Genomic DNA, 72,089 nt, shown 5'->3' on the forward strand with positions numbered 1-72,089 from the left:
CACTTTTCACATTGTCCCGTGCAACTCGGCTGCTAGTCCTCCTTTCATGCAGAATCTTAAGGTCCTAGCTCATGTCCAAGGCAACAAAGCCAGCTAAATAGTCAATAACCGATACCTAAAACTTGAATTGTACTTCTTCTTACTGGCTATTACATCATCTTAGAAGCTTCATCTGTGTTCTACTATGGTGCTTTTAGTGTCTCAGCATACCGCAGCACGCGACATAGCTTTGCAGACGATAAGTACAACCGTTTCAGAGAGAAGAGCGGCCAATGTGACGATCTGGCTTTAAGTCGATTCGATAACAAATGACGAAAACTGACGGATTTCTCAGGTTTTTACTACATATGAACACTTTTCACATTCTCCCGTGCAACTCGGCTGCTAGTCCTCCTTTCATGCAGAATCTTAAGGTCCTAGCTCATGTCCAAGGCACCAAAGCCAGCTAAAAAGTCAATAACCGATACCTAAAACTTGAATTGTACTACTTCTTATTGGGTATTACATCAACTTAGAAGCATCATCTGTGTTCTACTATGGTGCTTTTAGTGTCTCCGCATACCGCAGCACGCGACATAGCTTTGCAGACGATAAGTACAACCGTTTCAGAGAGAAGAGCGGAAAATGTGACGATCTGGCTTTAAGTCAATTCGATAACAAATGACGAAAACGGACGGATGTCTCAGGTTTTTACTACATATGAACACTTTTCACATTCTCCCGTGCAACTGGGCTGCTAGTCCTCCTTTTATGCAGAATCTTAATGTCCTAGCTCATGTCCTAGGCACCTAAGCCAGCTAAAAAGTCAATAATCGATACCTAAAACTTGAATTGGACTACTTCTTACTGGGTATTACATCAACTTAGAAGCTTCATCTGTGTTCTATTATGGTGCTTTTTCTGTTTCCGCCTACGGCAACACGCGACATAGCTTTGCAGACGATAAGTACCACCGTTTCAGAGAGAAGAGCGGCCAATGTGACGATCTGGATTTAAGTCGATTCGATAACAAATGACGAAAACGGACGGATTTCTCAGGTTTGTACTACATATGAACACTTTTCACATTCTCCCGTGCAACTCGGCTGCTAGTCCTCCTTTCATGCAGAATCTTAAGGTCCTAGCTCATGTCCAAGGCACCAAAGCCAGCTAAAAAGTCAATAACCGATACCTAAAACTTGAATTGTACTTCTTCTTACTGGCTATTACATCATCTTAGAAGCTTCATCTGTGTTCTACTATCGTGCTTTTAGTGTCTCCGAATACCGCAGTACGCGACATGCCTTTGCAGACGATAAGTACAACCGTTTCAGAGAGAAGAGCGGCAAATGTGACGATCTGGCTTTAAGTCGATTCGATAACAAATGACGAAAACGGACGGATTTCTCAGGTTTGTACTACATATGAACACTTTTCACATTCTCCCGTGCAACTCAGCTGCTAGTCCTCCTTTCATGCAGAATCTTAAGGTCCTAGCTCATGTCCAAGGCACCAAAGCCAGCAAAAAGTTCAATATTCAATACCTAAAACTTGAATTGTACTACTTCTTACTGGCTATTACATCAACTTAGAAGCTTCATCTGTGATCTACTGTGGTGATTTTAGTGTCTCCGCATACCGCAGCACGTGACATAGCTTTGCAGACGACAAGTACAACCGTTTCAGAGAGAAGAGCGACCAATGTGACGATCTGGCTTTAAGTCGATTCGATAACAAATGACGAAAACGGACCGATTTCTCAGGTTTTTACTACATATGAACACTTTTCACATTCTCCCGTGCAACTCGGCTTCTAGTCCTCCTTTCATGCAGAATCGTAAGGTCCTAGCTCATGTCCAAGGCACCAAAGCCAGCTAAAAAGTCAATAATCGATACCTAAAACTTGAATTGGACTACTTCTTACTGGCTATTACATCAACTTAGAAGCTTCATCTGTGTTCTATTATGGTGCTTTTCCTGTTTCCGCCTACGGCAACACGCGACATAGCTTTGCAGACGATAAGTACAACCGTTTCAGAAAGAAGAGCGGACAATGTGACGATCTGGCTTTAAGTCGATTCGCTAACAAATGACGAAAAAGGACGGATTTCTCAGGTTATTATTACATATGAACACTTTTCACATTCTCCCGTGCAACTCGGCTGCTTGTCCTCCTTTTATGCGGAATCTTAAGGTCCTAGCACATGTCCAAGGCACCAAAGCCAGCAAAAAGGTCAATATTCAATACCTAAAACTTGAATTGTACTACTTCTTACTGGATATTACATCAACTTAGAAGCTTCATCTGTGTTCTACTGTGGTGATTTTAGTGTCTCCGCATACCGCAGCACGTGACATAGCTTTGCAGACGATAAGTACAACCGTTTCAGAAAGAAGAGCGGCCAATGTGACGATCTGGCTTTAAGTCGATTCGCTAACAAATGACGAAAAAGGACGGATTTCTCAGGTTATTACTACATATGAACACTTTTCACATTCTCCCGTGCAACTCGGCTGCTAGTCCTCCTTTCATGCAGAATCTTAAGGTCCTAGCTCATGTCCAAGGCACCAAAGCCAGCTAAAAGGTCTATATTCAATACCTAAAACTTGAATTGTACTACTTCTTACTGGCTATTACATCAACTTAGAAGCTTGATCTGTGGTCTACTATGGCGCTTTTAGTGTCTCAGCATCCCGCAGCACGCGACATAGCTTTGCAGACGATAAGTACAACCGTTTCAGAGAGAAGAGCGGCCAATGTGACGATCTGGCTTTAAGTCGATTCGATAACAAATGACGAAAACGGACGGATTTCTCAGGTTTGTACTACATATGAACACTTTTCACATTCTCCCGTGCAACTCGGCTGCTAGTCCTCCTTTCATGCAGAATCTTAAGGTCCTAGCTCATGTCCAAGGCACCAAAGCGAGCTAAAAAGTCAATAACCGATACCTAAATCTTGAATTGTACTTCTTCTTACTGGTTATTACATCATCTTAGAAGCTTCATCTGTGTTCTACTATGGTGCTTTTAGTGTCTCCGAATACCGCAGTACGCGACATAGCTTTGCAGACGATAAGTACAACAGTTTCAGAGAGAAGAGCGGCCAATGTGACGATCTGGCTTTAAGTCGATTCGATAACAAATGACGAAAACGGACGGATTTCTCAGGTTTTTACTACATATGAACACTTTTCACATTCTCCCGTGCAACTCGGCTGCTAGTCCTCCTTTCATGCAGAATCTTAAGGTATTAGCACATGTCCAAGGCACCAAAGCCAGCAAAAAGGTCAATATTCAATACGTAAAACTTGAATTGTACTGCTTCTTACTGGCTATTACATCAACTTAGAAGCTTCATCTGTGTTCTACTGTGGTGATTTTAGTGTCTCCGCATACCGCAGCACGTGACATAGCTTTGCAGACGACAAGTACAACCGTTTCAGAGAGAAGAGCGGCCAATGTGACGATCCGGCTTTAAGTCGATTCGATAACAAATGACGAAAACGGACGGATTTCTCAGGTTTTTACTACATATGAACACTTTTCACATTCTCCCGTGCAACTCGGCTGCTAGTCCTCCTTTCATGCAGAATATTAAGGTCCTAGCTCATGTCCAAGGCACCAAAACCAGCTAAAAAGTCAATAATCAATACCTAAAACTTGAATTGTACTACTTCTTACTGGCTATTACATCAACTTAGAAGCTTCATCTGTGTTCTACTACGGTGCTTTTAGTTTCTCCGCGTACCGCAGCACGCGACATAGTTTTGCAGACGATAAGTACAACCGTTTCAGAGAGAAGGGCGGCCAATGTGACGATCTGGCTTTAAGTCGATTCGATAACAAATGACGAAAACGGACGGATGTCTCATTTTTTTACTACATATGAACATTTTTCACATTCTCCCGTGCAACTCGGCTGCTAGTCCTCCTTTCATGCAGAATCTTAAGGTCCTAGCTCATGTCCAAGGCACCAAAGCCAGCTAAAAGGTCAATATTCAATACCTAAAACTTGAATTGTACTACTTCTTACTGGCTATTACATCAACTTAGAAGCTTGATCTGTATTCTACTATTGTGCTTTTAGTGTCTCAGCATATCGCAGCACGCGACATAGCTTTGCAGACTATAAGTACAACCGTTTCAGAGAGAAGAGCGGCCAATGTGACGATCTGGCTTTAAGTCGATTCGATAACAAATGACGAAACCGGACGGATTTCTCAGGTTTTTACTACATATGAACACTTTTCACATTCTCCCGTGCAACTCGGCTGCTAGTCCTCCTTTCATGCAGGATCTTAAGGTAACAGCTCATGTCCAAGGCACCAAAGACAGCTAAAAAGTCAATAATCGATACCTAAAACTTGAATTGTACTACTTCTTACTGGATATTACATCAACTTAGAAGCTACATCTGTGTTCTACTGTGGTGCTTTTAGTGTCTCCGAATACCGCAGTACGCGACATAGCTTTGCAGACGATAAGTACAACCGTTTCAGAGAGAAGAGCGGCCAATGTGACGATCTGGCTTTACATCGATTCAATAACAAATGACGAAAACGGACGGATTTCTCAGGTTTTTACTACATATGAACACTTTTCACATTCTCCCGTGCAACTCGGCTGCTAGTCCTCCTTTCATGCAGAATCTTAAGGTCCTAGCTCATGTCCAAGGCACCAAAGCCTGCTAAAAGGTCAATATTCAATACTTATAACGAATTGTACTACCTCTTACTGGCTATTACATCAACTTAGAAGCTTCATCTGTGTTCTACTATGGTGCTTGTAGTGTCTCAGCATACCACAGCACGCGACAGAGCTTTGCAGACGATAAGTACAACCGTTTCAGAGAGAAGAGCGGCCAATGTGTCGATATGGCTTTAAGTCGATGCGATAACAAATGACGAAAACGGACGGATTTCTCAGGTTTTTACTACATATGAACACTTTTCACATTCTCCCGTGCAACTCGGCTGCTAGTCCTCCTTTCATGCAGAATCTTAAGGTCCTAGCTCATGTCCAAGGCACCAAAGCCAGCTAAAAAGTCAATTACCGATACATAAAACTTGAATATGACTACTTCTTACTGGCTATTACATCAACTTAGAAGCTTCATCTGTGTTCTATTATGGTGCTTTTCCTGTTTCCGCCTACGGCAGCACGCGACATAGCTTTGCAGACGATAAGTACAAGCGTTTCAGAGAGAAGATCGGCCAATGTGACGATCTGGCTTTTAACTCGATTCGATAACAAATGACGAAAACGGACGGATTTCTCAGGTTTTTACTACATATGAACACTTTTCACATTCTCCCGTGCAACTCGGCTGCTAGTCCTCCTTTCATGCAGAATCTTAAGGTCCTAGCTCATGTCCAAGGCACCAAAGCCAGCTAAAAAGTCAATATTCAATACCTAAAACTTGAATTGTACTACTTCTTACTGGCTATTACATCATTTTAGAAGCTTCATCTGTGTTCTACTATGGTGTTTTTAGTGTCTCCGAATACCGCAGTACGCGACATAGCTTTGCAGACGATAAGTACAACCGTTTCAGAGAGAAGAGCGGCCAATGTGACGATCTGGCTTTAAGTCGATCGATAACAAATGACGAAAACGGACGGATTTCTCAGGTTTTTACTACATATGAACACTTTTCACATTCTCCCGTGCAACTCGGCTGCTAGTCCTCCTTTCATGCAGAATTTTAAGGTCCTAGCTCATGTCCAAGGCACCAAAGCCAGCTAAAAAGTCAATAATCAATACCTAAAACTTGAATTGTACTGCTTCTTACTGGCTATTACATCAACTTTGAAGCTTCATCTGTGTTCTACTACGGTGCTTTTAATTTCTCCGCATACCGCAGCACGCGACATAGTTTTGCAGACGATAAGTACAACCTTTTCAGAGAGAAGAGCAGCCAATGTGACGATCTGGCTTTAAGTCGATTCGATAACAAATGACGAAAACGGACAGATTTCTCAGGTTTGTACTACATATGAACACTTTTCACATTGTCCCGTGCAACTCGGCTTCTAGTCCTCCTTTCATGCAGAATCTTAAGGTCCTAGCTCATGTCCAAGGCAACAAAGCCAGCTAAATAGTCAATAACCGATACCTAAAACTTGAATTGTACTTCTTCTTACTGGCTATTACATCATCTTAGAAGCTTCATCTGTGTTCTACTATGGTGCTTTTAGTGTCTCAGCATACCGCAGCACGCGACATAGCTTTGCAGACGATAAGTACAACCGTTTCAGAGAGAAGAGCGGCCAATGTGACGATCTGGCTTTAAGTCGATTCGATAACAAATGATGAAAACTGACGGATTTCTCAGGTTTTTACTACATATGAACACTTTTCACATTCTCCCGTGCAACTCGGCTGCTTGTCCTCCTTTTATGCAGAATCTTAAGGTCCTAGCACATGTCCAAGGCACCAAAGCCAGCAAAAAGGTCAATATTCAATACCTAAAACTTGAATTGTACTACTTCTTACTGGATATTACATCAACTTAGAAGCTTCATCTGTGTTCTACTGTGTTGATTTTAGTGTCTCCGCATACCGCAGCACGTGACATAGCTTTGCAGACGATAAGTACAACCGTTTCAGAGAGAAGAGCGGCCAATGTGACGATCTGGCTTTAAGTCGATTCGCTAACAAATGACGAAAACGGACGGATATCTCAGGTTTTTACTACATATGAACACTTTTCACATTCTCCCGTGCAACTGGGCTGCTAGTCCTCCTTTCATGCAGAATCTTAAGGTCCTAGCTCATGTCCAAGGCACCAAAGCCAGCTAAAAGGTCCATATTCAATACCTAAAACTTGAATTGTACTACTTCTTACTGGCTATTACATCAACTTAGAAGCTTGATCTGTGGTCTACTATGGCGCTTTTAGTGTCTTAGCATCCCGCAGCACGCGACATAGCTTTGCAGACGATAAGTACAACCGTTTCAGAGGGAATAGCGGCCAATGTGACGATCTGGCTTTAAGTCGATTCGATAACAAATGACGAAAACGGACGGATTTCTCAGGTTTTGCTACATATGAACACTTTTCACATTCTCCCGTGCAACTCGGCTGCTAGTCCTCCTTTCATACAGAATCTTAAGGTCCTAGCTCATGTCCAAGGCACCAAAGCCAGCTAAAAAGTCAATAATCGATACCTAAAACTTGAATTGGACTACTTCTTACTGGCTATTACATCAACTTAGAAGCTTCATCTGTGTTCTATTATGGTGCTTTTCCTGTATCCGCCTACGGCAACACGCGACATAGCTTTGCAGACGATAAGTACAACCATTTCAGAGAGAAGATCGGCCAATGTGACGATCTGGCTTTAAGTCGATTCGATAACAAATGACGAAAACGGACGGATTTCTCAGGTTTTTACTACATATGAACACTTTTCACATTCTCCCGTGCAACTCGGCTGCTAGTCCTCCTTTCATGCAGAATCTTAAGGTCCTAGCTCATGTCCAAGGCACCAAAGCCAGCTAAAAAGTCAATAACAGATACCTAAAACTTGAATTGTACTACTTCTTACTGGCTATTACATCAACTTAGAAGCTACATCTGTGTTCTACTATGGTGCTTTTAGTGTCTCCGAATACCGCAGTACGCGACATAGCTTTGCAGACGATAAGTACAACCGTTTCAGAGAGAAGAGCGGCCAATGTGACGATCTGGCTTTAAGTCGATCGATAACAAATGACGAAAACGGACGGATTTCTCAGGTTTTTACTACATATGAACACTTTTCACATTCTCCCGTGCAACTCGGCTGCTAGTCCTCCTTTCATGCAGAATCTTAAGGTCCTAGCTCATGTCCAAGGCACCAAAGCCAGCTAAAAAGTCAATAATCAATACCTAAAACTTGAATTGTACTGCTTCTTACTGGCTATTACATCAACTTAGAAGCTTCATCTGTGTTCTACTACGGTGCTTTTAGGTTCTCCGCATACCGCAGCACGCGACATAGTTTTGCAGACGATAAGTACAACCGTTTCAGAGAGAAGAGCGGCCAATGTGACGATCTGGCTTTACATCGATTCAATATCAAATGACGAAAACGGACGGATGTCTCAGGTTTTTACTACATATGAACACTTTTCACATTCTCCCGTGCAACTCGGCTGCTAGTCCTCCTTTCATGCAGAATCTTAAAGGTCCTAGCTCATGTCCAAGTCACCAAAGCCAGCTAAAAGGTCAATATTCAATACCTAAAACTTGAATTGTACTACCTCTTACTGGCTATTACATCAACTTAGAAGCTTCATCTGTGTTCTACTATGGTGCTTGTAGTGTCTCAGCATACCGCAGCACGCGACAGAGCTTTGCAGACGATAAGTACAACCGTTTCATAGAGAAGAGCGGCCAATGTGTCGATATGGCTTTAAGTCGATGCGATAACAAATGACGAAAACGGACGGATTTCTCAGGTTTTTACTGCATATGAACACTTTTCACATTCTCCCGTGCAACTCGGCTGCTAGTCCTCCTTTCATGCAGAATCTTAAGGTCCTAGCTCATGTCCAAGGCACCAAAGCCAGCTAAAAAGTCAATAATCGATACCTAAAACTTGAATTGGACTACTTCTTACTGGCTATTACATCAACTTAGAAGCTTCATCAGTGTTCTATTATGGTGCTTTTCCTGTTTCCGCCTACGGCAACACGCGACATAGCTTTGCAGACGATAAGTACAACCATTTCAGAGAGAAGATCGGCCAATGTGACGATCTGGCATTAAGTCGATTCGATAACAAATGACGAAAACGGACGGATTTCTCTGGTTTTTACTACATATGAACACTTTTCACATTCTCCCGTGCAACTCGGCTGCTATTCCTCCTTTCATGCAGAATCTTAGGGTCCTAGCTCATGTCCAAGGCACCAAAGCCAGCTAAAAAGTCAATAACCGATACATAAAACTTGAATTGGACTACTTCTTACTGGCTATTACATCAACTTAGAAGCTTCATCTGTGTTCTATTATGGTGCTTTTCCTGTTTCCGCCTACGGCAACACGCGACATAGCTTTGCAGACGATAAGTACAACCGTTTCAGAGAGGAGATCGGCCAATGTGACGATCTGGCTTTAAGTCGATTCGATAACAAATGACGAAGACTGACGGAATTCTCAGGTTTTTACTACATATGAACACTTTTCACATTCTCCCGTGCAACTCGGCTGCTAGTCCTCCTTTCATGCGGAATCCTAAGGTCCTAGCTCATGTCCAAGGCACCAAAACAAGCTAAAAAGTCAATAATCAATACCTAAAACTTGAATTGTACTGCTACTTACTGGCTATTACATCAACTTAGAAGCTTCATCTGTGTTCTACTACGGAGCTTTTAGTTTCTCCGCATGCCGCAGCACGCGACATAGTTTTGCAGACGATAAGTACAACCGTTTCAGAGAGAATAGCGGCCAATCTGACGATCTGACTTTAAGTCGATTCGATAACAAATGACGAAAACGGACGGATTTCTCAGGTTTTTACTACATATGAACACTTTTCACATTCTCCCGTGCAACTCGGCTGCTAGTCCTCCTTTCATGCAGAAACTTAAGGTCATAGCTCATGTCCAAGGCACCAAAGCCAGCTAAAAAGTCAATAATCGATTCCTAAAACTTGAATTGTACTACTTCTTACTGGATATTACATCAACTTAGAAGCTTCATCTGTGTTCTACTGTGGTGCTTTTAGTGTCTCCGAATACCGCAGTACGGGACATAGCTTTGCAGACGATAAGTACAACCGTTTCAGAGAGCAGAGCGGCCAATGTGACGATCTGGCTTTAAGTCGATTCGATAACAAATGACGAAAACGGACGGATTTCTCAGGTTTTTACTACATATGAACACTTTTCACATTCTCCCTTGCAACGCGGCTGCTAGTCCTCCTTTCATGCAGAATCTTAAGGTCCTAGCTCATGTCCAAGGCACCAAAGCCAGCTAAAAAGTCAATAATCAATACATAAAACTTGAATTGTACTACCTCCTACTGGCTATTACATCAACATAGAAGTTTCATCTGTGTTCTACTATGGTGCTTTTAGTGTCTCCGCATAACGCAGCACGCGACATAGCTTTGTAGACGATAAGTACAACCGTTTCAGAGAGAAGAGCGGCCAATGTGACGATCTGGCTTTAAGTCGATTCGATAACAAATGACGAAAACAGACGTATTTCTCAGGTTTTTACTACATTTGAACACTTTTCACATTCTCTCATGCAACTCGGCTGCTAGTCCTCCTTTCATGCAGAATATTAAGGTCCTAGCTCATGTCCAAGGCACCAAAGCCAGCTAAAAATTCAATATTCAATACCTAAAACTTGAATTGTACTACTTCTTACTGGCTATTACATCAACTTAGAAGCTTCATCTGTGTTCTACTATGGTGCTTGTAGTGTCTCAGCATACCGCAGCACGCGACATAGCTTTGCAGACGATAAGTACAACTGTTTCAGAGAGCAGAGTGGCCAATGTGACGATTCGATAACAAATGACGAAAACGGACGGATTTCTCCTTTTTTTCCTACATATGAACACTTTTCACATTCTCCCGTGCAACTCGGCTGCTAGTCCTCCTTTCATGCAGAATGTCAAGGTCTTAGCTCATGTCCAAGGCACCAAAGCCAGTTAAAAAGTCAATAATCGATACGTAAATCTTGAATTGGACTACATCTCACCGGCTATTACGTCAACTTAGAAGCTTCGTCTGTGTTCTACTATGGTGCTTTTAGTGTCTCCGCATACCGCAGCATGCGACATAGCTTTGCAGACGATGAGTGCAACCTTTTCAGAGAGAAGTGCGGCCAATGTGACGATCTGGTTTTAAGTCGATTCGATAACAAATGACGAAAACGGACGGATTTCTCAGGTTTTTACTACTTATGAACACTTTTCACATTCTCCCGTGCAACTCGGCTGCTAGTCCTCCTTTTATGCAGAATCTTAAAGCCCTAGCTCATGTCCAAGGCACGAAAGCCAGCTAAAAAGTCAATAATCGATACCTCAATCTTGAATTGGACTACTTATTACTGGGTATTACATCAACTTAGAAGCTTCATCTGTGTTCTACTATGGTGCTTTTCCTGTTTCCGCCTACGCAACACGCGACATAGCTTTGCAGACGATAAGTACAACCGTTTCAGAGAGAAGAGCGGCCAATGTGACGATCTGGCTTTAAGTCGATTCGATAACAAATGACGAAAAAGGACGGATTTCTCAGGTTATTACTACATATGAACACTTTTCACATTCTCCCGTGGAACTCGGCTGCTAGTCCTCCTTTCATGCAGAATCTTAAGGTCCTAGCTCATGTCCAAGGCACCAAAGCCAGCTAAAAGGTCAATATTCAATACCTATAACTTGAATTGTACTACCTCTTACTGGCTATTACATCCACTTAGAAGCTTCATCTGTGTTCTACTATGGTGCTTGTAGTGTCTCAGCATACCGCAGCACGCGACAGAGCTTTGCAGACGATAAGTACAACCGTTTCAGAGAGAAGAGCGGCCAATGTGTCGATATGGCTTTAAGTCGATGCGATAACAAATGACGAAAACGGACGGATTTCTCAGGTTTTTACTGCATATGAACACTTTTCACATTCTCCCGTGCAACTCGGCTGCTAGTCCTCCTTTCATGCAGAATCTTAAGGTCCTAGCTCATGTCCAAGGCACCAAAGCCAGCTAAAAAGTCAATAATCGATACCTAAAACTTGAATTGGACTACTTCTTACTGGCTATTACATCAACTTAGAAGCTTCATCAGTGTTCTATTATGGTGCTTTTCCTGTTTCCGCCTACGGCAACACGCGACATAGCTTTGCAGACGATAAGTACAACCATTTCAGAGAGAAGATCGGCCAATGTGACGATCTGGCTTTAAGTCTATTCGATAACAAATGACGAAAACGGACGGATTTCTCTGGTTTTTACTACATATGAACACTTTTCACATTCTCCCGTGCAACTCGGCATCTAGTCCTCCTTTCATGCAGAATCTTAAGGTCCTAGCTCATGTCCAAGGCACCAAAGCCAGCTAAAAAGTCAATAACCGATACATAAAACTTGAATTGGACTACTTCTTACTGGCTATTACATCAACTTAGAAGCTTCATCTGTGTTCTATTATGGTGCTTTTCCTGTTTCCGCCTACGGCAACACGCGACATAGCTTTGCAGACGATAAGTACAACCGTTTCAGAGAGGAGATCGGCCAATGTGACGATCTGGCTTTAAAGTCGATTCGATAACAAATGAGGAAAATGGACGGATTTCTCAGGTTTTTACTACATATGAACACTTTTCACATCCTCCCGTGCAACTCGGCTGCTAGTCCTCCTTTAATGCAGAATCTTAAGGTCCTAGCTCATGTCCACGACACCAAAGCCAGCTGAAAAGTCAATAATCAATACCTAAAACTTGAATTGTACTGCTTCTTACTGGCTATTACATCAACTTAGAAGCTTCATCTGTGTTCTACTACAGAGCTTTTAGTTTCTCCGCATGCCGCAGCACGCGACATAGTTTTGCAGACGATAAGTACAACCGTTTCAGAGAGAAGAGCGGCCAATGTGACGATCTGGCTTTAAGTCGATTCGATAACAAATGACGAAAACGGACGGATTTCTCAGGTTTTTGTTACATATGAACACTTTTCACATTCTCCCGTGCAACTCGGCTGCTAGTCCTCCTTTCATGCGGAATCTTAAGCTCTTAGCTAATGTCCAAGGCACCAAAGCCAGCTAAAAAGTCAATAATCGATACCCAAAACTTGAATTGGATTACTTCTTACTGGCTATTACATCAACTTAGATGCTTCATCTGTTCCTACTATGGTGATTTTAGTGTCTCCGCATACCACAGCTCGCGACATAGCTTTGCAGACGATAAGTACAACCGTTTCAGAGAGAAGAGCGGCTAATGTGACGATCTGGCTTTAAGTCGATTCGATAACAAATGAGGAAAATGGACGGATTTCTCTGGTTCTTACTACATATGAACACTTTTCACATCCTCCCGTGCAACTCGGCTGCTAGTCCTCCTTTCATGCAGAATCTTAAGGTCCTAGCTTATGTCCACGACACCAAAGCCAGCTAAAAAGTCAATAATCGATACCTAAAACTTGAATTCTACTACTTCTTACTGGCTATTACATCAACATAGAAGCTTCATCTGTGTTCTACTACGGTGCTTTTAGTTTCTCCGCATACCGCAGCACGCGACATAGTTTTGCAGACGATAAGTACAACCGTTTCAGAGAGAAGAGCGGCCAATGTGACGATGTGGCTTTAAGTCGATTCGATAATAAATGACGAAAACGGACGGATTTCTCAGGTTTTTACTACATATGAACACTTTTCACATTCTCCCTTGCAACTCCTCTGCTAGTCCTCCTTTCATGCAGAATTTTAAGGTCCTAGCTCATGTCCAAGGCACCAAAGCCAGCTAAAAAGTCAATAATCAATACATAAAATATGAATTGTACTACTTCTTACTGGCTATTACATCAACTTAGAAGCTTCATGTGTGTTCTACTACGGTGGTTTTAGTTTCTCCGCATACCGCAGCACGCGACATAGTTTTGCAGACGATAAGTACAACCGTTTCAGAGAGAAGAGCGGCCAATGTGACGATCTGGCTTTAAGTCGATTCGATAGCAAATGACGAAAACGGTTGGTGTCTCAGGTTTTTACTACATATGAACACTTTTCACATTCTCCCGTGCAACTCGGCTGCTAGTCCTCCTTTCATGCAAAATCTTAAGGTCCTAGCTCATGTCCAAGGCACCAAAGCCAGCTAAAAAGTCAATAATAGATACCTAAAACTTGAATTGTACTACCTCTTACTGGCTATTACATCAACTTAGAAGTTTCATCTGTGTTCTACTATGGTGCTTTTAGTGTCGCCGCATAACGCAGCACGCGACATAGCTTTGTAGACGATAAGTACAACCGTTTCAGAGAGATGAGCGGCCAATGTGACGATCTGGCTTTAAGTCGATTCGATAACAAATGACGAAAACAGACGTATTTCTCAGGTTTTTACTACATTTGAACACTTTTCACATTCTCTCATGCAACTCGGCTGCTAGTCCTCCTTTCATGCAGAATATTAAGGTCCTAGCTCATGTCCAAGGCACCAAAGCCAGCTAAAAATTCAATATTCAATACCTAAAACTTGAATTGTACAACTTCTTACTGGCTATTACATCAATTTAGAAGCTTCATCGGTGTTCTACTATGGTGCTTGTAGTGTCTCAGCATACCGCAGCACGCGACATAGCTTTGCAGACGATAAGTACAACCGTTTCAGAGAGCAGAGCGGCCAATGTGACGATCTGGTTTTAAGTCGATTCGGTAACAAATGACGAAAACGGACGGATTTCTCAGGTTTTTACTACATATGAACACTTTTCACATTCTCCCGTGCAACTCGGCTGCTAGTCCTCCTTTTATGCAGAATCTTAAAGCCCTAGCTCATGTCCAAGGCACGAAAGCCAGCTAAAAAGTCAATAATCGATACCTCAATCTTGAATTGGACTACTTATTACTGGGTATTACATCAACTTAGAAGCTTCATCTGTGTTCTACTATGGTGCTTTTCCTGTTTCCGCCTACGCAACACGCGACATAGCTTTGCAGACGATAAGCACAACCGTTTCAGAGAGAAGAGCGGCCATTGTGACGATCTGGCTTTAAGTCGATTCGATAACAAATGACGAAAAAGGACGGATTTCTCAGGTTATTACTACATATGAACACTTTTCACATTCTCCCGTGCAACTCGGCTGCTAGTCCTCCTTTCATGCAGAATCTTAAGGTCCTAGCTCATGTCCAAGGCACCAAAGCCAGCTAAAAGGTCAATATTCAATACCTATAACTTGAATTGTACTACCTCTTACTGGCTAGTACATCCACTTAGAAGCTTCATCTGTGCTCTACTATGGTGCTTGTAGTCTCTCAGCATACCGCAGCACGCGACAGAGCTTTGCAGACGATAAGTACAACCGTTTCAGAGAGAAGAGCGGCCAATGTATCGATATGGCTTTAAGTCGATGCGATAACAAATGACGAAAACGGACGGATTTCTCAGGTTTTTACTGCATATGAACACTTTTCACATTCTCCCGTGCAACTCGGCTGCTAGTCCTCCTTTCATGCAGAATCTTAAGGTCCTAGCTCATGTCCAAGGCACCAAAGCCAGCTAAAAAGTCAATAATCGATACCTAAAACTTGAATTGGACTACTTCTTACTGGCTATTACATCAACTTAGAAGCTTCATCAGTGTTCTATTATGGTGCTTTTCCTGTTTCCGCCTACGGCAACACGCGACATAGCTTTGCAGACGATAAGTACAACCATTTCAGAGAGAAGATCGGCCAATGTGACGATCTGGCTTTAAGTCTATTCGATAACAAATGACGAAAACGGACGGATTTCTCTGGTTTTTACTACATATGAACACTTTTCACATTCTCCCGTGCAACTCGGCATCTATTCCTCCTTTCATGCAGAATCTTAAGGTCCTAGCTCATGTCCAAGGCACCAAAGCCAGCTAAAAAGTCAATAACCGATACATAAAACTTGAATTGGACTACTTCTTACTGGGTATTACATCAACTTAGAAGCTTCATCTGTGTTCTATTATGGTGCTTTTCCTGTTTCCGCCTACGGCAACACGCGACATAGCTTTGCAGACGATAAGTACAACCGTTTCAGAGAGGAGATCGGCCAATGTGACGATGTGGCTTTAAGTCGATTCGATAACAAATGACGAAAACGGACGGATTTCTCAGGTTTTTACTACATATGAACACTTTTCACATTCTCCCTTGCAACTCGGCTGCTAGTCCTCCTTTCATGCAGAATTTTAAGGTCCTAGCTCATGTCCAAGGCACCAAAGCCTGCTAAAAAGTCAATAATCAATACATAAAACTTGAATTGTACTACTTCTTACTGGCTATTACATCAACTTAGAAGCTTCATGTGTGTTCTACTACGGTGGTTTTAGTTTCTCCGCATACCGCAGCACGCGACATAGTTTTGCAGACGATAAGTACAACCGTTTCAGAGAGAAGATCGGCCAATGTGACGATCTGGCTTTAAGTCGATTCGATAACAAATGACGAAAACGGTTGGTGTCTCAGGTTTTTACTACATATGAACACTTTTCACATTCTCCCGTGCAACTCGGCTGCTAGTCCTCCTTTCATGCAAAATCTTAAGGTCCTAGCTCATGTCCAAGGCACCAAAGCCAGCTAAAAAGTCAATAATCGATACCTAAAACTTGAATTGTACTACCTCTTACTGGCTATTACATCAACTTAGAAGTTTCATCTGTGTTCTACTATGGTGCTTTTAGTGTCTCCGCATAACGCAGCACACGACATAACTTTGTAGACGATAAGTACAACCGTTTCAGAGAGAAGAGCGGCCAATGTGACGATCTGGCTTTAAGTCGATTCGATAACAAATGACGAAAACAGACGTATTTCTCAGGTTTTTACTACATTTGAACACTTTTCACATTCTCTCATGCAACTCGGCTGCTAGTCCTCCTTTCATGCAGAATATTAAGGTCCTAGCTCATGTCCAAGGCACCAAAGCCAGCTAAAAATTCAATATTCAATACCTAAAACTTGAATTGTACTACTTCTTACTGGCTATTACATCAATTTAGAAGCTTCATCGGTGTTCTACTATGGTGCTTGTAGTGTCTCAGCATACCGCAGCACGCGACATAGCTTTGCAGACGATAAGTACAACCGTTTCAGAGAGCAGAGCGGCCAATGTGACGATCTGGCTTTAAGTCGATTCGATAACAAATGACGAAAACGGACGGATTTCTCAGGTTTTTACTACATATGAACACTTTTCACATTCTCCCGTGCAACTCGGCTGGTAGTCCTCCTTTCATGCAGAATGTCAAGGTCCTAGCTCATGTCCAAGGCACCAAAGCCAGTTAAAAAGTCAATAATCGATACGTAAATCCTGAATTGGACTACATCTCACCGGCTATTACGTCAACTTAGAAGCTTCGTCTGTGTTCTACTATGGTGCTTTTAGTGTCTCCGCATACCGCAGCATGCGACATAGCTTTGCAGACGATGAGTGCAACCTTTTCAGAGAGAAGTGCGGCCAATGTGACGATCTGGTTTTAAGTCGATTCGATAACAAATGACGAAAACGGACGGATTTCTCAGGTTTTTACTACATATGAACACTTTTCACATTCTCCCGTGCAACTCGGCTGCTAGTCCTCTTTTTATGCAGAATCTTAAAGCCCTAGCTCATGTCCAGGGCACGAAAGCCAGCTAAAAAGTCAATAATCGATACCTCAATCTTGAATTGGACTACTTATTACTGGCTATTACATCAACTTAGAAGCTTCATCTGTGTTCTACTATGGTGCTTTTCCTGTTTCCGCCTACGCAACACGCGACATAGCTTTGCAGACGATAAGCACAACCGTTTCAGAGAGAAGAGCGGCCAATGTGACGATCTGGCTTTAAGTCGATTCGATAACAAATGACGAAAAAGGACGGATTTCTCAGGTTATTACTACATATGAACACTTTTCACATTCTTCCGTGCAACTCGGCTGCTAGTCCTCCTTTCATGCAGAATCTTAAGGTCCTAGCTCATGTACAAGGCACCAAAGCCAGCTAAAAGTTCCATATTCAATACATATAACTTGAATTGTACTACTTCTTACTGGCTATTACATCAACTTAGAAGCTTGATCTGTGTTCTACTATGGTGCTTTTAGTGTCTCCTCACACCGCAGCACGCGACATAGCTTTGCAGACGATGAGTACAACCGTTTCAGAGAGAAGAGCGGCCAATGTGACGATCTGGCTTTAAGTAGATTCGATAACAAATGACGAAAACGGACGGATTTCTAATGTTTTTACTACATATGAAAACTTTTCACATTCTCCCGTGCAACTCGGCTGCTACTCCTCCTTTCATGCAGAATCTTAAGGTCCTAGCTCATGTCCAAGGCACCAAAGCCAGCTAAAAAGTCAATAATCGATACCTAAAACTTGAATGCTACTACTTCTTACTGGCTATTACAACAACTTAGAAGCTTCATCTGTGTTCTACTATGGTGCTTTTAGTGTCTCCACATACCGCAGCAAGCGACATAGCTTTGCAGACGATAAGTACAACCGTTTCAGAGGGAAGAGCGGCCAATGTGACGATCTGGCTTTAAGTCGATTCGATAACAAATGACGAAAACGGACAGATTTCTAAGGTTTTTACTACATATGAACACTTTTCACATTCTCCCGTGCAACTTGGCTGCTAGTCCTCCTTTCATGCAAAATGTTAAGGTCCTAGCTCTTGTCCAAGGCACCAAAGCCAGCTAAAAAGTCAATAATCGATACCTAAAACTTGAATTGTACTACTTCTTACTGGCTATTCCATCAACTTAGAAGCTTCATCTGTGTTCTACTGTGGTGCTTTTAGTGTCTCCGCATCCCGCAGCACGCGACATAGCTTTGCAGACGATAAGTACAACCGTTTCCGAGAGCAGAGCGGGCAATGTGACGATCTGGCTTTAAGTCGATTCGATAACAAATGACGAAAACGGACGGATTTCTCAGGTTTTTACTACATATGAACACTTTTCACATTCTCCCCTGCAACTCGGCTGCCAGTCCTCCTTTCATGCAGAATCGTAAGGTCCTAGCTTATGTCCAAGGCACCAAAGCCAGCTAAAAAGTCAATAATCGATACCTAAAACTTGAAATGGACTACTTCTTACTGGCCATTACATCAACTTAGAAGCTTCATCTGTGTTCTACTATGATACTTTTCCTGTTTCCGCCTACGGCAACACGCGACATAGCTTTGCAGACGATAAGTACAAGCGTTTCCGAGAGCAGAACGGCCAATGTGACGAACTGGCTTTAAGTCGATTCGATAACAAATGACGAAAACGGACGGATTTCTCTGGTTTTTACTACATATGAACACTTTTCACATTCTCCCCTGCAACTCGGCTGCTAGTCCTCCTTTCATGCAGAATCTTAAGGTCCTAGCTCATGTCCAAGGCACCAAAGCCAGCTAAAAAGTCAATAATCGATACCTAAAACTAGAATTGTACTACTTCTTACTGGCTATTACATCAACTTAGAAGCTTCATGTGTGTTCTACTACGGTGGTTTTAGTTTCTCCGCATACCGCAGCACGCGAGATAGTTTTGCAGACGATAAGTACAACCGTTTCAGAGAGACGAGCGGCCAATGTGACGATCTGGCTTTAAGTCGATTCGATAACAAATGACGAAAACGGACGTATGTCTCAGGTTTTTACTACATATGAACACTTTTCATATTCTCCCGTGCAATTCGGCTGCTAGTCCTCCTTTCATGCAGAATCTTAAGGTCCTAGCTCATGTCCAAGGCACCAAAGCAAGCTAAAAGTTCAATATTCAGTGCCTAAAACTTGAATTGTACTACCTCTTACTGGCTAGTACATCAACTTAGAAGCTTCATCTCTGTTCTACTATGGTGCTTGTAGTGTCTCAGCATACCGCAGCACGCGACATAGCTTTGCAGACGATAAGTACAACCGTTTCAGAGAGAAGTGCGGCCAATGTGACGATCTGGTTTTAAGTCGATTCGATAACAAATGACGAAAACGGACGGATTTCTCAGGTTTTTACTACATATGAACACTTTTCACATTCTCCCGTGCAACTCGGCTGCTAGTCCTCTTTTTATGCAGAATCTTAAAGCCCTAGCTCATGTCCAGGGCACGAAAGCCAGCTAAAAAGTCAATAATCGATACCTCAATCTTGAATTGGACTACTTATTACTGGCTATTACATCAACTTAGAAGCTTCATCTGTGTTCTACTATGGTGCTTTTCCTGTTTCCGCCTACGCAACACGCGACATAGCTTTGCAGACGATAAGCACAACCGTTTCAGAGAGAAGAGCGGCCAATGTGACGATCTGGCTTTAAGTCGATTCGATAACAAATGACGAAAAAGGACGGATTTCTCAGGTTATTACTACATATGAACACTTTTCACATTCTTCCGTGCAACTCGGCTGCTAGTCCTCCTTTCATGCAGAATCTTAAGGTCCTAGCTCATGTACAAGGCACCAAAGCCAGCTAAAAGTTCCATATTCAATACATATAACTTGAATTGTACTACTTCTTACTGGCTATTACATCAACTTAGAAGCTTGATCTGTGTTCTACTATGGTGCTTTTAGTGTCTCCTCACACCGCAGCACGCGACATAGCTTTGCAGACGATGAGTACAACCGTTTCAGAGAGAAGAGCGGCCAATGTGACGATCTGGCTTTAAGTAGATTCGATAACAAATGACGAAAACGGACGGATTTCTAATGTTTTTACTACATATGAAAACTTTTCACATTCTCCCGTGCAACTCGGCTGCTACTCCTCCTTTCATGCAGAATCTTAAGGTCCTAGCTCATGTCCAAGGCACCAAAGCCAGCTAAAAAGTCAATAATCGATACCTAAAACTTGAATGCTACTACTTCTTACTGGCTATTACAACAACTTAGAAGCTTCATCTGTGTTCTACTATGGTGCTTTTAGTGTCTCCACATACCGCAGCAAGCGACATAGCTTTGCAGACGATAAGTACAACCGTTTCAGAGGGAAGAGCGGCCAATGTGACGATCTGGCTTTAAGTCGATTCGATAACAAATGACGAAAACGGACAGATTTCTAAGGTTTTTACTACATATGAACACTTTTCACATTCTCCCGTGCAACTTGGCTGCTAGTCCTCCTTTCATGCAAAATGTTAAGGTCCTAGCTCTTGTCCAAGGCACCAAAGCCAGCTAAAAAGTCAATAATCGATACCTAAAACTTGAATTGTACTACTTCTTACTGGCTATTCCATCAACTTAGAAGCTTCATCTGTGTTCTACTGTGGTGCTTTTAGTGTCTCCGCATACCGCAGCATGCGACATAGCTTTGCAGACGATGAGTGCAACCTTTTCAGAGAGAAGTGCGGCCAATGTGACGATCTGGTTTTAAGTCGATTCGATAACAAATGACGAAAACGGACGGATTTCTCAGGTTTTTACTACATATGAACACTTTTCACATTCTCCCGTGCAACTCGGCTGCTAGTCCTCTTTTTATGCAGAATCTTAAAGCCCTAGCTCATGTCCAGGGCACGAAAGCCAGCTAAAAAGTCAATAATCGATACCTCAATCTTGAATTGGACTACTTATTACTGGCTATTACATCAACTTAGAAGCTTCATCTGTGTTCTACTATGGTGCTTTTCCTGTTTCCGCCTACGCAACACGCGACATAGCTTTGCAGACGATAAGCACAACCGTTTCAGAGAGAAGAGCGGCCAATGTGACGATCTGGCTTTAAGTCGATTCGATAACAAATGACGAAAAAGGACGGATTTCTCAGGTTATTACTACATATGAACACTTTTCACATTCTTCCGTGCAACTCGGCTGCTAGTCCTCCTTTCATGCAGAATCTTAAGGTCCTAGCTCATGTACAAGGCACCAAAGCCAGCTAAAAGTTCCATATTCAATACATATAACTTGAATTGTACTACTTCTTACTGGCTATTACATCAACTTAGAAGCTTGATCTGTGTTCTACTATGGTGCTTTTAGTGTCTCCTCACACCGCAGCACGCGACATAGCTTTGCAGACGATGAGTACAACCGTTTCAGAGAGAAGAGCGGCCAATGTGACGATCTGGCTTTAAGTAGATTCGATAACAAATGACGAAAACGGACGGATTTCTAATGTTTTTACTACATATGAAAACTTTTCACATTCTCCCGTGCAACTCGGCTGCTACTCCTCCTTTCATGCAGAATCTTAAGGTCCTAGCTCATGTCCAAGGCACCAAAGCCAGCTAAAAAGTCAATAATCGATACCTAAAACTTGAATGCTACTACTTCTTACTGGCTATTACAACAACTTAGAAGCTTCATCTGTGTTCTACTATGGTGCTTTTAGTGTCTCCACATACCGCAGCAAGCGACATAGCTTTGCAGACGATAAGTACAACCGTTTCAGAGGGAAGAGCGGCCAATGTGACGATCTGGCTTTAAGTCGATTCGATAACAAATGACGAAAACGGACAGATTTCTAAGGTTTTTACTACATATGAACACTTTTCACATTCTCCCGTGCAACTTGGCTGCTAGTCCTCCTTTCATGCAAAATGTTAAGGTCCTAGCTCTTGTCCAAGGCACCAAAGCCAGCTAAAAAGTCAATAATCGATACCTAAAACTTGAATTGTACTACTTCTTACTGGCTATTCCATCAACTTAGAAGCTTCATCTGTGTTCTACTGTGGTGCTTTTAGTGTCTCCGCATCCCGCAGCACGCGACATAGCTTTGCAGACGATAAGTACAACCGTTTCCGAGAGCAGAGCGGGCAATGTGACGATCTGGCTTTAAGTCGATTCGATAACAAATGACGAAAACGGACGGATTTCTCAGGTTTTTACTACATATGAACACTTTTCACATTCTCCCCTGCAACTCGGCTGCCAGTCCTCCTTTCATGCAGAATCGTAAGGTCCTAGCTTATGTCCAAGGCACCAAAGCCAGCTAAAAAGTCAATAATCGATACCTAAAACTTGAAATGGACTACTTCTTACTGGCCATTACATCAACTTAGAAGCTTCATCTGTGTTCTACTATGATACTTTTCCTGTTTCCGCCTACGGCAACACGCGACATAGCTTTGCAGACGATAAGTACAAGCGTTTCCGAGAGCAGAACGGCCAATGTGACGAACTGGCTTTAAGTCGATTCGATAACAAATGACGAAAACGGACGGATTTCTCTGGTTTTTACTACATATGAACACTTTTCACATTCTCCCCTGCAACTCGGCTGCTAGTCCTCCTTTCATGCAGAATCTTAAGGTCCTAGCTCATGTCCAAGGCACCAAAGCCAGCTAAAAAGTCAATAATCGATACCTAAAACTAGAATTGTACTACTTCTTACTGGCTATTACATCAACTTAGAAGCTTCATGTGTGTTCTACTACGGTGGTTTTAGTTTCTCCGCATACCGCAGCACGCGAGATAGTTTTGCAGACGATAAGTACAACCGTTTCAGAGAGACGAGCGGCCAATGTGACGATCTGGCTTTAAGTCGATTCGATAACAAATGACGAAAACGGACGTATGTCTCAGGTTTTTACTACATATGAACACTTTTCATATTCTCCCGTGCAATTCGGCTGCTAGTCCTCCTTTCATGCAGAATCTTAAGGTCCTAGCTCATGTCCAAGGCACCAAAGCAAGCTAAAAGTTCAATATTCAGTGCCTAAAACTTGAATTGTACTACCTCTTACTGGCTAGTACATCAACTTAGAAGCTTCATCTCTGTTCTACTATGGTGCTTGTAGTGTCTCAGCATACCGCAGCACGCGACATAGCTTTGCAGACGATAAGTACAACCGTTTCAGAGAGAAGAGCGGCCAATGTGTCGATCTGGCTTTAAGTCGATTCGATAACAAATGACGAAAACGGACGGATTTCTCAGGTTTTTACTACATATGAAAACTTTTCACATTCTCCCGTGCTACTCGGCTGCTAGTCCTCCTTTCATGCAGAATCTTAAGGTCCTAGCTCATGTCCAAGGCACCAAAGCCAGCTAAAAAGTCAATAATCGATACCCAAAACTTGAATTGGATTACGTCTTACTGGCTATTACATCAACTTAGATGCTTCATCTGTTTCCTACTATGGTGCTTTTAGTGTCTCCACATACCGCAGCACGCAACATAGCTTTGAAGACGATAAGTACAACCGTTTCAGAGAGAAGAGCGGCCAATGTGACGATCTGGCTTTAAGTCGATTCGATAACAAATGACGAAAACGGACAGATTTCTAAGGTTTTTACTACATATGAACACTTTTCACATTTTCCCGTGCAACTCGGCTGCTAGTCCTCCTTTCATGCAGAATGTTAAGGTCCTAGCTCATGTCCAAGGCACCAAAGCCAGCTAAAAAGTCAATAATCGATACCTAAAACTTGAATTCTACTACTTCTTCCTGGCTATTACATCAACTTAGAAGCTTCATCTGTGTTCTACTACGGTGCTTTTAGGTTCTCCGCATACCGCAGCACGCGACATGGTTTTGCAGACGATAAGAACAACCGTTTCAGAGAGAAGAGCGGCCAATCTGACGATCTGGCTTTAAGTCGATTCGATAACAAATGACGAAAACGGACGAATTTCTCAGGTTTTTACTACATATGAACACTTTTCACATTCTCCCGTGCAACTCGATTGCTAGTCCTCCTTTCATGCAGAATATTAAGGTGCTAGCTCATGTCCAAGGCACCAAAGCCAGCTAAAAAGTCAATAATCGATACCCAAAACTTGAATTGGATTACGTCTTACTGGGTATTACATCAACTTAGATGCTTCATCTGTTTCCTACTATGGTGCTTTTAGTGTCTCCACATACCGCAGCACGCAACATAGCTTTGCAGACGATAAGCACAACCGTTTCAGAGAGAAGAGCGGCCAATGTGACGATCTGGCTTTAAGTCGATTCGATAACAAATGACGAAAAAGGACGGATTTCTCAGGTTATTACTACATATGAATACTTTTCACATTCTTCCGTGCAACTCGGCTGCTACTCCTCCTTTCATGCAGAATGTTTAGGTCCTAGCTCATGTCCAAGGCACCAAAGCCAGCTAAAAAGTCAATAATCGATACCTAAAACTTGAATGCTACTACTTCTTACTGGCTATTACAACAACTTAGAAGCTTCATCTGTGTTCTACTATGGTGCTTTTAGTGTCTCCACATACCGCAGCAAGCGACATAGCTTTGCAGACGATAAGTACAACCGTTTCAGAGAGAAGAGCGGCCAATGTGACGATCTGGCTTTAAGTCGATTCGATAACAAATGACGAAAACGGACAGATTTCTAAGGTTTTTACTACATATGAACACTTTTCACATTCTCCCGTGCAACTTGGCTGCTAGTCCTCCTTTCATGCAAAATGTTAAGGTCCTAGCTCTTGTCCAAGGCACCAAAGCCAGCTAAAAAGTCAATAATCGATACCTAAAACTTGAATTGTACTACTTCTTACTGGCTATTACATCAACTTAGAAGCTTCATCTGTGTTCTACTACGGTGCTTTTAGTGTCTCCGCATACCGCAGCACGCGACATAGCTTTGCAGACGATAAGTACAACCGTTTCCGAGAGCAGAGCGGGCAATGTGACGATCTGGCTTTAAGTCGATTCGATAACAAATGACGAAAACGGACGGATTTCTCAGGTTTTTACTACATATGAACACTTTTCACATTCTCCCGTGCAACTTGGCTGCTAGTCCTCCTTTCATGCAAAATGTTAAGGTCCTAGCTCATGTCCAAGGCACCAAAGCCAGCTAAAAAGTCAATAATCGATACCTAAAACTTGAAATGGACTACTTCTTACTGGCCATAACATCAACTTAGAAGCTTCATCTGTGTTCTACTATGATGCTTTTCCTGTTTCCGCCTACGGCAACACGCGACATAGCTTTGCAGACGATAAGTACAAGCGTTTCCGAGAGCAGAACGGCCAATGTGACGAACTGGCTTTAAGTCGATTCGATAACAAATGACGAAAACGGACGGATTTCTCTGGTTTTTACTACATATGAACACTTTTCACATTCTCCCCTGCAACTCGGCTGCTAGTCCTCCTTTCATGCAGAATCTTAAGGTCCTAGCTCATGTCCAAGGCACCAAAGCCAGCTAAAAAGTCAATAATCGATACCTAAAACTAGAATTGTACTACTTCTTACTGGCTATTACATCAACTTAGAAGCTTCATGTGTGTTCTACTACGGCGGTTTTAGTTTCTCCGCATACCGCAGCACGCGAGATAGTTTTGCAGACGATAAGTACAACCGTTTCAGAGAGACGAGCGGCCAATGTGACGATCTGGCTTTAAGTCGATTCGATAACAAATGACGAAAACGGACGTATGTCTCAGGTTTTTACTACATATGAACACTTTTCATATTCTCCCGTGCAATTCGGCTGCTAGTCCTCCTTTCATGCAGAATCTTAAGGTCCTAGCTCATGTCCAAGGCACCAAAGCAAGCTAAAAGGTCAATATTCAGTACCTAAAACTTGAATTGTACTACCTCTTACTGGCTAGTACATCAACTTAGAAGCTTCATCTCTGTTCTACTATGGTGCTTGTAGTGTCTCAGCATACCGCAGCACGCGACATAGCTTTGCAGACGATAAGTACAACCGTTTCAGAGAGAAGAGCGGCCAATGTGTCGATCTGGCTTTAAGTCGATTCGATAACAAATGACGAAAACGGACGGATTTCTCAGGTTTTTACTACATATGAAAACGTTTCACATTCTCCCGTGCTACTCGGCTGCTAGTCCTCCTTTCATGCAGAATCTTAAGGTCCTAGCTCATGTCCAAGGCACCAAAGCCAGCTAAAAAGTCAATAATCGATACCCAAAACTTGAATTCTACTACTTCTTCCTGGCTATTACATCAACTTAGAAGCTTCATCTGTGTTCTACTACGGTGCTTTTAGGTTCTCCGCATACCGCAGCACGCGACATGGTTTTGCAGACGATAAGAACAACCGTTTCAGAGAGAAGAGCGGCCAATCTGACGATCTGGCTTTAAGTCGATTCGATAACAAATGACGAAAACGGACGGATTTCTCAGGTTTTTACTACATATGAACACTTTTCACATTCTCCCGTGCAACTCGTTTGCTAGTCCTCCTTTCATGCAGAATCTTAAGGTCCTTGCTCATGTCCAAGGCACCAAAGCCAGCTAAAAAGTCAATAATCGATACCTAAAACTAGAATTGTACTACTTCTTACTGGCTATTACATCAACTTAGAAGCTTCATGTGTGTTCTACTACGGTGGTTTTAGTTTCTCCGCATACCGCAGCACGCGAGATAGTTTTGCAGACGATAAGTACAACCGTTTCAGAGAGACGAGCGGCCAATGTGACGATCTGGCTTTAAGTCGATTCGATAACAAATGACGAAAACGGACGTATGTCTCAGGTTTTTACTACATATGAACACTTTTCATATTCTCCCGTGCAACTCGGCTGCTAGTCCTCCTTTCATGCAGAATCTTAAGGTCCTAGCTCATGTCCAAGGCACCAAAGCCAGCTAAAAGGTCAATATTCAGTACCTAAAACTTGAATTGTACTACCTCTTACTGGCTAGTACATCAACTTAGAAGCTTCATCTGTGTTCTACTATGGTGATTGTAGTGTCTCAGCATACCGCAGCACGCGACATAGCTTTGCAGACGATAAGTACAACCGTTTCAGAGAGCAGAGCGGCCAATGTGTCGATCTGGCTTTAAGTCGATTCGATAACAAATAACGAAAACGGACGGATTTCTCAGGTTTTTACTACATATGAAAACTTTTCACATTCTCCCGTGCTACTCGGCCGCTAGTCCTCCTTTCATGCAGAATCTTAAGGTCCTAGCTCATGTGCAAGGCACCAAAGCCAGCTAAAAAGTCAATAATCGATACCCAAAGCTTGAATTGGATTACGTCTTACTGGCTATTACATCAACTTAGATGCTTCATCTGTTTCCTACTATGGTGCCTTTAGTGTCTCCACATACCGCAGCACGCAACATAGCTTTGAAGTCGATAAGTACAACCGTTTCAGAGAGAAGAGCGGCCAATGTGACGATCTGGCTTTAAGTCGATTCGCTAACAAATGACGAAAACGGACAGATTTCTAAGGTTTTTACTACATATGAACACTTTTCACATTCTCCCGTGCAACTCGGCTGCTAGTCCTCATTTCATGCAGAATGTTAAGCTCCTAGCTCATGTCCAAGGCACCAAAGCCAGCTTAAAAGTCAATAATCGATACCTAAATCTTGAATTGGTCTACTTCTTACTGGCTATTACATCAACTTAGAAGCTTCATCTGTGTTCTACTATGGTGCTTTTCTGTTTCCGCCTACGGCAAAACGCGACATTGCTTTGCAGACGATAAGTACAACCGTTTCCGAGAGCAGAGCGGCCAATGTGACGATCTGGCTTTAAGTCGATTCGATAACAAATGACGAAAACGGACGGATTTCTCAGGTTTTTACTACATATGAAAACTTTTCACATTCTCCCGTGCTACTCGGCTGCTAGTCCTCCTTTCATGCAGAATCTTAAGGTCCTAGCTCATGTCCAAGGCACCAAAGCCAGCTAAAAAGTCAATAATCGATACCCAAAACTTGAATTGGATTACGTCTTACTGGCTATTACATCAACTTAGAAGCTTCATCTGTGTTCTACTACGGTGGTTTTAGTTTCTCCGCATACCGCAGCACGCGACATAGTTTTGCAGACGATAAGTACAACAGTTTCAGAGAGAAGAGCGGCCAATGTGACGATGTGGCTTTAAGTCGATTCGATAACAAATGACGAAAACGGACGGATGTCTCAGGTTATTACTACATATGAACACTTTTCACATTCTCCCGTGCAACTCGGCTGCTAGTCCTCCTTTCATGCAGAATCTTAAGGTCCTAGCTCATGTCCAAGGCACCAAAGCCAGCTAAAAGGTCAATATTCAATACCTAAAACTTGAATTGTACTACTTCTTACTGGCTATTACATCAACTTAGAAGCTTGATCTGTGTTCTACTATGGTGCTTTTAGTGTCTCCGCATACCGCAGCACGCGACATAGCTTTGCAGACGATAAGTACAAGCGTTTCCGAGAGCAGAACGGCCAATGTGACGATCTGGCTTTAAGTCGATTCGATAACAAATGACGAAAACGGACGGATTTCTCAGGTTTTTACTACATATGAACACTTTTCACATTCTCCCGTGCAACTCGGCTGCTAGTCCTCCTTTCATGTAGAATCTTAAGGTCCTAGCTCATGTCCAAGGCACCGAAGCCAGCTAAAAAGTCAATAATCAATACCTAAAACTTGAATTGTACTACTTCTTACTGGCTATTACATCAACTTAGAAGCTTCATGTGTGTTCTACTACGGTGGTTTTAGTTTCTCCGCATACCGCAGCACGCGACATAGTTTTGCAGACGATAAGTACAACCGTATCAGAGAGAAGAGCGGCCAATGTGACGATCTGGCTTTAAGTCGATTCGATAACAAATGACGAAAACGGATGGATGTCTCAGGTTTTTACTACATATGAACACTTTTCACATTCTCCCGTGCAACTCGGCTGCTAGTCCTCCTTTCATGCAGAATCTTAAGGTCCTAGCTCATGTCCAAAGCACCAAAGCCAGCTAAAAAGTCAATAATCGATACCTAAAACTTGAATTGTACTACTTCTTACTGGCTATTACATTAACTTAGAAGCTTCATCTGTGTTCTACTATGGTGCTTTCGTGTCTCCGCATACCGCAGCACGCGACATAGCTTTGCAGACGATAAGTACAACCATTTCAGAGAGAAGAGCGGCCAATGTGACGATCTGGTTTTAAGTCGATTCGATAACAAATGACGAAAACGGACGGATTTCTCAGGTTTTTATTACATACGAACACTTTTCACATTCTCCCGTGCAACTCGGCTGCTAGTCCTCCTTTCATGCAGAATCTTAAGCTCTTAGCTCATGTCCAAAGCACCAAAGCCAGCTAAAAAGTCAATAATCGATACCCAAAACTTGAATTGGATTACTTCTTACTGGCTATTACATCAACTTAGATACTTCATCTGTTCCTACTATGGTGATTATAGTGTCTCCGCATACCACAGCTCGCGACATAGCTTTGCAGACGATAAGTACAACCGTCTCAGAGAGAAGAGCGGCTAATGTGACGATCTGGCTTTAAGTCGATTCGATAACAAATGAGGAAAACCTACGGATTTCTCAGGTTTTTACTACATATGAACACTTTTCACATCCTCCCGTGCAACTCGGCTGCTAGTCCTCCTTTCATGCAGAATCTTAAGGTCCTAGCTCATGTCCACGGCACGAAAGCCAGCTAAAAAGTCAATAATCGATACCTAAAACTTGAATTCTACTACTTCTTACTGGCTGTTACATTAACTTAGAACCTTCATCTGTGTTCTACTACGGTGCTTTTAGTTTCTCCACATACCGCAGCACGCGACATGGTTTTGCAGACGATAAGTACAACTGTTTCAGAGAGAAGAGCGGCCAATGTGACGATCTGGCTTTAAGTCGATTCGATAACAAATGACGAAAACGGACGGATTTCTCAGGTTTTTACTACATATGAACACTTTTCACATTCTCCCGTGCAACTTGGCTGCTAGTCCTCCTTTCATGCAGAATCTTAAGGTCCTAGCTCATGTCCAAGGCACCAAAGCCAGCTAAAAAGTCAATAATCAATACCTAAAACTTGAATTGTACTACTTCTTACTGGCTAATACATCAACTTAGATGCTTCATCTGTGTTCTACTACGGTGCTTTTAGTTTCTCCGCATACCGCAGCACGCGACATAGTTTTGCAGACGATAAGTACAACCGTTTCAGAGAGAAGAGCGGCCAATGTGACGATGTGGATTTAAGTCGATTCGATAACAAATGACGAAGACGGACGGATGTCTCAGGTTTTTACTACATATGAACACTTTTCACATTCTCCCGTGCAACTCGGCTGCTAGTCCTCCTTTCATGCAGAATCTTAAGGTCCTAGCTCATGTCCAAGGCACCAAAGCCAGCTAAAAAGTCAATAATCGATTCCTAAAACTTGAATTGTACTACTTCTTACAGGATATTACATCAACTTAGAAGCTTCATCTGTGTTCTACTGTGGCGCTTTTAGTGTCTCCGAATACCGCAGTATGCGACATAGCTTTGCAGACGATAAGTACAACCGTTTCAGAGAGCAGAGCGGCCAATGTGACGAACTGGCTTTAAGTCGATTCGATAACAAATGACGAAAACGGACGGATTTCTCAGGTTTTTACTACATATGAACACTTTTCACATTCTCCCGTGCAACTCGGCTGCTAGTCCTCCTTTCATGCAGAATCTTAAGGTCCTAGCTCATGTCCAAGGCACCAAACCCAGCTAAAAAGTCAATAATCAATACCTAAAATTTGAATTGTACTACTTCTTACTGGCTATTACATCAACTTAGAAGCTTCGTGTGTGTTCTACTTCGGTTGTTTTAGTTTCTCCGCATACCGCAGCATGCGACATAGTTTTGCAGACGATAAGTACAACCGTTTCAGAGAGAAGAGCGGCCAATGTGACGATCTGGCTTTAAGTCGATTCGATAACAAATGACGAAAACGGACGGATTTCTAAGGTTTTTACTACATATGAACACTTTTCACATTCTCCCGTGCAACTCGGCTGCTACTCCTCCTTTCATGCAGAATGTTTAGATCCTAGCTCATGTCCAAGGCACCAAAGCCAGCTAAAAAGTCAATAATCGATACCTAAAACTAGAATTGTACTACTTCTTACTGGCTATTACATCAACTTAGTAGCTTCATGTGTGTTCTACTACGGTGCTTGTAGTGTCTCAGCATACCGCAGCACGCGACATAGCTTTGCAGACGATAAGTACAACCGTTTCAGAGGGAAGAGCGGCCAATGTGTCGATCTGGCTTTAAGTCGATTCGATAACAAATGACGAAAACGGACGGATTTCTCAGGTTTTTACTACATATGAAAACTTTTCACATTCTCCCGTGCAACTCGGCTGCTAGTCCTCCTTTCATGCAGAATCTTAAGGTCCTAGCTGATGTCTAAGGCACCAAAGCCAGCTAAAAAGTCAATAATCGATACCCAAAACTTGAATTGGATTACTTCTTACTGGCTATTACATCAACTTAGATGCTTCATCTGTTTCCTACTATGGTGCTTTTAGTGTCTCCACATACCGCAGCACGCAACATAGCTTTGCAGACGATAAGTACAACCGTTTCAGTGAGAAGAGCGGCCAATGTGGCGATCTGGCTTTAAGTCGATTCGATAACAAATGACGAAAACGGACGGATTTCTCAGGTTTTTACTACATATGAACACTTTTCACATTCTCCCGTGCCACTCGATTGCTAGTCCTCCTTTCATGCAGAATATTAAGGTCCTAGCTCATGTCCAAGGCACCAAAGCCAGCTAAAAAGTCAATAATCGATACCTAAAACTTGAATGCTACTACTTCTTACTGGCTATTACATCAAGTTAGAAGCTTCATCTGTGTTCTACTATGGTGCTTTTAGTGTCTTCACGTACCGCAGCACGCGACATAGCATTGCAGACGATAAGTACAACCGTTTTAGAGAGAAGAGCGGCCAATGTGTCGATCTGGCTTTAAGTCGATTCGATAACAAATGACGAAAACGGACGGATTTCTCGGGTTTTTACTACATATGAACACTTTTCACATTCTCCCATGGAATTCGGCTGCTAGTCCTCCTTTCATGAAGAATGTTAAGGTCCTAGCTCATGTCCAAGGCACCAAAGCCAGCTAAAAGGTCAATATTCAATACCTAAAACTTGATTTGTACTACTTCTTCCTGGCTATTACGTCAACTTAGAAGCTTCATCTGTGTTCTACTATGGTGCTTTTAGTGTCTCCGCATACCGCAGCACGAGACATAGCTTTGCAGACGATAAGTACAACCGTTTCAGAGAGAAGAGCGGCCAATGTGACGATGTGGCTTTAAGTCGATTCGATAACAAATGACGAAAACGAACGGATGTCTCAGGTTTTTACTACATATGAACACTTTTCACATTCTCCCGTGCAACTCGATTGCTAGTCCTCCTTTCATGCAGAATTTTAAGGTCCTAGCTCATGTTCAAGGCACCAAATCCAGCTAAAAAGTCAATAATCGATACCTAAAACTTGAATTGGACTACTTCTTACTGGCTATTACATCAACTTAGAAGCTTCATCTGTGTTCTACTATGGTGCTTTTCCTGTTTCCGCCTACGGCAACACTCGACATAGCTTTGCAGACGATAAGTACAAGAGTTTCAGAGAGAAGAGCGGCCAATGTGACGATCTGGCTTTAAGTCGATTCAATAACAAATGACGAAAACGGAAGGATTTCTAAGGTTTTTACTACATATGAACACTTTTCACATTCTCCCGTGCAACGCGGCTGCTAGTCCTCCTTTCATGCAGAATGTTAAGGTCCTAGCTCATGTCCAAGGCACCAAAGCCAGCTAAAAACTCAATAATCGATACCTAAAACTTGAATTGTACTACTTCTTACTTGCTATTACATCAACTTAGAAGCTTGATCTGTGTTCTACTATGGTGATTTTAGTGTCTCCGCATACCGCAGCACGAGACACAGCTTTGCAGACGATAAGTACAACCGTTTCAGAGAGAAGAGCGGCCAATGTGACTATCTGGCTTTAAGTCGATTCGATAACAAATGACGAAAACGGACGGATGTCTCAGGTTTTTACTGCATATGAACACTTTTCACATTCTCCCGTGAAACTCGGCTGCTAGTCCTCCTTTCATGCAGAATCTTAAGGTCCTAGCTCATGTCCAAGGCAACAAAGCCAGCTAAAAAGTCAATAATCGATAATTAAAACTTGAATTGGATTACTTCTTACTGGCTATTACATCAACTTAGATGCTTCATCTGTGTTCTACTATGGTGATTTTAGTGTCTCCGCTTACCGCAAAACGCGACATAGCATTGCAGACGATAAGTACAACCGTTTCAGAGAGAAGAGCGGCCAATGTGACGATCTGGCTTTAAGTCGATTCGATAACAAATGACGAAAATGGACGGATTTCTAAGGTTTTTACTACATATGAACACTTTTCACATTCTCCCGTGCAACGCGGCAGCTAGTCCTCCTTTCATGCAGAATGATAAGGTCCTAGCTCATGTCCAAGGCACCAAAGCCAGCTAAAAAGTCAATAATCGGTACCTAAAACTTGAATTGGACTACTTCTTACTGGCTATTACATCAACTTAGAAGCTTCATCTATGTTCTACTACGGTGCTTTTCCTTTTTCCGCCTACGGCAACACGCGACATAGCTTTGCAGACGATAAGTACAACCGTTTCCGAGAGCAGAGCGGGCAATGTGACGATCTGGCTTTAAGTCGATTCGATAACAAATGACGAAAACGGACGGATTTCTCAGGTTTTTACTACATATGAACGCTTTTCACATTCTCCCCTGCAACTCGGCTGCCAGTCCTCCTTTCATGCAGAATCGTAAGGTCCTAGCTCATGTCCAAGGCACCAAAGAAAGCTAAAAAGTCAATAATCGATACCTAAAACTTGAAAAGGACTACTTCTTACTGGCTATTACATCAACTTAGAAGCTTCATCTGTGTTCTACTATGATGCTTTTCCTGTTTCCGTCTACGGCAACACGCGACATAGCTTTGCAGTCGGTAAGTACAAGCGTTTCCGAGAGCAGAACGGCCAATGTGACGACCTGGCTTTAAGTCGATTCGATAACAAATGACGAAAACGGACGGATTTCTCTGGTTTTTACTACATATGAACATTTTTCACATTCTCCCCTGCAACTCGGCTGCTAGTCCTCCTTTCATGCAGAATCTTAAGGTCCTAGCTCATGTCCAAGGCACCAAAGACAGCTAAAAATTCAATAATCTATACCTAAAACATGAATTGTACTACTTCTTACTGGCTATTACATCAACTTAAAAGCTTCATCTGTGTTCTACTATGGTGATTTTAGTGTTTCCGCATACCGCAGCACGCGACATAGCTTTGCAGACGATAAGTACAAGAGTTTCAGAGAGAAGAGCGGCCAATGTGACGATCTGGCTTTAAGTCGATTCGATAACAAATGACGAAAACGGAAGGATTTCTAAGGTTTTTACTACATATCAACACTTTTCACATTCTCCCGTGCAACGTGGCTGCTAGTCCTCCTTTCATGCAGAAATTTAAGGTCCTAGCTCATGTCCAAGGCACCAAAGCCAGCTAAAAAGTCAATAATCGATACCTAAAACTTGAATTGTACTACTTCTTACTGGCAATTACATCAGCTTAGAAGCTTCATCTGTGTTCTACTATGGTGCTTTGAGTGTCTCCACATACCGCAGCACGCGACATAGCTTTGCAGACGATAAGTACAACCGTTTCAGAGAGAAGAACGGCCAATGTGACAATCTGGCTTTAAGTCGATTCGATAACAAATGACGAAAACGGACTGATTTCTCAGGATTTTACTACATATGAACACTTTTCACATTCTCCCGTGCACTCGGCTGCTAGTCCTCCTTTCATGCAAAATCTTAATTTCCTAGCTCGTGTCCAAGGCACCAAAGAAGGGTAAAAAGTCATTAACCGATATCTAAAACTTTAATTGTACTACTTCTTACTGGCTATTACATCAACTTAGAAGCTTCATCTGTGTTCTACTATGGTGCTTTTAGTGTCTCCGCATACCGCAGCACGCGACATAGCTTTGCAGACGATAAGTACAACCGTTTCCGAGAGCAGAGCGGCCAATGTGACGATCTGGCTTTAAGTCGATTAGATAACAAATTACGAAAACGGACGGATTTCTCAGGTTTTTACTACATATGAACACTTTTCACATTCTCCCATGCAACTCAGCTGCTAGTCCTCTTTTCATGCAGAATATTAAGGTCCTAGCTCATGTCCAAGGCACCAAAGCCAGCTAAAAATTCAATATTCAATACCTAAAACTTGAATTGTACTACTTCTTACTGGCTATTACATCAACTTAGAAGCTTGATCTGTGTTTTACTATGGTGCTAATAGTGTCTCAGCATACCGCAGCACGCGACATAGCTTTGCAAACGACAAGTACAACCGTTTCAGAGAGAAGAGCGGCCAATGTGACGATCTGGCTTTAAGTCGATTCGATAACAAATGACGAAAACGGACGGATTTCTCGGGTTTTTACTACATATGAGCACTTTTCACATTCTCCCGTGCTACTCGGCTGCTAGTCCTCCTCTCATGCAGAATCTTAAGGTCCTAGCTCATGTCCAAGGCACCAAAGCTAGCTAAAAAGTCAATAATCGATACCTAAAACTTGAATTGTACTACTTCTTACTGGCTATTACATCAACTTAGATGCTTCATCTGAGTGCTACTATGGTAATTGTAGTGTCTCCACATACCGCAGCACGCGACATAGCTTTGCAGACGATAGGTACACCCGTTTCAGAGAGAAGAGCGGCCAATGTGACGATCTGGCTTTAAGTCGATTCGATAACAAATGACGAAAACGGACGGATTTCTCAGGTTTTTACTACATATGAACACTTTTCACATTCTCCCGTGCAACTCGGCTGCTAGTCCTCCTTTCATGCAGAATCTTAAGGTCCTAGCTCATGTCCAAGGCACCAAAGCCAGCTAAATAGTGAATAATCGATACCTAAAACTTGAAATTGTACTATTTCTTACTGGCTATTACATCAACTTAGAAGGTTCATCTGTGTTCTACTATGGTGCTTTTAGTGTCTCCACATACCGCAGTACGCGACATAGCTTTGCAGAAGATAAGTACAACCGTTTCAGAGAGAAGAGCGGCCAATGTGATGATCTGGCTTTAAGTCGATTCGATAACAAATGACGAAAACGGACGGATTTCTCAGGTTTTTACTACATATGAAGACTTTTCACATTCTCCCGTGCAACTCGGCTGCTAATCCTCCTTTCATGCAGAATCGTAAGGTCCTAGCTAATGTCCAAGGCACCAAAGACAGCTAAAAAGTCAATAATCGATACCTAAAACTTGAATTGTACTACTTCTTACTGGCTATTACATTAACTTAGAAGCTTCATCTGTGTTCTACTATGGTGCTTTTAGCGTCTCCGCATACCGCAGCACGCGACATAGCTTAGTAGACGATAAGTACAACCGTTTCCGAGAGCAGAGCGGCCAATGTGACGATCTGGCTTTAAGTCGATTCGATAACAAATGACGAAAACGGACGGATTTCTCAGGTTTTTACTACATATGAACACTTTTCACATTCTCACGTGCAACTCGGCTGCTAGTCCTCCTTTCATGCAGAATCTTAAGGTCCTACCTCATGTCCAAGGCACTAAAGCCAGCTAAAAAGTCAATAATCGATATCTAAAACTTGAATTGTACTATTTCTTACTGGCTATTACATCAACTTAGAAGGTTCATCTGTGTTCTACTATGGTGCTTTTAGTGTCTCCACATACCGCAGTACGCGACATAGCTTTGCAGACGATAAGTACAACCGTTTCAGAGAGAAGAGCGGCCAATGTGATGATCTGGCTTTAAGTCGATTCGATAACAAATGACGAAAACGGACGGATTTCTCAGGTTTTTACTACATATGAAGACTTTTCACATTCTCCCGTGCAACTCGGCTGCTAGTCCTCCCTTCATGCAGAATCTTTAGGTCCTAGCTCATGTCCAAGGCACCAAAGCCAGCTAAAAAGTCAATAATCGATACCGAAAACTTGAATTGGATTACTTCTTACTGGCTATTACATCAACTTAGATGCTTCAACTGTTTCCTACTATGGTGATTTTAGTGTCTCCGCATACCGCAGCTGGCCACATAGCTTTGCAGACGATAAATACAAGCGTTTCAGAGAGAAGAGCGGCCAATGTGACGATCTGGCTTTAAGTCAATTCGATAACAAATGACGAAAACGGACGAATTTCTCAGGTTTTTACTACATATAAACACTTTTCACATTCTCCCGTGCTACTCGGCTGCTAGTCCTTTCATGCAGAATCTTAAGGTCCTAGCTCATGTCCAAGGCATCAAAGCTAGCTAAAAGTCAATAATCGATACCTAAAACTTGAATTGTACTACTTCTTACTGGCTATTACATCAACTTAGAAGCTTCATCTGTGTTCTACTATGGTGATTTTAGTGTCTCCGCATACCGCAGCACGCGACATTGCTTTGTAGACGACAAGTACAACCGTTTCAGAGAGAAGAGCGGCCAATGTGACGATCTGGCTTTAAGTCGATTCGATAACAAATGACGAAAACGGACGGATTTCTCAGGTTTTTACTACATATGAACACTTTTCACATTCTCCCGTGCAACTCGGCTGCTAGTCCTCCTTTCATGCAGAATCTTAAGGTCGTAGCTCATGTCCAAGGCACCAAAGCCAGCTAAAAAGTCAATAATCGATACCTAAAACTTGAATTGTACTACTTCTTACTGGCTATTACATCAACTTAGAAGCTTCATCTGCGTTCTACTATGGTGCTTTTAGTGTGTCCACATACCGCAGCACGCGACATAGCTTTGCAGACGATAAGTACAACCGTTTCAGAGAGAAGAGCGGCCAATGTGACGATCTGGCTTTAAGTCGATTCGATAACAAATTACGAAAACGGACGGATTTCTAAGGTTTTTACTACATATGAACACTTTTCACATTCTCCCGTGCAACTCGGCTGCTAGTAATCCTTTCATGCAGAATGTTAAGGTCCTAGCTCATGTCCAAGGCACCAAAGCCAGCTAAAAAGTCAATAATCGACACCTAAGACTTGAATTGTACTACTTCTTACTGGCTATTACATTAACTTAGAAGCTTAATCTGTGTTCTACTATGGTGCTTTTAGTGTCTTCGCATACCGCAGCACGCGACATAGCTTAGTAGACGATAAGTACAACCGTTTCCGAGAGCAGAGCGGCCAATGTGACGATCTGGCTTTAAGTCGATTCGATAACAAATGACGAAAACGGACGGATTTCTCAGGTTTTTAGTACATATGAACACTTTTCACATTCTCCCGTGCAACTCGGCAGCTAGTCCTCCTTTCATGCTGAATCTTAAGGTCCTAGCTCATGTCCAAGGCACCAAAGCCAGCTAAAAAGTCAATAATCGATACCTAAAACTTGATTTGTACTATTTCTTACTGGCTATTACATCAACATAGAAGGTTCATCTGTGTTCTACTATGGTGCTTTTAGTGTCTCCACATACCGCAGTACGCGACATAGCTTTGCAGACGATAAGTACAACCGTTTCCGAGAGCAGAGCGGCCAATGTGACGATCTGGCTTTAAGTCGATTCGATAACAAATGACGAAAACGGACGGATTTCGCAGGTTTTTATTACATATGAACACTTTTCACATTCTCCCGTGCAACTCGGCAGCTAGTCCTCCTTTCATGCAGAATCTTAAGGTCCTAGCTCATGTCCAAGGTACCAAAGCCAGCTAAAAAGTCAATAATGGATACCTATAACTTGAATTCTACTACTTCTTACTGGCTATTACATCAACTTATAAGCTTCATCTGTGTTCTACTATGGTGCTTTTAGTGTCTCCGCATACCGCAGCACGCGACATAGCTTTGCAGACGATAAGTACAACCGTTTCAGAGAGAAGAGCGGCCAATGTGACGATCTGGCTTTAAGTCGATTCGATAACAAATGACGAAAACGGACGGATTTCTCAGGTTTTTACTACATATGAACACTTTTCACATTCTCCCGTGCAACTCGGCTGCTTGTCCACCTTTCATGCAGAATCTTAAGGTGATAGCTCATGTCCAAGGCACCAAAGCCAGCTAAAAGGTAAATAATCGATACCTAAAACTTGAATTGGACTACTTCTTACTGGCTATTACATCAACTTAGAAGCTTCATCTGTGTTCTACTATGGTGCTTTTCCTGTTTCCGCCTACGGCAACACGCGACATAGCTTTGCAGACGATAAGTACAACCGTTTCCGAGAGCAGAGCGGCCAATGTGACGATCTGGCTTTAAGTCGATTCGATAACAAATGACGAAAACGGACGGATTTCTCAGGTTTTTACTACATATGTACACTTTTCACATTTTCCCCTGCAACTCGAGTGCTAGTCCTCCTTTCATGCAGAATCTTAAGGTCCTAGCTCATGTCCAAGGCACCAAAGCCAACTAAGAAATCAATAATCGATACCTAAAACTTGAATTGGACTACTTCTTACTGGCTATTACATCAACTTAGAAGCTTCATCTGTGTTCTACTATGGTGCTTTTCCTGTTTCCGCCTACGGTAACACGCGACATAGCTTTGCAGACGATAAGTACAACCGGCTCCGAGAGCAGAGCGGCCAATGTGACGATCTGGCTTTAAGTCGATTCGGTAACAAATGACGAAAACGGACGAATTTCTCAGGTTTTTACTACATATGAACACTTTTCACATTCTCCCGTGCAATTCGGCTGCTAGTCCTCCTTTCATGCTGAATCTTAAGGTCCTAGCTCATGTCCAAGGCACCAAAGCTAGCTAAAAAATCAATAAACGATACCTAAAACTTGATTTGTACTACTTCTTACTGGCTATTACATCAACTTAGAAGCTTCATCTGTGTTCTACTATGCTGCTTGTAGTGTCTCAGCATACCGCAGCATGCGACATAGCTTTGCAGACGATAAGTACAACCGTTTCAGAGAGAACAGTGACCAATGTGACGATCTGGCTTTAAGTCGATTCGATAACAAATGACGAAAACGGACGGATTTCTCAGGTATTTTTTTACATATGAACACTTCTCACATTCTCCCGTGCAACTAGGCTGCTAGTCCTCCTTACATGCAGAATCTTAAGGTCCTAGCTCATGTCGAAGGAACCAAAGCCAGCTAAAAAGTCCATAATCGATACCTAAAACTTGAATTGTACTACTTCTTACTGGCTATTACATCAACTTAGAAGCTTCATCTGTGTTCTACTATGGTGCTTTTAGTGTCTCCACATACCGCAGCACGTGACATAGCTTTGTAGACGATAAGTACAACCGTTTCAGAGAGAAGAGCGGCCAATGTGACGATCTGACTTTAAGTCGATTCGATAACAAATGACGAAAACGGACTGATTTCTCAGGTTTTTATTACATATGAACACTTTTCACATTCTCCCGTGCAACTCGGCTGCTAGTCCTCCTTTCATGCAGAATCTTAAGGTCCTAGCTCATGTCGAAGGCATCAAAGCCAGCTAAAAAGTCAATAATCGATACCTAAAACTTGAATTGTACTACTTCTTACTGGCTATTACATCAACTTAGAAGCTTCATCTCTGTTCTACTATGGTGCTTTTATTGTGTCCACATACCGCAGCACGCGACATAGCTTTGCAGACGATAAGTACAACTTTTTCAGAGAGAAGAGCGGCCAATGTGACGATCTGGCATTAAGCCGATTCGATAACAAATGACGAAAACGGACGGATTTCTCAGGTTTTTACTACATATGAACACTTTTCACATTCTCCCGTGCAACTCGGCTGCTAGTCCTCCTTTCATGTAGAATCTTAAAGTCCTAGCTCATGTCCAAGGCACCAAAGCCAGCTAAAAAGTCAATAATCGATACCTAAAACTTGAATTGTACTACTTCTTAATGGCCATTACATCAACTTAGAAGCTCCATCTGTGTTCTACTATGGTGCTTTTAGTGTCTCCGCATTCCGCAGCACGCGACATAGCTTTGCAGACGATAAGCACAACCGTTTCAGAGAGAAGAGCGGCCAATGTGACGATCTGGCTATAAGTCGATTCGATCACAAATGACGAAAACGGACGGATGTCTCAGGTTTTTAATACATATGAACACTTTTCACATTCTCCCGTGCAACTGGGCTGCTAGTCCTCCTTTTATGCAGAATCTTAAAGTCCTAGCTCATATCCAAGGCACAAAAAGCCAGCTAAAAAGTCAATAATCGATACCTAAATCTTGAATTGGTCTACTTCTTACTGGCTATTACATCAACTTAGAAGCTTCATCTGTGTTCTACTATGGTGCTTTTCTGTTTCCGCCTACGGCAAAACGCGACATTGCTTTGCAGACGATAAGTACAACCGTTTCCGAGAGCAGAGCGGCCAATGTGACGATCTGGCTTTAAGTCGATTCGATAACAAATGACGATAACGGACGGATTACTCAGGTTTTTACTTCATATGAACACTTTTTACATTCTCCCCTGCAACTCGGCTGCTAGTCCTCCTTTCATGCAGAATCTTAAGGTCCTAGCTCATGTCCAAGGCACCAAAGCCAGTTAAAAAGTCAATAATCGATACCTAAAACTTGAATTGTACTACTTCTTACTGGCTATTACATCAATCTAGAAGCTTCATCTGTGTTTTACTATGCTGCTTGTAGTGTCTCAGCATACCGCAGCATGCGACATAGCTTTGCAGACGATAAGTACAAGCGTTTCAGAGAGAAGAGCGGCCAATGTGACGATCTGGCTTTAAGTCGATTCGATAACAAATGACGAAAACGGACGAATTTCTCAGGTTTTTACTACATATGATCACTTTTCACATTCTCCCGTGCTACTCGGCTGCTAGTCCCCCTTTCATGCAGAATTTTAAGGTCCTAGCTCATGTCCAAGGCACCAAAGCTAGCTAAAGAGTCAATAATTGATACCTAAAACTTGAATTGTACTACTTCTTACTGGCTATTACATCAACTTAGAAGCTTCATCTGTGTTCTACTATGCTGCTTGTAGTGTCTCCGCATACCGCAGCATGCGACATAGCTTTGCAGACGATAAGTACAAGCGTTTCAGAGAGATGAGCGGCCAATGTGACGATCTGGCTTTAAGTCGATTCGATAACAAATGACGAAAACGGACGGATGTCTCAGTTTTTTAATACATATGAACACTTTTCACATTCTCCCGTGCAACTGGGCTGCTAGTCCTCCTTTTATGCAGAATCTTAAAGTCCTAGCTCATATGCAAGGCACCAAAGCCAGCTAAAAAGTCAAAAATCGATACCTAAAACTTGAATTGGACTACTTCTTACTCGCTATTACATCAAATTAGAAGCTTCATCTGTGTTCTACTATGGTGCTTTTCCTGTTTCCGCCTACGGCAACACGCGACATAGCTTTGCAGACGATAAGTACAACCGTTTCCGAGAGCAGAGCGGCCAATGTGACGATCTGGCTTTAAGTCGATTCGATAACAAATGACGAAAACGGACGGATTTCTCAGGTTTTTACTACATATGAACACTTTTCACATTTTCCCCTGCAACTCGGCTGCTAGTCCTCCTTTCATGCAGAATCTTAAGGTCCTAGCTCATGTCCAAGGCACAAAAGCCAGCTAAAAAGTCAATAATCGATACCTAAAACTTGAATTGTACTACTTCTTACTGGCTATTACATCAACTTAGAAGCTTGGTCTGTGTTTACTATGGTTATTTTAGTGTCTCCGCATACCGCAGCACGCGACATAGCTTTGCAGACGATAAGTACAAGCGTTTGGGAGATAAGAGCGGCCAATGTGACTATCTGGCTTTAAGTCGATTCGATAACAAATGACGAAAACGGACGGATGTCTCAGGTTTTTACTGCATATGAACACTTTTCACATTCTTCCGTGCAACTCGGCTGCTAGTCCTCCTTACATGCAGAATCTTAAGGTCCTAGCTCATGTCCAAGGCACCAAAGCCAGCTAAAAAGTCAATATTCGATACCTAAAACTTGAATTGTACTACTTCTTACTGGCTATTACATCAACTTAGAAGCTTCATCTGTGTTCTACTATTTTGCTTTTAGTGTCTCCACATACCGCAGCACGTGACATAGCTTTGTAGACGATAAGTACAACCGTCTTAGAGAGAAGAACGGCCAATGTGACGATCTGACTTAAAGTCGATTCGATAACAAATGACGAAAACGGACGGATTTCTCAGGTTTTTACTACATATGAACACTTTTCACATTCTCCCGTGCAACTCGGCTGCTAGTCCTCCTTTCATGCAGAATCTTAAGGTCCTAGCTCATGTCCAAGGCACCAAAGCCAGCTAAAAAGTCAATAATCGATACCTAAAACTTGAATTCTACTACATCTTACTGGCTATTACATCAACTTAGAAGCTTCATCTGTGTTCTACTATAGTGCTTTTAGTTTCTCCACATACTGCAGCACGCGACATAGCTTTGCAGACGATAAGTACAACCGTTTCAGAGAGAAGAGCGGCCAATGTGACGATCTGGCTTTAAGTCGATTCGATAACAAATGACGAAAACGGATGGATTTCTAAGGTTTTTACTACATATGAACACTTTTCACATTCTCCCGTGCAACTCGGCTGCTAGTCCTCCTTTCATGCAGAATCTTAAGGTACTAGCTCATGTCGAAGGCACCAAAGCCAGCTAAAAAGTCAATAATCTATACGTAAAACTTGAATTGTACTACTTCTTACTGGCTATTACATCAACTTAGAAGCTTCATCTGTGTTCTACTATGGTGCTTTTAGTGTCTCCGCATACCGCAGCACGCGACATAGCTTTGCAGACGATAAGTACAACCGTTTCAGAGAGAAGAGCGGCCAATGTGACGGTCTGGCTTTAAGTCGATTCGATAACAAATGACGAAAACGGACGGATGTCACAGGTTTTTAATACATATGAACACTTTTCACATTCTCCCGTGCAACTGGGCTGCTAGTCCTCCTTTTATGCAGAATCTTAAAGTCCTAGCTCATGTCCAAGGCACCAAAGCCAGCTAAAAAGTCAATAATCGATACCTAAATCTCTAATTGGTCTACTTCTTACTGGCTATTACATCAACTTAGAAGCTTCATCTGTGTTCTACTATGGTGCTTTTCTGTTTCCGCCTACGACAACACGCGACATGGCTTTGCAGACGATAAGTACAACCGTTTCTGAGAGCAGAGCGACCAATGTGACGATCTGGCTTTAAGTCGATTCGATAACAAATGACGAAAACGGACGGATTACTCAGGTCTTTACTTCATATGAACACTTTTTACATTCTCCCCTGCAACTCGGCTGCTAGTCCTACTTTCAATCAGAATCTTAAGGTCCTAGCTCATGTCCAAGGCACCAAAGCTAGCTAAAAAGTCAATAATCGATACCTAAAACGTGAATTGTACTACTTTTTACTGGCTATTACATCAACATAGAAGCTTCATCTGTGTTCAACTATGCTGCTTGTAGTGTCTCAGCATACCGCAGCATGCGACATAGCTTTGCAGACGATAAGTACAAGCGTTTCAGAGAGAAGAGCGGCCAATGTGACGATCTGGCTTTAAGTAAATTCGATAACAAATGACGAAAACGGACGAATTTCTCAGGTTTTTACTACATATGAACACTTTTCACATTTTCCCGTGCTACTCGGATGCTAGTCCTCCTTTCATGCAGAATCTTAAGGTGATAGCTCATGTCCAAGGCACCAAAGCTAGCATAAAAGTCAATAATCGATACCTAAAACTTGAATTGTACTACTTCTTACTGGCTATTACATCAACTTAGAAACTTCATCTGTGTTCTACTATGCTGCCTGTAGTGTCTCAGCATACCGCAGCATACGACATAGCTTTGCAGACGATAAGTACAAGCGTTTCAGAGAGAAGAGCGGCCAATGTGACGATCTGGCTTTAAGTCGATTCGATAACAAATGACGAAAACGGACGAATTTCCCAGGTTTTTTATTCATATGAACACTTTTCACATTCTCCCATGCTACTCGGCTGCTAGTCCTCCTTTCATGCAGAATCTTAAGGTCCTAGCTCATGTCCAAGGCACCAAAGCTAGCTAAAAAGTCAATAATCGATACATAAAACTTGTATTGTACTACTTCTTACTGGCTATTACAAAACTTAGAAGCTCCATCTGGGTTCTACTATGGTGATTTTAGTGTCTTCGCATACCGCAGCACGCGACATAGCTTTGTAGACGATAAGTACAACCGTTTCAGAGAAAAGAGCGGCCAATGTGACGATCTGGCTTTAAGTCGATTCGATAACAAATGACGAAAACGGACGGATTTCTCAGGTTTTTACTACATATGAACACTTTTCACATTCTCCCGTGCAACTCGGCTACTAGTCCTCCTTTCATGCAGAATCTTAAGGTCCTAGCTCATGTCCAAGGCACCAAAGCCAGCTAAAAAGTCAATAATCGATACCTAAAACTTGAATTCTACTACTTCTTACTGGCTATTACATCAACTTAGAAGCTTCATCTGTGTTCTACTATGGTGCTTTTAGTGTCTCCACATACCGCAGCACGCGACATAGCTTTGCAGACGATAAGTACAACCGTTTCAGAGAGAAGAGCGGCCAATGTGACGATCTGGCTTTAAGTCGATTCGATAACAAATGACGAAAACGGACGGATTTCTAAGGTTTTTACTACATATGAACACTTTTCACATTCTCCCGTGCAACTCGGCTGCTAGTCCTCCTTTCATGCAGAATCTTAAGGTCCTAGCTCATGTCCAAGGCACCAAAGCCAGCTAAAAAGTCAATAATCGATACCTAAAACTTGAATTGTACTACTTCTTCCTGGCTATTACATCAACTTAGAAGCTTCATCTGTGTTCTACTACGGTGCTTTTAGTTTCTCCGCATACCGCAGCACGCGACATAGTTTTACAGACGATAAGTACAACCGTTTCAGAGGGAATAGCGGCCAATGTGACGATCTGGCTTTAAGTCGATTCGATAACAAATGACGAAAACGGACGGATTTCTCAGGTTTTGCTACATATGAACACTTTTCACATTCTCCCGTGCAACTCGGCTGCTAGTCCTCCTTTCATACAGAATCTTAAGGTCCTAGCTCATGTCCAAGGCACCAAAGCCAGCTAAAAAGTCAATAATCGATACCTAAAACTTGAATTGGACTACTTCTTACTGGCTATTACATCAACTTAGAAGCTTCATCTGTGTTCTACTATGGTGCATTTATTGTGTCCGCATACCGCAGCACGCGACATAGCTTTGCAGACGATAAGTACAACTTTTTCAGAGAGAAGAGCGGCCAATGTGACGATCTTGCTTTAAGTCGATTCGATAACAAATGACGAAAACGGACGGATTTCTCAGGTTTTTACTACATATGAACACTTTTCACATTCTCCCGTGCAACTCGGCTGCTAGTCCTCCTTTCATGCAGAATCTTAAGGTCCTAGCTCATGTCCAAGGCACCAAAGCCAGCTAAAAAGTCAATAATCGATACCTAAAACTTGAATTCTACTACTTCTTACTGGCTATTACATCAACTTAGAAGCTTCATCTGTGTTCTACTATGGTGCTTTTAGTGTCTCCACATACCGCAGCACGCGACATAGCTTTGCAGACGATAAGTACAACCGTTTCAGAGAGAAGAGCGGCCAATGTGACGATCTGGCTTTAAGTCGATTCGATCACAAATGACGAAAACGGACGGATTTCTAAGGTTTTTACTACATATGAACACTTTTCACATTCTCCCGTGCAACTGGGCTGCTAGTCCTCCTTTTATGCAGAATCTTAAAGTCCTAGCTCATGTCCAAGGCACCAAAGCCAGCTAAAAAGTCAATAATCGATACCTAAATCTCTAATTGGTCTACCTCTTACTGGCTATTACATCAACTTAGAAGCTTCATCTGTGTTCTACTATGGTGCTTTTCTGTTTCCGCCTACGACAACACGCGACATGGCTTTGCAGACGATAAGTACAACCGTTTCTGAGAGCAGAGCGACCAATGTGACGATCTGGCTTTAAGTCGATTCGATAACAAATGACGAAAACGGACGGATTACTCAGGTCTTTACTTCATATGAACACTTTTTACATTCTCCCCTGCAACTCGGCTGCTAGTCCTACTTTCAATCAGAATCTTAAGGTCCTAGCTCATGTCCAAGGCACCAAAGCTAGCTAAAAAGTCAATAATCGATACCTAAAACGTGAATTGTACTACTTTTTACTGGCTATTACATCAACATAGAAGCTTCATCTGTGTTCAACTATGCTGCTTGTAGTGTCTCAGCATACCGCAGCATGCGACATAGCTTTGCAGACGATAAGTACAAGCGTTTCAGAGAGAAGAGCGGCCAATGTGACGATCTGGCTTTAAGTAAATTCGATAACAAATGACGAAAACGGACGAATTTCTCAGGTTTTTACTACATATGAACACTTTTCACATTTTCCCGTGCTACTCGGATGCTAGTCCTCCTTTCATGCAGAATCTTAAGGTGATAGCTCATGTCCAAGGCACCAAAGCTAGCATAAAAGTCAATAATCGATACCTAAAACTTGAATTGTACTACTTCTTACTGGCTATTACATCAACTTAGAAACTTCATCTGTGTTCTACTATGCTGCCTGTAGTGTCTCAGCATACCGCAGCATACGACATAGCTTTGCAGACGATAAGTACAAGCGTTTCAGAGAGAAGAGCGGCCAATGTGACGATCTGGCTTTAAGTCGATTCGATAACAAATGACGAAAACGGACGAATTTCCCAGTTTTTTTATTCATATGAACACTTTTCACATTCTCCCATGCTACTCGGCTGCTAGTCCTCCTTTCATGCAGAATCTTAAGGTCCTAGCTCATGTCCAAGGCACCAAAGCTAGCTAAAAAGTCAATAATCGATACATAAAACTTGTATTGTACTACTTCTTACTGGCTATTACAAAACTTAGAAGCTCCATCTGGGTTCTACTATGGTGATTTTAGTGTCTCCGCATACCGCAGCACGCGACATAGCTTTGTAGACGATAAGTACAACCGTTTCAGAGAAAAGAGCGGCCAATGTGACGATCTGGCTTTAAGTCGATTCGATAACAAATGACGAAAACGGACGGATTTCTCAGGTTTTTACTACATATGAACACTTTTCACATTCTCCCGTGCAACTCGGCTGCTAGTCCTCCTTTCATGCAGAATCTTAAGGTCCTAGCTCATGTCCAAGGCACCAAAGCCAGCTAAAAAGTCAATAATCGATACCTAAAACTTGAATTCTACTACTTCTTACTGGCTATTACATCAACTTAGAAGCTTCATCTGTGTTCTACTATGGTGCTTTTAGTGTCTCCACATACCGCAGCACGCGACATAGCTTTGCAGACGATAAGTACAACCGTTTCAGAGAGAAGAGCGGCCAATGTGACGATCTGGCTTGAAGTCGATTCGATAACAAATGACGAAAACGGACGGATTTCTAAGGTTTTTACTACATATGAACACTTTTCACATTCTCCCGTGCAACTCGGCTGCTAGTCCTCCTTTCATGCACAATCTTAAGGTCCTAGCTCATGTCCAGGGCACCAAAGCCAGCTAAAAAGTCAATAATCGATACCTAAAACTTGAATTGTACTACTTCTTCCTGGCTATTACATCAACTTAGAAGTTTCATCTGTGTTCTACTACGGTGCTTTTAGTTTCTCCGCATACCGCAGCACGCGACATAGTTTTACAGACGATAAGTACAACCGTTTCAGAGAAAAGAACGGCCAATGTGACGATCTGGCTTTAAGTCGATTCGATAACAAATGACGAAAACGGACGGATTTCTCAGGTTTTTACTACATATGAACACTTTTCACACTCTCCCGTGCAACTCGGCTGATAGTCCTCCTTCATGCAAAATCTTAATTTCCTAGCTCGTGTCCAAGGCACCAAAGAAGGGTAAAAGTCATTAACCGATACCTAAAACTTGAATTGTACTACTTCTTACTGGCTATTACATCAACTTAGAAGCTTCATCTGTGTTCTACTATGGTGCATTTATTGTGTCCGCATACCGCAGCACGCGACATAGCTTTGCAGACGATAAGTACAACTTTTTCAGAGAGAAGAGCGGCCAATGTGACGATATTGCTTTAAGTCGATTCGATAACAAATGACGAAAACGGACGGATTTCTCAGGTTTTTACTACATATGAACACTTTTCACATTCTCCCGTGCAACTCGGCTGCTAGTCCTCCTTTCATGCAGAATCTTAAGGTCCTAGCTCATGTCCAAGGTACCAAAGCCAGCAAAAAAGTCAATAATCGATACCAAAAACTTTAATTCTACTACTTCTTGCTGGCTATGACATCAACTTAGAAGCTTCATCTGTGTTCTACTATGGTGATTTTAGTGTCTCCGCATACCGCAGCACGCGACATAGCTTTGCAGACGATAAGTACAACCGCTTCAGAGAGAAGAGTGGCCAATGTGAAGATCTGGCTCTATGTCGATTCGATAACAAATGACGAAAACGGACGGATTTCTCAGGTTTTTACTACATATGAACACTTTTCACATTCTCCCGTGCAACTCGGCTGCTAGTCCTCCTTTCATGCAGAATCTTAAGGTCCTAGCTCATGTCCAAGGCACCAAAGCCAGCTAAAAAGTCAATAATCGATACCTAAAACATGAATTGTACTACTTGTTACTGGCTATTACATCAACTTAGAAGCTTCATCTGTGATCTCATATGGTGCTTTTAGTGTCTCCACATACCGCAGCACGTGACATAGCTTTGTAGACGATAAGTACAACCGTTTCAGAGAGAAGAGCGGCCAATGTGACGATCTGACTTTAAGTCGATTCGATAACAAATGACGAAAACGGACGGATTTCTCAGGTTTTTATTACATGTGAACACTTTTCACATTCTCCCATGCAACTCGGCTGCTAGTCCTCCTTTCATGCAGAATCTTAAGGTCCCAGCTCATGTCCAAGGCACCAAAGCCAGCTAAAAAGTCAATAATCGATACCTAAAACTTGAATTGGATTACTTCTTACTTCCTATTACATCAACTCACATGCTTCATCAGTGTTCTACTATGGTGCTTTTAGTGTCTCCACATACCGCAGCACGCGACATAGCTTTGCAGACGATAAGTACAACCGTTTCAAAGAGAAGAGCGGCCAAAGTGACGATCTGGCTTTAAGTCGATTCGATAACAAATGACGAAAACGGATGGATTTCTAAGGTTTTTACTACATATGAACACTTTTCACATTCTCCCGTGCAACTCGGCTGCTAGTCCTCCTTTCATGCAGAATCTTAAGGTACTAGCTCATGTCCAAGGCACCAAAGCCAGCTAAAAAGTCAATAATCGATACCTAAAACTAGAATTGTACTACTTGTTACTGGCTATTACATCAACTTAGAAGCTTCATCTGTGTTCTACTATGGTGCTTTTCTGTTTCCGCCTACGGCAACAAGCGACATAGCTTTGCAGACGATAAGTACAACCGTTTCGGAGAGTAGAGCGGCCAATGTGACGATCTCGCTTTAAGTCGATTCGATAACAAATTACGAAAACGGACGGATTTCTCAGGTTTTTACTACATATGAACACTTTTCACATTCTCCCGTGCAACTCGGATGCTAGTCCTCCCTCATGCAAAATCTTAAGTTCCTAGCTCGTGTCCAAGGCACCAAAGAAGGGTAAAAAGTCAATAACCGATACTTAAAACTTTAATTGTACTACTTCTTACTGGCTATTACATCAACTTAGAAGCTTCATCTGTGTTCTACTATGGTGCTTTTAGTGTCTCCGCATACCGCAGCACGCTACATAGCTTTGTAGACGATAAGTACAACCGTTTCAGAGAGAAGAGCGGCCAATGTGACGATCTGGCTTTAAGTCGATTCGATAACAAATGACGAAAACGGACGGATGTCTCAGGTTTTTAATACATATGAACACTTTTCACATTCTCCCGAGCAACTGGGCTGCTAGTCCTCCTTTTATGCAGAATCTTAATGTCCTAGCTCATGTCCAAGGCACCAAAGCCAGCTAAAAAGTTAATAATCGATACCTAAAACTTGAATGGTATTACTTCTTACTGGCTATTACAGCAACTTAGAAGTTTCATCTGTGTTCTACTATGGTGCTTTTAGTGTCTCCGCATACCGCAGCACGCGACATAGCTTTGCAGACGATAAGTACAACCGTTTCAGAGAGAAGAGCGGCCAATGTGACGATCTGGCTTTAAGTCGATTCGATAACAAATGACGAAAACGGACCGATTTCTCAGGTTTTTACTACATATGAACACTTTTCAAATTCTCCCGTGCAACTCGGCTGCTAGTCCTCCTTTCATGCAGAATCTTAAGGTACTAGCTCATGTCCAAGTCACCAAAGCCACCTAAAAAGTCAATAATCGATACCTAAAACTAGAATTGTACTACTTCTTACTGGCTATTACATCAACTTAGAAGCTTCATCTGTGTTCTACTATGGTGCTTTTCTGTTTCCGCCTACGGCAACAAGCGACATAGCTTTGCAGACGATAAGTACAACCGTTTCCGAGAGTAGAGCGGCCAATGTGACGATCTGGCTTTAAGTCGATTCGATAACAAATGACGAAAACGGACGGATTTCTCAGGTTTTTACTTCATATGAACACTTTCTACATTCTCCCCTGCAACTCGGCTGCTAGTCCACCTTTCATGCAGAATCGTAAGGTCCTAGCTCATGTCCAAGGCACCAAAGCCAGCTAAAAAGTCAATAATCGATACCTAAAACTTCAATTGGACTACTTCTTACTGGCTATTACATCAACTTAGAAGCTTCATCTGTGTTCTACTATGGTGATTTTAGTTTCTCCGCATACCGCAGGACGCGACATAGCTTTGCAGACGATAAGTACAAGCGTTTCAGAGAGAAGAGCGGCCAATGTGACGATCTGGCTTTAAGTCGATTCGATAACAAATGACGAAAACGGACGGATTTCTCAGGTTTTTACTACATATGAACACTTTTCACATTCTCCCGTGCAACTCGGCTGCTAGTCCTCCTTTCATGTAGAATCTTAAGGTCCTAGCTCATGTCCAAGGCACCAAAGCCAGCTAAAAAGTCAATAATCGATACCTAAAACTTGAATTGGATTACTTCTTACTGGCTATTACATCAACTTAGATGCTTCATCTGTGTTCTACTATGGTAATTTTAGTTTCTCCACATACCGCAGCACGCGACATAGCTTTGCAGACGATAAGTACAACCGTTTCCGAGAGCAGAGCGGCCAATGTGACGATCTGGCTTTAAGTCGATTCGATAACAAATGACGAAAACGGACGGATGTCTCAGGTTTTTAATACATATGAACACTTTTCACATTCTCCCGTGAACTGGGCTGCTAGTCCTCCTTTTATGCAGAATCTTAAAGTCCTAGCTCATGTGCAAGGCACCAAAGCCAGCTAAAAAGTCAATAATCGATACCTAAAACTTGAATGGTATTACTTCTTACTGGCTATTACAGCAACTTAGAAGTTTCATCTGTGTTCTACTATGGTGCTTTTAGAGCCTCCGCATACCGCAGCACGCGACATAGCTTTGCAGACGATAAGTACAACCGTTTCCGATAGCAGAGCGGCCAATGTGACGATCTGGCTTTAAGTCGATTCGATAACAAATGACGAAAACGGACGGATTTCTCAGGTTTTTACTTCATATGAACACTTTTTACATTCTCCCGTGCAACTCGGCTGCTAGTCCTCCTTTCATGCAGAATCTTAAGGTAGTAGCTCATGTCCAAGGCACCAAAGCCAGCTAAAAAGTCAATAATCGATACCTAAAACTTGAATTGTACTACTTCTTACTGGATATTACATCAAATTAGAAGGTTCATCTGTGTTCTACTATGGTGCTTTTAGTGACTCGGCATACCGCAGCACGCGACATAGCTTTGCAGACGATAAGTACAAGTGTTTCAGAGAGAAGAGCGGCCAATGTGACGATCTGGCTTTAAGTCGATTCGATAACAAATGACGAAAACGGACCGATTTCTCAGGTATTTACTACATATGAACACTTTTCACATTCTCCCGTGCAACTCGGCTGCTAGTCCTCCTTTCATGCAAAATCTTAAGTTCCTAGGTCGTGTCCAAGGCACCAAAGAAGGGTAAAAAGTCAATAACCGATACCTAAAACTTTAATTGTACTACTTCTTACTGGCTATTACATCAACTTAAAAGCTTCATCTGTGTTCTACTATGGTGCTTTTAGTGTTTCCGCATACCGCAGCACGCGACATAGCTTTGCAGACGATAAGTACAACCGTTTCAGAGAGAAGAGCGGCCAATGTGACGATCTGGCTTTAAGTCGATTCGATAACAAATGACGAAAACGGACGGATGTCTCAGGTTTTTAATACATATGAACACTTTTCACATTCTCCCGTGCAACTGGGCTGCTAGTCCTCCTTTTATGCAGAATCTTAAAGTCCTAGCTCATGTGCAAGGCACCAAAGCCAGCTAAAAAGTCAATAATCGATACCTAAAATTTGAATGGTATTACTTCTTACTGGCTATTACAGCAACTTAGAAGTTTCATCTGTGTTCTACTATGGTGCTTTTAGAGCCTCCGCATACCGCAGCACGCGACATAGCATTGCAGACGATAAGTACAACCGTTTCCGAGAGCAGAGCGGCCAATGTGACGATCTGGCTTTAAGTCGATTCGATAACAAATGACGAAAACGGACGGATTTCTCAGGTTTTTACTTCATATGAACACTTTTTACATTCTCCCGTGCAACTCGGCTGCTAGTCCTCCTTTCATTCAGAATCTTAAGGTCCTAGCTCATGTCCAAGGCACCAAAGCCAGCTAAAAAATCAATAATCGATACCTAAAACTTGAATTGTACTACTTCTTACTGGCTATTACATCAACTTAGAAGGTTCATCTGTGTTCTACTATGGTGCATTTAGTGTCTCCGCATACCGCAGCACGCGACATACCTTTGCAGACGATAAGTAAACCGTTTCAGAGAGAAGAGCGGCCAATGTGACGATCTGGCTTTAAGTCGATTCGATAACAAATGACGAAAACGGACGGATGTCTCAGGTTTTTAATACATATGAACACTTTTCACATTCTCCCGTGCAACTGGGCTGCTAGTCCTCCTTTTATGCAGAATCTTGAAGTCCTAGCTCATGTGCAAGGCACCAAAGCCAGCTAAAAAGTCAATATTCGATACCTAAAACTTGAATGGTATTACTTCTTACTGGCTATTACAGCAACTTAGAAGTTTCATCTGTGTTCTACTATGGTGCTTTTAGAGCCTCCGCATACCGCAGCACGCGACATAGCTTTGCAGACGATAAGTACAACTGTTTCCGAGAGCAGAGCGGCCAATGTGACGATCTGGCTTTAAGTCGATTCGATAACAAATGACGAAAACGGACGGATTTCTCAGGTTTTTACTTCATATGAACACTTTTTACATTCTCCCCTGCAACTCGGCTGCTAGTCCTCCTTTCATGCAGAATCTTAAGGTCCTAGCTCATGTCCAAGGCACCAAAGCCAGCTAAAAAGTCAATAATCGATACCTAAAACTTGAATTGTACTACATCTTACTGGCTATTACATCAACTTAGAAGCTTCATCTGTGTTCTACTATGGTGCTTTTAGTGTCTCCGCATACCGCAGCACGCGACATAGCTTTGCAGACGATAAGTACAAGTGTTTCAGAGAGAAGAGCGGCCAATGTGACGATCTGGCTTTAAGTCGATTCGATCACAAATGACGAAAACGGACGGATGTCTCAGGTTTTTAATACATATGAACACTTTTCACATTCTCCCGTGCAACTGGGCTGCTAGTCCTCCTTTCATGCATAATCTTAAGGTCCTAGCTCATGTCCGAGGCACCAAAGCCAGCTAAAAAGTCAATAATCGATACCTAAAACTTGAATTGGACTACTTCTTACTCGCTATTACATCAAATTAGAAGCTTCATCTGTGTTCTACTATGGTGCTTTTCCTGTTTCCGCCTACGGCAACACGCGACATAGCTTTGCAGACGATAAGTACAACCGTTTCCGAGAGCAGAGCGGCCAATGTGACGATCTGGCTTTAAGTCGATTCGATAACAAATGACGAAAACGGACGGATTTCTCAGGTTTTTACTACATATGAACACTTTTCACATTTTCCCCTGCAACTCGGCTGCTAGTCCTCCTTTCATGCAGAATCTTAAGGTCCTAGCTCATGTCCAAGGCACCAAAGCCAGCTAAAAAGTCAATAATCGATACCGAAAACTTGAATTGTACTACTTCTTACTGGCTATTACATCAACTTAGAAGCTTCATCTGTGATCTCATATGGTGCTTTTAGTGTCTCCACATACCGCAGCACGTGACATAGCTTTGTAGACGATAAGTACAACCGTTTCAGAGAGAAGAACGGCCAATGTGACGATCTGACTTAAAGTCGATTCGATAACAAATGACGAAAACGGACGGATTTCTCAGGTTTTTACTACATATGAACACTTTTCACATTCTCCCGTGCAACTCGGCTGCTAGTCCTCCTTTCATGCAGAATCTTAAGGTCCTAGCTCATGTCCAAGGCACCAAAGCCAGCTAAAAAGTCAATAATCGATACCTAAAACTTGAATTGTACTACATCTTAAAGGCTATTACATCAACTTAGAAGCTTCATCTGTGTTCTACTATGGTGCTTTTAGTGTCTCCGCATACCGCAGCACGCGACATAGCTTTGCAGACGATAAGTACAAATGTTTCAGAGAGAAGAGCGGCCAATGTGACGATCTGGCTTTAAGTCGATTCGATCACAAATGACGAAAACGGACGGATGTCTCAGGTTTTTAATACATATGAACACTTTTCACATTCTCCCGTGCAACTGGGCTGCTAGTCCTCCTTTCATGCATAATCTTAAGGTCCTAGCTCATGTCCAAGGCACCAAAGCCAGCTAAAAAGTCAATAATCGATACCTAAATCTCTAATTGGTCTACTTCTTACTGGCTATTACATCAACTTAGAAGCTTCATCTGTGTTCTACTATGGTGGTTTTCTGTTTTCGCCTACGGCAACAAGTGACATAGCTTTGCAGACGATAAGTACAACCGTTTCTGAGAGCAGAGCGACCAATGTGACGATCTGGCATTAAGTCGATTCGATAACAAATGTTGAAAACGGACGGATTACTCAGGTCTTTACTTCATATGAACACTTTTTACATTCTCCCCTGCAACTCGGCTGCTAGTCCTCCTTTCATGCAGAATCTTAAGGTCCTAGCTCATGTCCAAGGCACCAAAGCTAGCTAAAAAGTCAATAATCGATACCTAAAACAAGAGTTGTACTACTTTTTACTGGCTATTACATCAACATAGAAGCTTCATCTGTGTTCTACTATGCTGCTTGTAGTGTCTCAGCATACCGCAGCATGCGACATAGCTTTGCAGACGATAAGTACAAGCGTTTCAGAGAGAAGAGCGGCCAATGTGACGATCTGGATTTAAGTCGATTCGATAACAAATGACGAAAACGGACGAATTTCTCAGGTTTTTACCACATATGAACACTTTTCACATTTTCCCGTGCTACTCGGCTGCTAGTCCTCCTTTCATGCAGAATCTTAAGGTCCTAGCTCATGTCCAAGGCACCAAAGCCAGCTAAAAAGTCAATAATCGATACCTAAAACTTGAATTGGATTACTTCTTACTTCCTATTACATCAACTTAGATGCTTCATCTGTGTTCTACTATGGTGCTTTTAGTGTCTCCACATACCGCAGCACGCGACATAGCTTTGCAGACGATAAGTAGAACCGTTTCAAAGTGAAGAGCGGCCAAAGTAACGATCTGGCTTTAAGTCGATTCGATAACAAATGACGAAAACGGATGGATTTCTAAGGTTTTTACTACATATGAACACTTTTCACATTCTCCCGTGCAACTCGGCTGCTAGTCCTCCTTTCATGCAGAATCTTAAGGTACTAGCTCATGTCCAAGGCACCAAAGCCAGCTAAAAAGTCAATAATCGATACTTAAAACTAGAATTGTACTACTTGTTACTGGCTATTACATCAACTTAGAAGCTTCATCTGTGTTCTACTATGGTGCTTTTCTGTTTCCGCCTACGGCAACAAGCGACATAGCTTTGCAACGATAAGTACAACCGTTTCGGAGAGTAGAGCGGCCAATGTGACGATCTCGCTTTAAGTCGATTCGATAACAAATGACGAAAACGGACGGATTTCTCAGGTTTTTACTACATATGAACACTTTTCACATTCTCCCGTGCAACTCGGCTGCTAGTCCTCCCTCATGCAAAATCTTAAGTTCCTAGCTCGTGTCCAAGGCACCAAAGAAGGGTAAAAAGTCAATAACCGATACTTAAAACTTTAATTGTACTACTTCTTACTGGCTATTACATCAACTTAGAAGCTTCATCTGTGTTCTACTATGGTGCTTTTAGTGTCTCCGCATACTGCAGCACGCGACATAGCTTTGTAGACGATAAGTACAACCGTTTCAGAGAGAAGAGCGGCCAATGTGACGATCTGGCTTTAAGTCGATTCAAAAGCAAATGACGAAAACGGACGGATGTCTCAGGTTTTTAATACATATGAACACTTTTCACATTTTCCCGTGCTACTCGGCTGCTAGTCCTCCTTTCATGCAGAATCTTAAGGTCGTAGCTCATGTCCAAGGCACCAAAGCTAGCTTAAAAGACAATAATCGATACCTAAAACTTGTATTGTACTACTTCTTACTGGCCATTACATCAACTTAGAAGCTCCATCTGTGTTCTACTATGGTGATTTTAGTGTCTCCGCATACCGCAGCACGCGACATAGCTTTGTAAACGATAAGTACAACCGTTTCGGAGAAAAGAGCGGCCAATGTGACGAGCTGGCTTTAAGTCGATTCGATAACAAATGACGAAAACGGACGGATTTCTCAGGCTTTTACTACATATGAACACTTTTCACATTCTCCCGTGCAACTCGGCTGCTAGTCCTCCTTTCATGCAGAATCTTAAGGTCCTAGCTCATGTCCAAGGCACCAAAGCCAGCTAAAAAGTCAATAATCGATACCTAAAACTTGAATTCTACTACTTCTTACTGGCTATTACATCAACTTAGAAGCTTCATCTGCGTTCAACTATGGTGCTTTTAGTGTCTCCACATACCGCAGCACGCGAAATAGCTTTGCAGACGATAAGTACAACCGTTTCAGAGAGAAGAGCGGCCAATGTGACGATCTGGCTTTAAGTCGATTCGATAACAAATGACGAAAACGGACGGATTTCTAAGGTTTGTACTACATATGAACACTTTTCAGATTCTCCCGTGCAACTCGGCTGCTAGTCCTCCTTTCATGCAGAATCTTAAGGTCCTAGCTCATGTCCAAGGCACCAAAGCCAGCTAAAAAGTCAATAATCGATACCTAAAACTTGAATTGTACTACTTCTTCCTGGCTATTACATCAACTTAGAAGCTTCATCTGTGTTCTACTACGGTGCTTTTAGTTTCTCCGCATACCGCAGCACGCGACATAGTTTTACAGACGATAAGTACAACCGTTTCAGAGAAAAGAGCGGCCAATGTGACGATCTGGCTTTAAGTCGATTCGATAACAAATGACGAAAACGGACGAATTTCTCAGGTTTTTACTACATATGAACACTTTTCACATTCTCCCGTGCAACTCGGCTGATAGTCCTCCTTCATGCAAAATCTTAATTTCCTAGCTCGTGTCCAAGGCACCAAAGAAGGGTAAAAGTCATTAACCGATACCTAAAACTTGAATTGTACTACTTCTTACTGGCTATTACATCAACTTAGAAGCTTCATCTGTGTTCTACTATGGTGCTTTTATTGTGTCCGCATACCGCAGCACGCGACATAGCTTTGCAGACGATAAGTACAACTATTTCAGAGAGAAGAGCGGCCAATGTGACGATCTTGCTTTAAGTCGATTCGATAACAAATGACGAAAACGGACGGATTTCTCTGGTTTTTACTACATATGAACACTTTTCACATTCTCCCGTGCAACTCGGCTGCTAGTCCTCCTTTCATGCAGAATCTTAAGGTCCTAGCTCATGTCCAAGGTACCAAAGCCAGCAAAAAAGTCAATAATCGATACCAAAAACTTGAATTCTACTACTTCTTGCTGGCTATGACATCAACTTAGAAGCTTCATCTATGTTCTACTATGGTGCTTTTAGTGTCTCCGCATACCGCAGCACGCGACATAGCTTTGCAGACGATAAGTACAACCGTTTCAGAGAGAAGAGTGGCCAATGTGAAGATCTGGCTCTATGTCGATTCGATAACAAATGACGAAAACGGACGGATTTCTCAGGTTTTTACTACATATGAACACTTTTCACATTCTCCCGTGCAACTCGGCCGCTAGTTCTCCTTTCATGCAGAATCTTAAGGTCCTAGCTCATGTCCAAGGCACCAGAGCCAGCTAAAAAGTCAATAATCGATACCTAAAACATGAATTGTACTACATCTTACTGGCTATTACATCAACTTAGAAGCTTCATCTGTGATCTCATATGGTGCTTTTAGTGTCTCCACATACCGCAGCACGTGACATAGCTTTGTAGACGATAAGTACAACCGTTTCAGAGAAAAGAGCGGCCAATGTGACGATCTGACTTTAAGTCGATTCGATAACAAATGACGAAAACGGACGGATTTCTCAGGTTTTTATTACATATGAACACTTTTCACATTCTCCCGTGCAACTCGGCTGCTAGTCCTCCTTTCATGCAGAATCTTAAGGTCCTAGCTCATGGCCAAGGCACCAAAGCCAGCTAAAAAGTCAATAATCGATACCTAAAACTTGAATTGGATTACTTCTTACTTCCTATTACATCAACTTAGATGCTTCATCTGTGTTCTACTATGGTGCTTTTAGTGTCTCCACATACCCCAGCACGCGACATAGCTTTGCAGACGATAAGTACAACCGTTTCAGAGAGAAGAGCGGCCAATGTGACGATCTGGCTTTAAGTCGATTCGATAACAAATGACGAAAACGGACCGATTTCTAAGGTTTTTACTACTTATGAACACTTTTCACATTCTCCCGTGCAACTCGGCTACTAGTCCTCCTTTCATGCAGAATCTTAAGGTACTAGCTCATGTCCAAGGCACCAAAGCCAGCTAAAAAGTCAATAATCGATACCTAAAACTAGAATTGTACTACTTCTTACTGGCTATTACATCAACTTAGAAGCTTCATCTGTGTTCTACTATGGTGCTTTTCTGTTTCCGCCTACGGCAACTAGCGACATAGCTTTGCAGACGATAAGTACAACCGTTTCGGAGAGTAGAGCGACCAATGTGACGATCTCGCTTTAAGTCGATTCGTTAACAAATGACGAAAACGGACGGATTTCTCAGGTTTTTACTACATATGAACACTTTTCACACTCTCCCGTGCAACTCGGCTGCTAGTCCTCCCTCATGCAAAATCTTAAGTTCCTAGCTCGTGTCCAAGGCACCAAAGAAGGGTAAAAAGTCAATAACCGATACTTAAAACTTTAATTGTACTACTTCTTACTGGCTATTACATCAACTTAGAAGCTTCATCTGTGTTCTACTATGGTGATTTTAGTGTCTCCGCATACCGCAGGACGCGACATAGCTTTGCAGACGATAAGTACAAGCGTTTCAGAGAGAAGAGCGGCCAATGTGACGATCTGGCTTTAAGTCGATTCGATAACAAATGACGAAAACGGACGGATGTCTCAGGTTTTTACTACATATGAACACTTTTCACATTCTCCCGTGCAACTCGGCTGCTAGTCTTCCCTCATGCAAAATCTTAAGTTCCTAGCTCGTGTCCAAGGCACCAAAGAAGGGTAAAAAGTCAATAACCGATACCTAAAACTGTAATTGTACTACTTCTTACTGGCTATTACATCAACTTAGAAGCTTTATCTGTGTTCTACTATGGTGCTTTTAGTGTCTCCGCATAACGCAGCACGCGACATAGCTTTGCAGACGATAAGTACAACCGTTTCCGAGAGCAGAGCGGCCAATGTGACGATCTGGCTTTAAGTCGATTCGATAACAAATGACGAAAATGGACCGATTTCTCAGGTTTTTACTACATATGAACACTTTTCACATACTCCCGTGCAACGCGGCCGCTAGTCCTCGTTTCATGCAGAATCATAAGGTCCTGGCTCATGTCCAAGGCACCAAAGCCAGTTAAAAAGTCAATAATCGATACTTAATCTTGAATTGGACTACTTCTTACTGGCTATTACATCAACTTAGAAGCATCATTTGTGTTCTACTATGGTGCTTTTAGTGCCTCCGCATATCGCAGCACGCGACATAGCTTTGTAGACGATAAGTACAACCGTTTCAGAGAGAAGAGCGGCCAATGTGACGATCTGGCTTTAAGTCGATTCGATAACAAATGACGAAAACGGACCGATTTCTCAGGTTTTTACTACATATGAACACTTTTTACATTCTCCCCTGCAACTCAGCTGCTAGTCCTCCTTTCATGCAGAATCTTAAGGTCCTAGCTCATGTGCAAGGCACCAAAGCCAGCTAAAAAGTCAATAATCAATACCTAAAACTGTAATTGTACTACTTCTTACTGGCTATTACATCAACTTAGAAGCTTTATCTGTGTTCTACTATGGTGCTTTTAGTGTCTCCGCATAACGCAGCACGCGACATAGCTTTGCAGACGATAAGTACAACCGTTTCCGAGAGCAGAGCGGCCAATGTGACGATCTGGCTTTAAGTCGATTCGATAACAAATGACGAAAACGGACGGATTTCTCAGGTTTTTACTTCATATGAACACTTTTTACATTCTCCCCTGCAACTCGGCTGCTAGTCGTCCTTTCATGCAGAATCTTAAGGTCCTAGCTCATGTCCAAGGCACCAAAGCCAGCTAAAAAGTCAATAATCGATACCTAAAACTTGAATTCTACTACTTCTTACTGGCTATTACTTCAACTTAGAAGGTTCATCTGTGTTCTACTATGGTGCTTTTAGTGTCTCCGCATACCGCAGCACGCGACATAGCTTTGCAGACGATAAGTACAAGTGTTTCAGAGAGAAGAGCGGGCAATGTGACGATCTGGCTTTAAGTTGATTCGATAACAAATGACGAAAACGGACCGATTTCTCAGGTTTTTACTACATATGAACACTTTTCACATTCTCCCTCGCAACTCGGCTGCTAGTCCTCCTTTCATGCAGAATCTTAAGGTCCTAGCTCATGTCCAAGGCACCAAAGCCAGCTAAAAAGTCAATAATCAATACCTAAAGCTTGAAATGTACTACTTCTTACTGGCTATTACATCAACGTAGATGCTTCATCTGTGTTCTACTACGGTGCTTTTAGATTCTCCGCATACCGCAGCACGCGACATAGTTTTGCAGACGATAAGTAACACCGTTTCAGAGAGAAGAGCGGCCAATGTGACGATCTGGCTTTAAGTCGATTCGATAACAAATGACGAAAATGGACCGATTTCTCAGGTTTTTACTACATATGAACACTTTTCACATACTCCCGTGCAACGCGGCCGCTAGTCCTCGTTTCATGCAGAATCATAAGGTCCTGGCTCATGTCCAAGGCACCAAAGCCAGTTAAAAAGTCAATAATCGATACTTAATCTTGAATTGGACTACTTCTTACTGGCTATTACATCAACTTAGAAGCATTATTTGTGTTCTACTATGGTGCTTTTAGTGCCTCCGCATATCGCAGCACGCGACATAGCTTTGTAGACGATAAGTACAACCGTTTCAGAGAGAAGAGCGGCCAATGTGACGATCTGGCTTTAAGTCGATTCGATAACAAATGACGAAAACGGACCGATTTCTCAGGTTTTTACTACATATGAACACTTTTTACATTCTCCCCTGCAACTCAGCTGCTAGTCCTCCTTTCATGCAGAATCTTAAGGTCCTAGCTCATGTGCAAGGCACCAAAGCCAGCTAAAAAGTCAATAATCAATACCTAAAACTTGAATTCTACTACTTCTTACTGGCTATTACATCAACTTAGAAGCTTCATCTGTGTTCTACTACGGTGCTTTTAGTTTCTCCGCATACCGCAGCACGCGACATAGTTTTGCAGACGATAAGTACAACCGTTTCAGAGAGAAGAGCGGCCAATGTGACGATCTGGCTTTAAGTCGATTCGATAACAAATGACGAAAACGGAAGGATTTCTCAGGTTTTTACTACATATGAACACTTTTCACATTCTCCCGTGCAACTCGGCTGCTAGTCCTCCCTCATGCAAAATCTTAAGTTCCTAGCTCGTGTCCAAGGCACCAAAGAAGGGTAAAAAGTCAATAACCGATACCTAAAACTTTAATTGTACTACTTCTTACTGGCTATTACATCAACTTAGAAGCTTTATCTGTGTTCTACTATGGTGCTTTTAGTGTCTCCGCATATCGCAGCTCGCGACATAGCTTTGTAGAGGATAAGTACAACCGTTTCAGAGAGAAGAGCGGCCAATGTGACGATCTTGCTTTAAGTAGATTCGATAACAAATGACGAAAACGGAGGGATTTCTCAGGTTTTTTCTACATATGAACACTTTTTACATTCTCCCCTGCAACTCAGCTGCTAGTCGTCCTTTCATGCAGAATCTTAAGGTCCTAGCTCATGTCCAAGGCACCAAAGCCAGCTAAAAAGTCAATAATCGATACCTAAAACTTGAATTCTACTACTTCTTACTGGCTATTACATCAACTTAGAAGGTTCATCTGTGTTCTACTATGGTCCTTTTAGTGTCTCCGCATACCGCAGCACGCGACATAGCTTTGCAGACGATAAGTACAAGTGTTTCAGAGAGAAGAGCGGCCAATGTGACGATCTGGCTTTAAGTTGATTCGATAACAAATGACGAAAACGGACGGATTTCTCAGGTTTTTACTACATATGAACACTTTTTACATTCTCCCCTGCAACTCAGCTGCTAGTCCACCTTTCATCTAGAATCTTAAGGTCCTAGCTCATGTCCAAGGCACCAAAGCCATCTAAAAAGTCAATAATCGATACCTAAAACTTGAATGGTATTACTTCTTACTGGCTATTACAGCAACTTAGAAGTTTCATCTGTGTTCTACTATGGTGCTTTTAGAGCCTCCGCATACCGCAGCACGCGACATAGCTTTGCAGACGATAAGTACAACCGTTTCCGAGAGCAGAGCGGCCAATGTGACGATCTGGCTTTAAGTCGATTCGATAACAAATGACGAAAACGGACGGATTTCTCAGGTTTTTACTTCATATGAACACTTTTTACATTCTCCCCTGCAACTCAGCTGCTAGTCCTCCTTTCATGCAGAATCTTAAGGTCCTAGCTCATGTCCAAGGCACCAAAGCCAGCTAAAAAGTCAATAATCAATACCTAAAACTTGAATTGTACTACTTCTTCCTGGCTATTACATCAACTTAGAAGCTTCAACTGTGTTCTACTACGGTGGTTTTAGATTCTCCGCATACCGCAGCACGCGACATAGTTTTGCAGACGATAAGTACAACCGTTTCAGAGAGAAGAGCGGCCAATGTGACGATCTGGCTTTAAGTCGATTCGATAACAAATGACGAAAATGGACCGATTTCTCAGGTTTTTACTACATATGAACACTTTTCACATACTCCCGTGCAACGCGGCCGCTAGTCCTCGTTTCATGCAGAATCATAAGGTCCTGGCTCATGTCCAAGGCACCAAAGCCAGTTAAAAAGTCAATAATCGATACTTAATCTTGAATTGGACTACTTCTTACTGGCTATTACATCAACTTAGAAGCATCATTTGTGTTCTACTATGGTGCTTTTAGTGTCTCCGCATATCGCAGCACGCGACATAGCTTTGTAGACGATAAGTACAACCGTTTCAGAGAGAAGAGCGGCCAATGTGACGATCTGGCTTTAAGTCGATTCGATAACAAATGACGAAAACGGACCGATTTCTCAGGTTTTTACTACATATGAACACTTTTTACATGCTCCCCTGCAACTCAGCTGCTAGTCCTCCTTTCATGCAGAATCTTAAGGTCCTAGCTCATGTGCAAAGCACCAAAGCCAGCTAAAAAGTCAATAATCAATACCTAAAACTTGAATTCTACTACTTCTTACTGGCTATTACATCAACTTAGAAGCTTCATCTGTGTTCTACTACGGTGCTTTTAGTTTCTCCGCATACCGCAGCACGCGACATAGTTTTGCAGACGATAAGTACAACCGTTTCAGAGAGAAGAGCGGCCAATGTGACGATCTGGCTTTAAGTCGATTCGATAACAAATGACGAAAACGGAAGGATTTCTCAGGTTTTTACTACATATGAACACTTTTCACATTCTCCCGTGCAACTCGGCTGCTAGTCCTCCTTTCATGCAGAATCATAAGGTCCTAGCTCATGTCCTAGGCACCAAAGCTAGCTAAATATCAATAATCGATACCTAAAACTTGAATTGTACTACTTCTTACTGGCTATTACATCAACTTAGAAGCTTTATCTGTGTTCTACTATGGTGCTTTTAGTGTCTCCGCATATCGCAGCTCGCGACATAGCTTTGTAGAGGATAAGTACAACCGTTTCAGAGAGAAGAGCGGCCAATGTGACGATCTTGCTTTAAGTAGATTCGATAACAAATGACGAAAACGGACGGATTTCTCAGGTTTTTACTACATATGAACACTTTTCACATTCTCCCGTGCAACTCGGCTGCTAGTCCTCCTTTCATGCAGAATCATAAGGTCCTAGCTCATGTCCTAGGCACCAAAGCTAGCTAAATATCAATAATCGATACCTAAAACTTGAATTGTACTACTTCTTCCTGGCTATTACATCAACTTAGAAGCTTCATCTGTGTTCTACTATGGTGCTTTTAGTGTCTCCGCATACCGCAGCACGCGACATAGCTTTGCAATCGATAAGTACAACCGTTTCAGAGTGAAGAGCGGCTAATGTGACGATCTGGCTTTAAGACAATTCGATAACAAATGACGAAAACGGACGGATCTCTCGGGTTTTTACTACATATGAACACTTTTCACATTCTTCCATGCAAATCGGCTGCTAGTCCTCCTTTCATGCAGAATGTTAAGGTCCTAGCTCGTGTCCAAGGCACCAACGCCAGCTAAAAAGTCAATAGTCGATACCTAAAACTTGAATTGTACTACTTCTTCCTGGCTATTACGTCAAATTAGAAGCTTCATCTGTGTTCTACTATGGTGCTTTTATTGTCTCCGCATACCGCAGCATGCGACATAGCTTAGCAGACGATAAGTACAACCGTTTCAGAGAGAAGCGTGGCCAATGTGAAGATCTGGCTCTATGTCGATTCGATAACAAATGACGAAAACGGACGGATTTCTCAGGTTTTTACTACATATGAACACTTTTCACATTCTCCCGTGCAACTCGGCCGCTAGTCCTCCTTTCATGCAGAATCTTAAGGTCCTAGCTCATGTCCAAGGCACCAAAGAAGTGTAAAAAGTCAATAATCGATACCTAAAACATGAATTGTACTACTTCTTACTGGCTATTACATCAACTTAGAAGCTTCATCTGTGATCTCATATGGTGCTTTTAGTGCCTCCACATACCGCAGCACGTGACATAGCTTTGTAGACGATAAGTACAACCGTTTCAGAGAGAAGAGCGGCCAATGTGACGATCTGACTTTAAGTCGATTCGATAACAAATGACGAAAACGGACGGATTTCTCAGGTTTTTATTACATATGAACACTTTTCACATTCTCCCGTGCAACTCGGCTGCTAGTCCTCCTTTCATGCAGAATCTTAAGGTCCTAGCTCATGGCCAAGGCACCAAAGCCAGCTAAAAAGTCAATAATCGATACCTAAAACTTGAATTGGATTACTTCTTACTTCCTATTACATCAACTTAGATGCTTCATCTGTGTTCTACTATGGTGCTTTTAGTGTCTCCACATACCGCAGCACGCGACATAGCTTTGCAGACGATAAGTACAACCGTTTCAGAGAGAAGAGCGGCCAATGTGACGATCTGGCTTTAAGTCGATTCAAAAGCAAATGACGAAAACGGACGGATGTCTCAGGTTTTTAATACATATGAACACTTTTCACATTCTCCCGTGCAACTCGGCTACTAGTCCTCCTTTCATGCAGAATCTTAAGGTACTAGCTCATGTCCAAGGCACCAAAGCCAGCTAAAAAGTCAATAATCGATACCTAAAACTAGAATTGTACTACTTCTTACTGGCTATTACATCAACTTAGAAGCTTCATCTGTGTTCTACTATGGTGCTTTTCTGTTTCCGCCTACGGCAACAAGCGACATAGCTTTGCAGACGATAAGTACAACCGTTTCGGAGAGTAGAGCGGCCAATGTGACGATCTCGCTTTAAGTCGATTTGATAACAAATGACGAAAACGGACGGATTTCTCAGGTTTTTACTACATATGAACACTTTTCACACTCTCCCGTGCAACTCGGCTGCTAGTCCTCCCTCATGCAAAATCTTAAGTTCCTAGCTCGTGTCCAAGGCACCAAAGAAGGGTAAAAAGTCAATAACCGATACTTAAAACTTTAATTGTACTACTTCTTACTGGCTATTACATCAACTTAGAAGCTTCATCTGTGTTCTACTATGGTGCTTTTAGTGTCTCCGCATACCGCAGCACTTGACATAGCTTTGTAGACGATAAGTACAACCGTTTCAGAGAGAAGAGCGGCCAATGTGACGATCTGGCTTTAAGTCGATTCGATATCAAATGACGAAAACGGACGGATGTCTCAGGTTTTTAATACAAATAAACACTTTTCACATTCTCCCGAGCAACTGGGCTGCTAGTCCTCCTTTTATGCAGAATCTTAAAGTCCTAGCTCATGTCCAAGGCACCAAAGCCAGCTAAAAAGTTAATAATCGATACCTAAAACTTGAATGGTATTACTTCTTACTGGCTATTACAGCAACTTAGAAGTTTCATCTGTGTTCTACTATGGTGCTTTTGGTGTCTCCGCATACCGCAGCACGCGACATAGCTTTGCAGACGATAAGTACAAGTTTTTCAGAAAGAAGAGCGGCCAATGTGACGATCTGGCTTTAAGTCGATTCGATAACAAATGACGAAAACGGACCGATTTCTCAGGTTTTTACTACATATGAACACTTTTCACATTCTCCCGTGCATCTCGGCTGCTAGTCCTCTTTTCATGCAGAATCTTAAGGTACTAGCTCATGTCCAAGTCACCAAAGCCAGCTAAAAAGTCAATAATCGATACCTAAAACTAGAATTGTACTACTTCTTACTGGCTATTACATCAACTTAGAAGCTTCATCTGTGTTCTACTATGGTGCTTTTCTGTTTCCGCCTACGGCAACAAGCGACATAGCTTTGCAGACGATAAGTACAACCGTTTCCGAGAGTAGAGCGGCCAATCTGACGATCTGCCTTTAAGTCGATTCGATAACAAATGACGAAAACGGAAGGATTTCTCAGGTTTTTACTTCATATGAACACTTTTTACATTCTCTCCTGCAACTCGGCAGCTAGTCCACCTTTCATGCAGAATCTTAAGGTCCTAGCTCATGTCGAAGGCACCAAAGCCAGCTAAAAAGTCAATAATCGATACCTAAAACTTCAATTGTACTACTTCTTACTGGCTATTACATCAACTTAGAAGCTTCATCTGTGTTCTACTATGGTGATTTTAGTGTCTCCGCATACCGCAGCACGCGACATAGCTTTGCAGACGATAAGTACAACCGTTTCCGAGAGCAGAGCGGCCAATGTGACGATCTGGCTTTAAGTCGATTCGATAACAAATGACGAAAACGGACGGATTTCTCAGGTTTTTACTTCATATGAACACTTTTTACATTCTCCCCTGCAACTCGGCTGCTAGTCGTCCTTTCATGCAGAATCTTAAGGTCCTAGCTCATGTCCAAGGCACCAAAGCCAGCTAAAAAGTCAATAATCGATACCTAAAACTAGAATTGTACTACTTCTTACTGGCTATTACTTCAACTTAGAAGGTTCATCTGTGTTCTACTATGGTGCTTTTAGTGTCTCCGCATACCGCAGCACGCGACATAGCTTTGCAGACGATAAGTACAAGTGTTTCAGAGAGAAGAGCGGGCAATGTGACGATCTGGCTTTAAGTTGATTCGATAACAAATGACGAAAACGGACCGATTTCTCAGGTTTTTACTACATATGAACACTTTTCACATTCTCCCTCGCAACTCGGCTGCTAGTCCTCCTTTCATGCAGAATCTTAAGGTCCTAGCTCATGTACAAGGCACCAAAGCCAGCTAAAAAGTCAATAATCAATACCTAAAGCTTGAAATGTACTACTTCTTACTGGCTATTACATCAACGTAGATGCTTCATCTGTGTTCTACTACGGTGCTTTTAGATTCTCCGCATACCGCAGCACGCGACATAGTTTTGCAGACGATAAGTAACACCGTTTCAGAGAGAAGAGCGGCCAATGTGACGATCTGGCTTTAAGTCGATTCGATAACAAATGACGAAAATGGACCGATTTCTCAGGTTTTTACTACATATGAACACTTTTCACATACTCCCGTGCAACGCGGCCGCTAGTCCTCGTTTCATGCAGAATCATAAGGTCCTGGCTCATGTCCAAGGCACCAAAGCCAGTTAAAAAGTCAATAATCGATACTTAATCTTGAATTGGACTACTTCTTACTGGCTATTACATCAACTTAGAAGCATTATTTGTGTTCTACTATGGTGCTTTTAGTGCCTCCGCATATCGCAGCACGCGACATAGCTTTGTAGACGATAAGTACAACCGTTTCAGAGAGAAGAGCGGCCAATGTGACGATCTGGCTTTAAGTCGATTCGATAACAAATGACGAAAACGGACCGATTTCTCAGGTTTTTACTACATATGAACACTTTTTACATTCTCCCCTGCAACTCAGCTGCTAGTCCTCCTTTCATGCAGAATCTTAAGGTCCTAGCTCATGTGCAAGGCACCAAAGCCAGCTAAAAAGTCAATAATCAATACCTAAAACTTGAATTCTACTACTTCTTACTGGCTATTACATCAACTTAGAAGCTTCATCTGTGTTCTACTACGGTGCTTTTAGTTTCTCCGCATACCGCAGCACGCGACATAGTTTTGCAGACGATAAGTACAACCGTTTCAGAGAGAAGAGCGGCCAATGTGACGATCTGGCTTTAAGTCGATTCGATAACAAATGACGAAAACGGAAGGATTTCTCAGGTTTTTACTACATATGAACACTTTTCACATTCTCCCGTGCAACTCGGCTGCTAGTCCTCCCTCATGCAAAATCTTAAGTTCCTAGCTCGTGTCCAAGGCACCAAAGAAGGGTAAAAAGTCAATAACCGATACCTAAAACTTTAATTGTACTACTTCTTACTGGCTATTACATCAACTTAGAAGCTTTATCTGTGTTCTACTATGGTGCTTTTAGTGTCTCCGCATATCGCAGCTCGCGACATAGCTTTGTAGAGGATAAGTACAACCGTTTCAGAGAGAAGAGCGGCCAATGTGACGATCTTGCTTTAAGTAGATTCGATAACAAATGACGAAAACGGAGGGATTTCTCAGGTTTTTTCTACATATGAACACTTTTTACATTCTCCCCTGCAACTCAGCTGCTAGTCGTCCTTTCATGCAGAATCTTAAGGTCCTAGCTCATGTCCAAGGCACCAAAGCCAGCTAAAAAGTCAATAATCGATACCTAAAACTTGAATTCTACTACTTCTTACTGGCTATTACATCAACTTAGAAGGTTCATCTGTGTTCTACTATGGTCCTTTTAGTGTCTCCGCATACCGCAGCACGCGACATAGCTTTGCAGACGATAAGTACAAGTGTTTCAGAGAGAAGAGCGGCCAATGTGACGATCTGGCTTTAAGTTGATTCGATAACAAATGACGAAAACGGACGGATTTCTCAGGTTTTTACTACATATGAACACTTTTTACATTCTCCCCTGCAACTCAGCTGCTAGTCCACCTTTCATGTAGAATCTTAAGGTCCTAGCTCATGTCCAAGGCACCAAAGCCATCTAAAAAGTCAATAATCGATACCTAAAACTTGAATGGTATTACTTCTTACTGGCTATTACAGCAACTTAGAAGTTTCATCTGTGTTCTACTATGGTGCTTTTAGAGCCTCCGCATACCGCAGCACGCGACATAGCTTTGCAGACGATAAGTACAACCGTTTCCGAGAGCAGAGCGGCCAATGTGACGATCTGGCTTTAAGTCGATTCGATAACAAATGACGAAAACGGACGGATTTCTCAGGTTTTTACTTCATATGAACACTTTTTACATTCTCCCCTGCAACTCAGCTGCTAGTCCTCCTTTCATGCAGAATCTTAAGGTCCTAGCTCATGTCCAAGGCACCAAAGCCAGCTAAAAAGTCAATAATCAATACCTAAAACTTGAATTGTACTACTTCTTCCTGGCTATTACATCAACTTAGAAGCTTCAACTGTGTTCTACTACGGTGGTTTTAGATTCTCCGCATACCGCAGCACGCGACATAGTTTTGCAGACGATAAGTACAACCGTTTCAGAGAGAAGAGCGGCCAATGTGACGATCTGGCTTTAAGTCGATTCGATAACAAATGACGAAAATGGACCGATTTCTCAGGTTTTTACTACA

The sequence above is a fragment of the Schistocerca gregaria genome, unplaced genomic scaffold (assembly GCF_023897955.1).
Source record: "Schistocerca gregaria isolate iqSchGreg1 unplaced genomic scaffold, iqSchGreg1.2 ptg000317l, whole genome shotgun sequence".
Taxonomy (NCBI): Eukaryota; Metazoa; Arthropoda; class Insecta; order Orthoptera; family Acrididae; genus Schistocerca; species Schistocerca gregaria.